General features: G+C 44.9%; 1 protein-coding gene across 1 annotated transcript; it reads left to right on the top strand.

The window, feature by feature from the left end:
- Positions 1–12,618: 12,618 nt before the first annotated feature.
- LOC147898199 (diacylglycerol O-acyltransferase 2D-like) lies at positions 12,619–60,577 on the top strand. The gene is made up of 9 exons (XM_087379853.1): positions 12,619–12,676; positions 13,272–13,346; positions 57,105–57,190; positions 58,932–59,038; positions 59,235–59,390; positions 59,652–59,738; positions 59,824–59,921; positions 60,045–60,132; positions 60,211–60,577. Exons 2-9 carry the CDS (start codon positions 13,297–13,299, stop codon positions 60,310–60,312), a joined length of 774 nt encoding a protein of 257 aa, XP_087235979.1. The 5' UTR covers positions 12,619–12,676; positions 13,272–13,296; the 3' UTR covers positions 60,313–60,577.
- Positions 60,578–72,089: the final 11,512 nt, after the last annotated feature.

Below are 72,089 nucleotides of genomic sequence, written 5' to 3'. Positions count from 1 at the left end.
GGCTGTTTATAGTCGTTTTTTCTCCATACAGAAACAAAATCAGTTCGTGTCTGTTTATAGTTTGTTTTCATTTGTCTTTGCTTGAGACACAGACGAAATCAGCTCATGGCAGTTCGTGGCTGTTTCCAGTCCGCTTTTCAGCTCATTTTTGCCCCAGACAGGCAAAACCAGTTCTAAACAGTTTGTGAGCAGCAACCACCAGTTCGTGGAGAACATTCCCTGGTTTCCAGTTCTTTTTTGCTGCTGCGTACTGTTTGTGGTGTTCGCTTTCATATTCGTGGCAATTGCAGTTCGTATTTTGATGGTTCCTGGTAGTTCCCTCACGTCCCCAGCTTATTTTCAGCCCCCGACTTGGTTGTCCCTTTAGTTGGAGTTGGTCCCTTTCCTTGCGCATTGTATCAAGTAGAGGCTGCATCCAAGAGCAAGGATTTGTGCGGGGCACATTGCAAATTTGAACCAATTAATTTGTAAACAGTCTTGGCAGTGAAGTAGAGTGCGTTCAAGTTTGTGCATTTGCATTTTTTCATTTGTTTGGGTTCCATATATCTCGTTGAGATAGCTTTGGGATATTGACCGAGGTGACAAATTGGGTGGCTCTAACTATTCCTTGTAGTCTTTCATGCTTATGGGTTTCAAATATAACCTACGAGAGTGTAATGGTCCAACAGGACAAGAGCTACTCTCCTCCCCGGCTCCCTCCCTTACTGCCCCCTCTGCTGTCCAACCCCACCTCTCCCTCCCCTAGTCCTGCTGCTACCCTCCCCCTCCAGCCCTACCTGCTACCCCACCCCCTTCCCTCTCTTCCTCTCCCTCTAGGTGGACTGCTACAGGACCGCCCCCCCCCTTGGGCTATTCTGCCTCCTACCCAGCCTCGTCTTTAGGCCCGTCCCCCTCCTCAGCCTCTCCCTAGCTGCCCTGTCCCCATTTCTTTTGCTCCGCCACCTCCCTATCTGCCCTGGGCCCCCCCCCCCCTTTCCTTACTCCACCCCCTCCCTACATATCCTGCTTCCTCCTAGCTGCCTTGCCCCCCTCTCCTAGCTCTCCCTCCCCCTCTCCTACTCTCCTCTCTCAGCCTCCCCTTAGCCTTCCTCTCAGCGCCTGCCCTCACCCTCATTCACAGCCTCCCTCCTTACCTCCCCTTCTCACCCCCAACACCTTCAGCCCCTCCCGCAGCAAGGAGTTGTCAGATAGAGTTTCATCGTGTTCAAGTCGGCCTCCTCACCTCAATTGACGAATGGATACATATTCAATCAATTCCTCAACTGCTTCCATTGGCCGCAAAAACAATTATTCATGAGTCATGTGACTCGAGTTCCATCTCATTCACATTGAAGGTTGGCCCTTGTGACTGTGCTCCGCTTTTGTGTTCTCCATTCACCACACTCCCAAGGATTCTTACACTTCTTCTTTGTTTAGCACTTGCACCAGCACCAATAACATAAACACCTACACCATCACTAAGCGATCTAATACATCAACATACTAGAAGTCATTCGTAGGTTCACATTCACACTCGTTATTTCCCGTGATACGCACTCCTTGCATCTCACACCAGTGATCTTCGGACTTCGATAACACCTTCAGCAATGATTGGACCTCCTCTCAGACAGCTTATGGCGATCACAGTGGGACACTGCCGGTGTTGAGTAGCAAGAGTGAAGTGGTATCCTAGGGTCTTAGAGGAGAGAGGCCTTATGACGAGTAATTTTGATAGCCTTGAAGGAGTTGGTGAAAGAAGTAGGAGGTATACTTAAGGAGAGTGGAGAGCAAACTCGATACAAGAAGCATTACATGTGATGGAGGTTCCCAAAGTCCTCAATACAAGCATGGGAGCAGTAGCCAGAGCAAGTAGCTTCATCGAAACTCTCATTGACCTAGACCAACAAGATCCTTGGTGGAGAAGAAGTGCAAAGCGGAGAGCATATGGAGGAGGAAGGTACAAAGGACGAGGGCTTGTTGTCAGGAGTTCATCAAGGTTAAGACAACCCCCCTGCTCCTGTTGCAATGATGTCTTCATCAACACCCACTTCTGCAAGACTGGTGACTCCACTTCAGACCCTGAAGTGGATAGGGGTGTCACCTCAACCACGGCGGTTCTCAGTTCTATGGAAAAAAGTTCTTGACTTACTCAACAAAGTCCATATGAAAACTCAAAGTTCAAAGGCCAACTCTATGAGGATGCGGAAGCTCATGTGAGGAAATTCCTCATTCCATGCAAAGGTGTGGAGAATGAGCATGCCTTCCAACACATGTTTCCATAATCCTTGGAGGATGCATGTTACAGTGAATTTCCCTCTAATCCTTTCCAAACCTGGACCAACCTAAGGGAAGGGTTCTTGTGGACTGGCGTGGTGTCGAATAGAGGCGATCAAGAGCCTGAACACTGAAGTTTAGACCAGGGAGCTTTCTATTTCTTAATGCCTTGGAGTTGTTTGAGCTTTAAAATTTTATTTGGGTTTGGTTCTTTCCCATTACTAAAGATTACTGATATCTCCCTAGTATCGGGAAGGCAAGGTTCTTTCAATTGCGAATTTGTAGTTGTTTGGATTGCAGGCATTCCCTAGCATAGGGAAGTTGTGATAGTTAGTACTTATAGTTTATATAGAGTGCTATTAAAAAAAAAAAAAAACCAAATCGACTTAAATGGAAGGGGAAGCAGAAGCTTCAAGGGTGGATCCTGTAGAATCGGGAGTTCGGCCGAACCCCAAGTGTCGTGCCCAACAGGCCATACACTGTCTAGTAGAATTGCATTATTGGACGATGCCTTGCAATAGATTTTAGTGCAACAATTACCAGCAAATGTAGGGCAATCTGAGCTCAGAAAAATGGTTCATAGTATGTCTGCTAGACCATCTCGTGAAGAGAAGGGTAAAGCTCCAATGGAGCCTGAATCCAGTGTTCATAGAGTCGAGCCTAGGAGGGCTAAGGTGCCTAATATTTCCAATTATAGGCCAAAAAAGTATTATGGTCAGATGTCTGACTGTAGTTTTGATATCACAGAGACCTGGTTACACAAATGGGACGAGGCCTTTGCCATTTGTGAAATTAGGAATGATATGAAGAAAATCCGCGAGGCCAGCCATATGTTTAATGAGGCAGCGGATAGGTGGTGGATAAAACATCAAAAAGATGGAGTGGCATTCACTACTTGGGAGGGGTTTCAAAAAGAATTTAGAAAACACTTCTTACCTCCTAACGAAGCATCTTGAGCTTGGGATCAGTATCGAAACCTTCATCAGAGAAATTTATCAGTGGCAGAATACACTGATAAGTTCAGTGAAAGTGTAATGAAAGTTTATGAACCTCTACCTCAATCAGTCCAGGTAAAAGATTTTATCTTTGGATTGAATGATCGGATAAAGATGGAAGTTCAGGCTAAGTATGCGAACACGCTAGATGAAGCAATTGCCATAGCCTTGAACTATGAGGATCCCAAAGGGAACAAACCAAGTGGGTTTGTGCAGGTTGGGACTTGGTATGAGTACCCGAAGAAAATTGGATTTAAGAAGAAGTGGATTAGTAAAGGGAGTGCCTCACAGCCTAGTGGTCAAGCCAATAGACGAAGCCAGTTGAGACTCCTAAACCAAGTACTACCATTGGAGTGAAAAGAAAAGTAACACCAATGGTAGCCCATGCTTGGTCGAAGTCTTCTTTGAACCCAGAGCAAAGAGAAAAAGCGAGAAGAGAAGGCTTGCGTTTTGGATGCCTTCAGCCTCATTAATGGAAACATTGTCCACGAAACAAGGATCGTCGGATGGCTGAGATGGTGATCTCAGAATGCGACGTGGAAATGGAGGAAACTCCCAGAGTAGAACAGATGCAGATTTAGCTGGTAGGATCTTCTCAAAGGTCAGTACCTGTTTTGTTATGTGTGTATGTTGCTAAGCTAGTAACTAGTGCACCTAATAATGTCCTATCAAAGCCCGTAGCAATGGGGTATATAGCCTTTAACGATACGGAGTTAATTAAGATGAAAGGGCAAGTAGCCAATCATGATGTCATTGTGTTGTTTGACTGAGCAGCATCAACGCACAATGTAATTAACTCCAAGCTTGTAAAGAGGTTGAAATTAAAGACTAGTCCATTTGACTATGCATATACAGTCACAATGGCGGACGGAAGTTCAACTAAAGTATGGGACCAAAGGGTTACCCAGTTGGAACTTTGAATTCAGGACTATACAGAGAAGCTTGATTTTGAAATGACAAAGCTTGCTCACATAGATATAGCCCTAAGTAAGGCTTGGCAATCTAGGAATAATCCAGCCATGGATTGGAAAAAGCACAGTTATCAATTCAAGATGAATGATGTGCTGTATGTCTTACGAGGTGAAAAAAATATACCTCAAGGACCGTTGGTTTCCGCAATGGAAGTTCGAAAAGCTCAAGAAGAGTTTTTGCTTCTTTGTATAGCATTGGTAGAGCTGATTGATGGTTCTTTGGCTAGCACTGATGTTACCCAAAATAGAGAGATGGCCAAGCTGGCTGATCAAATAGCAGAGGAGTTCTCTGATTGTTTTAGGGATGAGTTACCTTATGGGTTACCTCGAGAGCGGAATGTTCAGCATAAGATTGAACTAATCCCGAGGGCAGAACCTGTAAATAGACCTCCCTATAGATTATGTTTTACCGAAGAAGCGGAGGTATGAAGACAACTGGAAGAATAGCTCAAGCTGGGGCAGATTCAACCCACTTTCTTACCTTTTGCTTCGCCAGTGATATTTAAAAAAAATAAAGATGATACTTTTCGCCTCTGTATAGATTACAGAGCATTGAATAATACCACTATTAAGCACAGGTATCCAATGGCTCAGATTGCTGATTTGCTAGATGCGTTACATGGGGCCGTAATCTTCAGTAAGATAGATCTTAAATGTGGCTATCTATATTAAGCCGAGGATGTGCATAAAGCCACTTTTAGAAGCAGGTTTGGACATTATGAGTTTTTGGTAATGCCGTTTGGACTTACCACTGTGCTCCAGCTACATTCGTCATGCTTATGAACGATTTACTACGTCCGTATATCGGGAAGTTTGTAGTACATTTTATTGACGATATTCTTGTGTTCAGCAAAAGTATTGTTAAGCATCACGAACACTTAAGAATAGTGTTCAATACTTTGAGGAAAGCCAGTCTTTATGTAAATAAAAAGAAAACTATACACTATGTATGGTAAGACTTGAATATTTAGGATTCATTATTACTCCTGAGGGGGTAGAAATGGATCTAAAGAAAGTGGCTGTGATACTAACTTGGCCTATTCCTTAGAGTTTGACCCCTTTGCGATCATTCTTGGGATTTGTCCAATTTTATCGAAGACATATCAAAGGATATTCTGAAATAGTATCACCATTGACTGATCTGACCTCAGATAGAGTACCTTTTATATAGGGACATAATCAACATGAAAGTTTTAATACCATAAAACGAGCTGTGGTCTTAGGACCGGTGTTAAAAATACTTGATCCCCAGAAACCATTTTTCCTTGAAACCGATGCAAGTGCCATTGCGGTAGGAGCAGTTCTCCTCCAAGAGGGAAGGCCAGTAGCCTTTGAAAGCAAGAAGTTTTCTCCCTCTCAACAAAATTGGCCAACTCATGAATTAGAGTTGTATGCCGTTATCCATGCTCTGAAAACATGGAGACATTATTTATATGGATCAGAGTTTATGTTGATGTTGATCATGATACTCTGAAACATTTTTGTAAACAACCTGACTTGAGAGGCCGCCAAGCTAAGTGGGCAGAACTCATGCAGGAGTTTAACTTGACGATTCAATACCAAAGAGGAAAGGATAATAAAGTTGCTGATGCGTTGTCACGCATTATGCATAATATGAGTTTCATGGTATTAGAGAGTGCTCTAATGACCAAGATTAGAGAAACTCAAAAGGTGGACGAGTTTCGTCCAGAGCCTTTGGCCTAAGGCTCATGTATTTAAACCCGGGGAAAAGGGTGACCTGGCATCCAGAAAAGGCCAAACTTATGCAAGATATATCATAAGAGATGGTATGCTGAAAAGAAATGGCAAGGTAGTAGTACCTAATCAGAATGATTTCAGGCAGAGAGTCATTCAACAATGCCATGATAGCCCATATGCGGGACATCCAGGAGTCGAGAAAACGTATGATCTCATGAAACGAGATTTCTTTTGGCCGAAAATGAAAAGACATATTCATGAATATGTGACACGTTGTTTTTCATTTTAGGTAAGTAAGGCAGAGCGGGTGAAGCCACCCGAACTTTTACAACCTTTGGAAATACCACTAGTAGGTGGGAGAGCATTTCCATCAACTTTATTGTAGGTCTGCCTACGACACAAGGTGGATATGATTAGTATCCTTGTGGTTGTTGATCATCTTACCAAGATGGCTCACTTCATTTCAACTAGAGAGTCTGTTAGTGCCCCGCAAGTGGCGGATTTGTTTATTAAACATATATTTCGTTTGCATGGATTACCCAAATCCATAGTGTCAAACAGGGATGTCAAATTTACCAGTCATTTTTGGACTGCAGTGTTTGAGACACTAAGGACTAAGTTGGGAATGAGTAGTGGGGATCATCCAGAAATGGATGGTTAGACGGAAAGAGTCAACCAAATTTTAGAGGATATGCTTAGAGCATATGTGTCATTAAGGCAACATACATGGGACAAGTGGTTGCCACTGTTAGAATTTGCCTACAATGATAGAAAACATTCCTCTATAGGGTTCAGTCCGTTTGAGCTGAACTATGGTTATAGACCAACAAATCCAACTACAGTTGGAGTACCTCAAAAAGTGCCTAGTGCCGCAAACTTTGTGGTTCAGATGCAGGAGATGCTAGCACTTGCGAGAGCTAACATCTGCGCTAAGGCGTATGCGGATGAAAACAAATTTGTTAGAGAATTTGAGGAAGGAGAAAATGTTTTTCTCAAAGTTCCTTCGCACTCTAAGTCTTTGATTGCAAGAGAGTGTGCTAAGTTATCACCCCAAAATTGTGGGCCATGGTTAATTCTAAAAAGAATAGGCAAGGTGGCCTATAAATTAGAATTACCATAGGGTTGTAAGGTGCACACATGTGACTCACTAATCGAGGGTGTTGTTTTGTTTCAGGAGATAGAGGATAATGCAGAACGCAAACCAACAATCTATTGCATTGGGAATGGATGAAAAAGAAAAATCCTCGTACAAAAAATATAAAACAACATTGGGTGTAGTCAAATGGTGCTGCCTCTCAATTTAAATCAGCATGTGGATTCTCCTTTGTCTCAAGGTTCAAATCCCTGACCGATCTAGACATTATGTGGAATTTCTTTGGGTCTAACCATGACAAGGGTGAACATGATGGATGCGGTGTTGTTATTAAGCAAGCTCTATTTAAACACCAATTAGCATGTCCTCAAGAGAAACTCAATGATGCCCATGATGCTGTAACATGGCTTACAGCCAACCTCTCCACAGGCGTGCATTCAACATATAGTAAACAAAGCCTTAAGAATATTGTAGTACGCAGAGTATTTTATGAAGTGAAAGTGGATGAAGTGCAAAGGAGAAGCCGGCATGATTGCGAGAAAATTAAAGGAGTTCAAGGTTTGCACAGCATATGGGGCTTTTCAAACAACCAATTGATTAAAACGAGGAAACTTTCTTGTTTCTGCAGTGTGTACATCATAGGGGATCATGACGATTGTGAGAACATTGCAATTGCGAAGACATGGGAGCGAGTTCACGTTTTTCCTCTATGTTTAGATGGAATCACAAACAATGGAGAGACAAACGACTCGCCACAGTTTGGGGAGAGTTTTGATGACCTCATTGACTGCCTGGAAGAGGGGGATAACTTTGCAATTGTCGTAGATTCTGGGGAGAACTAGGAAGATGACCCATACTTTCTGTTATAGTGCACAAAACCTAAGTACAAGGTTGAGGAAACATTTAATGATAATTGGGGAACAACCTATGAGAAGTGGGATGTAGTAGTCGGAGCTTTTTGATACAAAAAAACATCCAAGAGAGGCTGCGATTAAGAACTCCTACATAAGAGTCCACAAACATGCGTGTACTCTCATCTAGTAAGAGCTATTAAGTTTCAGATGCAACTTGTGCCACAACAAAAGAAGGGAAAGAGTGTCTTCAAATTGGATTTAGACATGCATAAGCACATCTTGGGGTGGAGTGGTGGACGAGGACGACTGAGATAGTACTAAGAAAATGTATGCAGTCTCATTGCAGGGAAGCAATATGTCCACTTGTCCTACAAAATGGAATTTGTATTGAGACTGCAGCTTTTTAGTATATCCCAAATAACCACTGTGCTGGTTTTATTAAATTATTTTTGTGAATCCCAAACGGTAAAACCCATGCTTGTTTTTAGTATATCCCAACCACCATTGTGGTGGTTTCCCATAACGAATCCACACATCCTACAAATCCATTCATCTTGTAATAATAGAAGCAAACCACCGCACTGGTGGGGCTGTTCATATCCTAGTGCAAACCAACCACCGTGTTGGCGATAACTTATTCGACACTACTGCTGTGCTATCCTAATATTTGTTGCATAGTGCTATACTAAAACAGTGCCCTTTAGACTATTTATCGTTTCATTAACCGGCAGATTCCATCCAATGCTTGCTTTTAGTATATCCCAACAACCACCATGCTAGTTTTCCATAACGAACCCATTCATCTTGTAATAATAGAAGCACACCACCGGGCTGGTGGGCTGTTCATATTTTAGTGCAACCAACCATTGCGCTGGCAATAACTTATCCTGCACTACTACCATGCTATCCCTATACTACTGTCGTGCTCTCTTAAGATTTGTTGCACAGTGCTAGTGCCCTTTAGATTGGGTATAGTTAATCGTCAGATTTCAACCACCAGGCTACTTAAAACATTTAAGTACTAACATGGAAGCAGGTCGATACAAAATCAGGTATTACGAGCACCATGAGAATATTTAGAAGTTGAAGAAATGTCTGCAAGAGTTTTATTATTTCAAGAAAATTCCAGACTCCCAACTATCTTATTAACCTCTCTATAGCAAGCATCTCCTAGCTCTTGAGGCTAGTCTGCTGCACTATGGTAGGCCTCTTCTCACACTCAGATCACACACTGCTTTCTTGACTTTGTCAACTTATACACCCATAGTAACTCCTCCTTTTACTGGAGGTCCTCTTCATTCTGCTCTTTGCACTCTATATGTCTTTCATGTCCTACCAAAAGAAACCTACATCATAAGCTTGACAAGTACCTTAAAGGAGCAGAAAAAACAATAGCTAGGGAAATTAATAATCACCATCTGTGTCGACTCCAAGTAATACACCCACCATTGAAGCATGTCCTCCTTGCAGCTATTTTGCTCCTTCTCTGGGTTTGTTTTTGCGAGGATGCCATCCAACATCATGTTCAGATAGAACAAAAGCATTCCAAAGTCTTTTGGGTATGCCATAGATTCACAGTAGGTGGATCGATGTACAAATTTTGGATCGATGTATAGAGTTTTGGGGCTAGATTTTGTAATGGGCTCTTAGTTGTGTATGTACTACAGTTAAATAGGGAGAGAGTTCATTGAGCCCAACCTTCTCATTCTTCAGTCTCATGTTAGTTGTCTAATATAAATCTTTCATCTCACATTAGTTGTCTAATCAAAATCTTTTATGGTACAGTAGTTCACTAATTGAAATCTTTCAGTCTCACATTAGTGATCTAATCGAAATCTTTCGCTTCACATTACGTGTCAAATTAAAATCTTTTGTCTCATTATTATCACCGCGCTGGCGTGGATCAAAGGACACTGTCTAGTCACTTAGCTGAGAAAACATTGCCTAAGTAAACTCTGGAGAAGATTAACAATTCAATAGATTACACACAGATTACATAGATTATAATCTCAAAGACTCCTTTACTTCAAATTACATCTCAAGGACTCCTTGTTGAGCTCCTTGATTGCAAGCTCAGCCCTCCTTGCTCCTTTCCATAATGGGGCTGGTTCCTTCATATTTTGGCCCAGCCCTTCCCTTCATGCTACTTCCTCTTTCCTTGATTTGAGCTTCTTGGCTACAGGCTCAGCCTTTCTTGCTCCTTTCCTGAAGGGGACTAGTTCCTCCTTTCAGGCTCCTTTTCCTCGCAGTCAGGTTCAGTCTTGGTCTTCTTCAATTTGAGCTCCTTGTCTTTAAGATCTTTTGCCCAAATGGCAAATTGAGCTGCAGCATCTACTTTCTCGTCATAGATAGCTGTAGCAGGCAGGGCAATGGAAAATGGCATTCTCTACATAGCGATTTTGTATGCACCCACACTCCAAAGCAAAAAACGTGCACAGGGTGGTAGCATGTAGGCCATCGGATACAACAGTCATTCATCTATGATGAGGGTATGGCAGACCATGCATTTTGGACCCTAGTGCATAGCAGGATAGGCATCCAATTTAACTATTGCGGCTGTCAATACCACAGTCTTGCTCTATACATGATGAAGTTGCTTCTTGATTCCTTCCTCCCTCATCCTAAGGCTGCAGGTGCTCTCCTTCATCTCCTCCACTTTTGCTCACTCTATGCAACAGCTTCATCTAAATCCCTCAGCATTTGTTAAACTTTCGTAAATTCCTAAAGAGCAAGACTTTCAACATGGGCGGTTTCCAAGACTTTCACTCTAGTTTGAAAATCTCGCAGGACAATGGACTGCTTTTCATAATTGTCGAAAGGCACGGCAAGCTTGTGCAAACATCTATCGTGATCTTCTTGCAGGGTATTATAGCTTGCTCTTTGGACTTCCAACAGCGTTTCAAAAAAACAACCCTCACCGTGGTTGCTACAAATTGCTCTACCACGGTGGTTGGAACTTGCTCCACCGTGGTTGCTCTCTGCATCCTTCCTGGCCTGGGGAGCTGCCTCGTTGTCTTCTCCACCCTGGCTACTCTCTGCCCCATCCTTGGCGTTGAAACTCTTTCACACCTCCTGCATCACCTTTCTGGTTTCTGCATTCTCCCTTTTCAGCTCCTCCATCATCATGTCTTTTTCAATGTTCAATGCGTTCTGCATGTTGTAGAGCCGTTTGTAAAGACCCTCCTTTTTGGCTCTTTGATCTTCAAGGTCCTTTCGCATCTTTTCTAGCTCCTTGTCCGTCATGTCCCTGTCATTTCTCACTTCTTCGAGTCTATATCGAAGCTCTCTGCTTCTCTACTTCTTCTCTTCTATGCGTTTCCATGTCGACCAATTTTGTAGTGGCCTCAGCTTGCTCTTGTGCTTGCAAGGCCCTTGCTTTTGCCTCCTCTACCTTGGCTTTTGTACCTTCCGTGAGACCTTTCTCAAGTTGCGCTGCCTTTGCTGCATCGGTGGCTTTCTCTTGTAGAAAAGTCACCTTCTGAGACATCTGCTTCTTGTATTGGTCAAAAATCCCTTTGAGGGTAGATGCCATCAGGTGCATTGCAACTCCAACGGACTGAGATGACATTGGGATTTGCCATCTACGCAATTCTTCAGGTTGGTTACCACGCTCTTGGAGATCGCCCTTGAGAAAGATACACCACCTCCTTTCAGTTGCTCTACTGCTGCTTGAACCTGCCAGAACTTGCAGATTCCTCTCGTATCAGAAAAGAAGTGAATGGGTATTCTTCAGTACATCTTGGAGGTCTGTTGGCAAGCTCGAAATCTTGACTCCACCATCTTTACTAATCTGAGCATTGGGGTATATGTCTAGAATATCCTGTCTCTTCCACTGCTTCTCGAAAAAGTGTGCTTGCGTATTGCCTCCAGAAATTCCTAGAGCCTTTTCAATCACGCTTTCATTGATGGTAATCTTGTGACCTTGACAGACTAGTTGCCCCTCCATGTTCACCTCTTGCACCATCCTTGGTGAAGTTTTGGAGAGCATCCAAATTGGAACTCTCATATGTCACGATTTCAAGATCAGGGGAGGAGGGGCTCTCGCATTGTGCTACAAAGGGGGAGGAAAGATTGTGTGAGGAGCTCTTGAACTGTGCAGGGTCCATTACGAGAGGGGATAGAAGTAGCAGGAAGAGTACAAGGAAGAAATAAATGGTCGAGAGGGATAGAAGATCTAGCCTTCGTGCCACGGAAGAACGACGGGTGCAAACCGAGGAACAGCATGCTAGGCTCAGGGAGGGATCCGACAGACAAATCCAAAACCTCTTGGATCTCCTAGCACAGGAGCGCACCCTCACAGTCACCATGTAGGCAGAGAACGAGAGCCTGTGCACCTCTGGCCGCCCAGAGGAGTAGACATTGGAAGTCAGGGAGTAGCAGGAGTTCCAAATGTACAGGGATTAAACTAGCTCACAATTTTTGAGATTCTACATGGTCGCCTTTTTATGGTGCCATGAGCCCCAAACCTAGTCACTCCTTGGAGCCGGATCCCCTTTAAGATGGATCCAGGATAATGAAGTCTCCTCTTGCCAAGGCATTATATGTGGGATTGCTGTACAAGGGGATAATTGCCAATGGCATTGTCTATTTGTACTGTCATGATTGGACATATTTCAACAACTATGGTATGGCGAACCACGGTCAAGGGGGGAACGGAGGGTGTGTCACTGTGAGGTGATTTAGAAAAGGTCTGCCATCCGAGAAGCTCGTAGTACGTTCGTCTTGTCTGCTGCTCCACATTCTCTTCGCGGATTCTACTGCATGCCCACCATTTTTCCCCCCCTAGATATCAGACCCAGAAAGCCAGAAGCGGTATGTATATATATATATACAGAGAGAGAGAGAGAGAGAGCCGGGGTGATCTAAGATAGAAAGGTTGCGAGAGGACTCCGCCAACACTACGTGTTCAAGCACGAATTAGAAGGAGCTCCACCCTCAAAACTGCTCGAGTGGCACGACAAGTGTTAGAAGGAGTTTGAGATCTATCGGAGCGAGAGCGAGAGCGAGAGCGAGAGAGAGAGAGCGCGCACGCGCGCCCTCTACAGGAGATGTTCCGAGATCCAAAAGCGAGCCAAACGGATTAACGTTTGGATTACGCTTTTGAGTTTTGTAACTGAGCTGATCAGTCTCACGGGATTGATCAGCAATTAGCTGCTCCATGGACAGCAATACCGCAGACGATAGTATACCCACTGTGGTGAAGGCGCCACCAAAAAACACGTTCAAGACCACTTTGGCCGTTGTTGTGTGGCTCAGTGCCATGCATCTCAATTTCGTTTTGGTGTTTCTATCGCTCTTCGTTCTACCCAACCCATGGGGCCTCATGTATGTTTCGTACGACCTCTCTCAACTAGACCCATATCTTAAGATTGTTAATTTATGCTTTTGTCTAAGTTTTTGGGTGCAGGTTGCTAGTATTTCTACTTACGCTGATGTTCATTCCGCTTTACGAGAAGAGCGTTTTAGCGGAGCGGGTGGCTAAGTACGTTATTGTGTCTCCCTTTCTCTTCTTCTCATATTTAGCTTTGCCTTTAGTTTTTTCCTGAAAGGCATATTTCTTTGCTTTTGCAAATATACAGCGCGCACGAAGCGCGCGCCTGGTTACTTCAGTTGCAGATAGGAGTGACTTCTGGCCTCATTTAGAGCTCCTTCAGTCAATTGGCTACCGGCATTTTGTGCACTCTTTTTGTTTCCAGAATTTTAATAGATCATTATCATCGAGAACTATACTTAGTTCGTTTTCTTATGACCACACGTCCTTCAGTCAAAGCTTCACGCCTGTCCCCCATACTGAGTTGCGTACTTGTATGAAAAGGTAAAGTTTGGATATTGTGGGATATTGTCTGAATTTAAATTTGTCCCTAATTGCGGCTCAGTTTTCAATAGAAGAAGACCTTAGCTGTTTTTCCCGCCTCCTCAACAGCTTACAGCAGCTTAACTTCTTCCCTCTACGTTCCCATATGCATGAATCTTTTTCAGTCACGATGTAAGGTGGATGTCATGTTAATGCACGGTCGTTCCTTGTAACTTATTGAAACTCGTACTAGTTGGATTTGAGGAGGCTCCGCAATGTTTGAAAGCTACGTAACTTTCCTAGTGTGTTTTCTAAATTAAAGGAAGCTAGGGCTTTCTATTGCATGCTATTGAACACCCCAATTTTGATATTGGGCTTTTTTAAGAAGTGAGAAGGCAAGACACATTGGAATTCATGATTCTCTGGAACTAAACCAAGTTTCTTTTCGGAAATGTTGAGCAAAAATTTATGCTTTGATGCATAAAAGACGTGACAATGTTTTTGTAAATCGTTAGAAATCCCTTTGCACTCCAAGTTTTTCTTTTGTTCCGTGGAAGTTTTATAAAGCCCTACAAATTTAAGATTTTCAAATTGCTTGTAAGGTTTTCCTAAGAGGTTTTTTTACAAAAAATTGGTATAACCCATATAATCTATGGTGGAGCAGGGATGTCAAACTTAGTACTCCGTAGGACAAGTGATAAAGTTTATGTTCACATGTCTACTTTGAACTCATAATTTCAACGTTATTGTAAAATTTCACTTATCTAGAGTCAAGCAAGCAAAGTTGCAGAGCAAGAGTAATTCAGCAAGGCACTCTTCAAACAAAGATTGAAAATTTCCACTATGAAAGGATGTGGGGGCATGAAAGGGGTTTACATGGAGGGCTCCTACCAGGTCACTTTTCATAAACCCCATATAGCATGTGCAAGCAAGCACATCTCTTAGACATTACCCCTATTCTTACATTTTTACATTTTCTCATGTAATTCAATAACTCTCTCTTGGATGTGTACACTTTTGAATCTTAAAATTTTCATAAATCTACACGTACAAATTAATATGTGCCAAAAACAACCTTGTGGTCTTCCTGATAGGAATGGAGTGAGCTTGCTTACTAAACCTGTCAATTAGGGTCCAAATTCCATCATTCCATTCTTTTTAACCGGAGAAGATCAAAGAGAAAGTCCATAGCTATACTTACCCATGGAGGTTGGGCACAAGAAGTGGCATTCGAAGTCCTAGAAACTTTTGTCTGTCATACTTGACTTTCTGGCAAGTAAGACATTCTATTACAAACTTCTGGATGTCCTTCTGCATTCTTGGCGAAAAGAAATATCTTTCAATATACCTCAGTCACCAGTGACTTTCATAAGGAAGTGAATGAGATTCCTCCAAAAATTTCACCCTTCTCTAAGGGAGTACTAGTTGGATGATTGGCCTTGCTGAATGCTCTGCATGATCTCCTCGAAGTCTAGATCGCGTAAATAATGTTCTTGCATCTTCCACTCTATTCAGCGCTCCTAGAGTATGCACATTATCAATCTGAAAATGGAACATTGACATAAAAATTTTCCATCTCCTATGCTTTTCGAAGAGCTTAGTCTACGTCAAGAAATACCTAAGACTTTAGAGATCAGTCTCGACCACGAAATAAGCGATAGTGCTTCCAAATGGTCAAGGCATGAATTATAGCCAGCAACTCCTCCCTGCATATGCTTTTCAGCATCACAGTGTCTCTAGCTTTCGTAGGCCACTACATGACCATCCTCATGAACAACTCCAACACACTCTCGCATGCATCACATTCTACATCAAATCGCTTGTACAAGTCAAGAACAATAAGGATTGGCTCCGTGCTTAACTTTTCCTTGAGGTGCTATCTTTTTCTTTCCCCAAGAAAGAGACTTCTATTAAGAACTAAAAAAAATGCAAGAGCTAGCTCAGAGCAGAAATACATCAACAAAAAGCCACCGGAATGGCTCAAATACTATTCACAGTCCACAAGAAAAGCCCCATTCAAAGTCATTTATGGAAAGGTGATTCTGCCACCTATCCTCAAAACAAAGGACGAGATATTTGCAGCTGATCAGTATGTTGAGACTTGGACACAGCCTTTTCCAGGTTCTGATAGCAATTGAAAGATCTCAACAAAAGCAAAAGAAGTCTGCAGATAAGCATAGGAGAGATATGAATCTCCAAGAAGGAGACTGTGTGTTGCTTATGTTTGAAAAAGCACGTTTAAGAAAGATGAAAGAGAAGGAAAAAGTATACCCAAAGCTGTCTCCTAGATATGATGGGCTTGTCCGAGTTACCGGGCCCATCAATGAAGTCACATATTGACTAGAATTACCTGAGACTGGAAGATTTATAATAGTTTTCATGTGGGTCTTCTCAAGAAGTACCAAGGACCAAGGCCCACGGAACCAATACAAGAAGAACCACCAGAGGTGGAAGAGTTCCTCCAACTAGAACAAATTGTATGCCACATAGAAAAGAAAGGGCCTAAAGGCAAGATAATCTGCATATACCTTGTCAAGTTTAAGAACTGTTCGGCACTTGATGCCAAGTGGGTAGATGAGGACTTCTTTTTCAGAATATCCTCAAGTTTTGCAATTGTATTAGGAAGCTTTTCAGTTGAGGGCTACTGATTAGAAGCCGAGGGGATGTCACCATTTGGTACTTCTCTCAAGAAATAAAGTATAATCTTTTTTAGAATTGACTTCGGTCAAAGAATGTTGACTTTGGTTAACTAAGAATAAGTTTTATGAAGAGTATGGATGGGTTGAGCTGTTGCTCCTCCCCGACCTTTGCTGCTCCTCTCCTCCTCCTCAGCCGTACGACTGTATGGCCATCCCTCCCTCTCCCCTCTATGCTCTCCTCTCCCTCCCATAGCTCCTCTCAGCCTCGCCGCCCTCTCCTCTCTACCTCGCTCCCTTGCTGCCCTCTCCCCTCTACCCCTCTCTCTCAGCCCCGCTCCCTTGCTGCCCTCCCCCTTGCCGTACGGCCGTACAGCCCCCCTCCCCGCCTACCCTCTCATCTCCGCCCTCACTCCCCTAGCGTCTTCGCCCTACCCGCCTCTAGCCTCTCCACCTACCCTCTCCTCCCTATCCCTCTCTCCCTCTCTGCCTACCCTCTCCTCCCCCTTCCCTCCATGCCCTTCCCTCCTTACACACTCTCCTCTCCCTCCCTGCTGCGCCCCTTCTTCCCTTAGCCCTCACCCTCTCCCTCTCCCTCCCTGCTTCCCCCTTCACCCTCCCTCCCCTTAACCCTCACCCTCTCCCTCTCCTTCCCTGCTACCCTCTTCTCCCTTAGCCCTCACTCCCTCAGCCTCCTCCTACTTCTTCTCTTTCTTTCCTCTTTCTCCTCTTCCTAGCCATTCCTAGCAGCACTTTTGGTCGGACGGAGCTTTTTGTGTTCGAGTCGGCCTTCACACCTTGATTGACGATGGCCCAGCCTTCAACCAATCCTCGCCCACTTCCACCGGCGGCGAAAACCATTACTTTCTCAAAAGACGAGTCGCAACAGCTCAAAAAAGATACAGAGCAGGAGAGCTTGACATCGCTCTTTGCTCGCATCCATGGGTCCCACCCTTCCAGGGTACAAGCCAGGGACTAGATGCTCACCACTCTACCTGGACACCTCATAGGGCACTTCACAGATGTTCGTCTACTTCGGTGAGGTTTCTTCCAGATTGTTTTTTACTCCTCGGAGGTAGTTTGTACAGTGCTGCAAGCTGGCCCGTTAGCACTGGGCTCCATGAGGATTTTTTTGACCCCTTTTTCATTGGGGTTTGATCCTGTCGAGGAGGACAGCCAGATGACATCACTCTTCATCAGATTTCCAAGCCTTCCTCAGGTGTACCATCAACTGCTACATTCCATTGGAGCCGCCTTTGGAGTGGTTACTGAGATATCCCTTCTCTCTGATATGCCTATTTCAGTAGCAGAGGCAGTCAAGTCCGATGGGGTACCGCGTGTCAGGGTCCTTGTCTCTGACCCTAACATCTCGGATGACCACATTATGCTTCAACGTCCAGATGGCTCCTTCTTCAGACAGAGAGTCGAGATTGCAGGGAGACAAGATCAGTGTAGGATTTGCAGGATCCTTGGGCACTTTGCTAGAGATTGCCCAAGGAAAAAGATAAGACCTAAAAGATCCACGGGTGCGTCTCATAGCTTCACCCGACCTGGACCTTCCTCATGATTAGTTCCTACCGCCTCATGCGTTGCTAGACCTTCGGCTTCACAGCCAGGACCTTCAGCCTCTCGTCCTGGTACTTCTACAGCGTGGACAGACATCTTGCTTCGGTCGTTGGGTGCTTGTCATAGTTGGGGAGCCAGTACCTCAGGCTACCATTGATGGGGCTGCGGACCCGTCTCTTCATACATGAGATTTTCTTATCTTGGTTCCATGTGCAGATGAGACTGCTCTTGCCCTTGTTCATGTACAGGAGCGCTCACCTAGGGAGAACCTTTCTCCAGAGACCCTTGCCTTACTTGAGAACAATGCCAAAGTCGTGGCTGAGGTCATGCAAATTCATACAGAGGTCATGCAGTGGCACCCCCCTTCTTCTCTTGCATGTCTGTCTACACCTAACAAAGGTAAGGGGGTTATTGATTCCACTCCTCCTTCCGTAGGGCTCCTTCGCACTCCTGTGCTAGAGGTACCTCATCACCACGGCAAACAGCTTATTCGTAACCAACTTCATCTAGGTGTACTGGGGGTCCCATGGACATTCCAATGATTCAAGAACACAAATTGGATGTCAAGGATTGTGCCAAGTCGGGTAAGCTTCTTTCAAGCCATACTTTTTGGTCACCCGCCTTGGACACCAGGGGAGGTACTTGCATTTATGTTTCTTCTATACTCCCCTTGGTGATTGGACACAGGATCATAGTCCCTTCTAGAGCTCAATGGATTATACTTTTGATTGGTGGGCATAAGGTTGGTCTTTTAAACCTTTATGCACCCAATTCTAGAGGGGATCGTGTTCTTTTGTGGAAGGAACTGCTCTCTTGGTCACATGTTGCAGATGCTTGGATTATAGAAGACGATTTCAACATGGTTGAAATGCCCTCAGACAAACGGGGTGGTAGGGAAGGTCACATTCACTCCCTAGAGAGAGCCGCGTGGGATGCCTTCCTTTTTCAGTACAGTGGCAGGGATGCTGGGCACGATGATGCTTTTCACACTCAGCCACATTCTCTCTTGTTTTCTTGGTCGAACAGGAGATTGTAGATGCCTATACATGCACGGATTGACATATTTTATGTGGATGATTGGGCCCTTGACAGAGGTGGTACTGTTTGCATTGCAGCTGGGGTGTCCACTTCGGATCATTTTCCAGTGGTATTGATGGTCTCAGATCCCCATGTGAGGCGCTGCTCTGCTAGTGTTAGGATTCCAGATTCCTTTTATGCAGAGAAAGGCCTTATAGAGACAGTGTTGAGGACCTGGGTATCTCATTTGCAGGACGGGCAGCTTTCTCCTTCAAACTTTTTTTTTTTCCAAGAAAATTACTTCATTAAGTATGAATGAAAATCGCGAGAGCAAGCTCAAATGTGGGAGTACATCATGCAATGCATGAAAAAAACAGCTCAAAGTGAGCTAATAAAGAACCAAAGCGGAGGCTGAAAATGCCATCTCAACCTTGAAGACAACTCAGAGAAGAAAGGAGATCCCCTTCAAACTCTGAAAAAAATAACTCTCCTGGCAGTGGCTGCTCCGGAGGATCCCTACATGCTCACCCAAATGGCCATCAGAGTGTGTACTGTGTTAGTCCAAATACTGGCCATAGTCTGGGAAGGGTGAACTTGTATAACCTCCATCGCCTCTGTACACCTGGCTCTCCAAATATGCCAAGTTGCAATGCTAGCCAAGATCTCCCAAGACGTGTAGGCATGAGCAGCTCTGAAAGGAGTGTGGGGGAACATCCTGGAGGGAACAAGACTCCACTGAATGTCGTCGTACAATGAAAGTTGGATCTGGTACATGTCCCTCGAAGAACACCTGTGGGCCAGTAAGAGATAACCAAGCCACTGAACCCCAGGTCATATAGAAAGGTGATGTTTGAAAGATGCTGAAAATCCTAGCAACACCTTTCCAGATTGTCCTCGCCTGTCTGCACTCCCAAAGGCAATGCTGTACTGACTCAACTGCCATGTGACAACGAGGACAAGTAGGGTTAGCCCCAAACCTGGATCTTCACAGGTTCACTACAATCCCTCCATGAATAGAAAGCCAAAAGAAAAGAGTGACCTTCCTATTCCTGAGGGATTTTCCAGAGCCTACGCCAAAAGTTCTTCCGCCCAGCTACGGAAATCTGAAAACTATCCCAGTGTGGGGTTGCAGGAATTTAGGGTCTCAGTGGAGACCGATTACCTTGCTGGGTACCTTGTATAAAATCCTATCTAAAGCTATCAGCCTTCTTTAGGAGCCCCCTTTCTACCAAATCTTATCCATGATACGCAAACGGGTTTTGTGCATGGCAGGATCATCTTTGATAATATCTTCTCATTTTGGGAGGCTTCGGATTGGGCCATGCATAATGGCCACAAGCTGGCCATCTACTCTTGGACTTTGAGAAAGCTTATGACAGGGTAGACTGGGGCTTTCTGCAGGGAACACTTACTCGTTTTGGCTTCTCAGATACATGGATCAAAGGGGTGTCAGCCCTCTATAGATCAGCCCACAGCCAAGTTCTTATTGGTGGAGTCAGGGGGGACTTACCAGATCAGTCCGTCAGGGATGCTCCTTAGCCCCCTTTTTATTCCTTTTTGTGGTTGAGGCTATGAGCTATTACATTAGAGCTCAAGTTGGGATTGTAGGGCTAAGGCTTCCTCTGAGGCAAGAGGATGATCTCTTAGATACTGAGTTGGTAGATGATACAGCTGTTTTTTTGGATGCCACTCCACAGACACTGAATTCATTCAGGACGGCATTGGATTTGTTTTGCATTGCGGCAGGTGTACACATTAATTGGAACAAATCCAATGGCTTTTGGATTAGTGATGAGGACACTCCAGTCTGGGGGATTGGTTCACTTGGATTCAAAGGGGAGTCTCCGTCAGGTATCTGGATGCCAGGTTGGGGTGGGCGTCTCTCCGGCACAACAGTTCGCTCCCGTGTTGGAGAGTATCAAGAGGAAACTCATCTTTTGGAGTTCAGCCAGACTTGACCTTGCATCCAGAGTTGTGGTTGTGAACCAGGTTTTATTGGCCACTGCTTGGTTTGTTTGCTCATGTTGGTGCAGATCTAGAGGTTGTATCGGTCAGCTCATGAGACCTATCAAGAACTTCCTATGGAGCGGTTAAGATGGCACCTCAGATGTTGTAACCAGGGTGACTTGGGAGACCCTCATTCTTCCCACAGGAGAAGGAGGTCTCAATATTATTGACCCGAACTTGCAGTGTATGGCCTTGCTCTGCAAGTTTGTAGTACGTGGATTGATGCTTGGACAAGAGCCCTAGAAGGATTTTTTCTCACGCAACATTCAGTCTTGTACCCCTTCTCATGGGGGAGATTGGTTGGATAGCAGAGCAAATGGATCTTTACCTCATCCCATCTTACATCTCCCCCTTTCCCTCTCATGGCTGCTATTATGAAAGCTTGGGGATGCTTCAGAAACACACTTCGCAGAGTTCCACCCACCTCTCGTGAAGAAATTCACGGGCAACCAGTCATGTGGAATGACTCAATTTTGAATGACCATTACAAGCCACTTGGAGTGTCACATTATATGCAGTGGTCTAGATGGAAGAGGGGACCCGCTTCTACTGTAGGCGCTTGGCAGGCCTTTATGAGACTTCTAGAGGATCAGAGACCTTTAGCAATTGGCCACCTCAGGGGGAATGCACTCAGGATACATCAGATACAGGCAGCCATTCCACCAGAGTGGATTGACACAGATGACATGCCGCTCACAGAGTCCACTTGGTGGGGAGCGTTTTTAGGGACGGACATTCCGTTACAGATTATTGCACTGCAGGATGCACATGAGTATACCCTTGTCTTTGATGTTCAGTCGAGAGGCAGACTTATCAGATCTTCTGATGATATTCTTTTTGAGGTTGCATTTCAGCCTGTGTGGGGCAGGGACTCACAGTTGTATCTTGACCCTAATCCTATTCTCCTTGCGCTAGGGTCTTGGAGACTCTAGCTGTATGGTGGTTCTTGCAGTGGGACCCAGGGGAGTGGGAATGGATTGATGAGGGGCACCAAGAGAAGAGCTTCTCCTTCTTTCGCTACACAGTTAGAAATGCCCAAAGGTTTCAGCTTAGCAGTAGAGGTTGGAGGTCCTCCAGAGTGCCACATTGGGATAGTTTTCAGATTTTCGCAATTGTGCGGAAGAACTTTTGGCGTAGGCTCTGAAAGTCCCTCAGGAATAGAAAGATCACTTTTTTCTTTTGGCTTTCTATTCATGGAGGGATTGTAGTGAACCTGTGGAGATCCAGGTTCGGAGCTGATCCTACTTGTCCTCGTTGTCACATGGCAATTGAGTCAATACAGCATTGCCTTTGGGAGTGCAGACAGGCGAGGACGATCTTGAAAGGTGTTGCTAGGATTTTCAGCATCTTTCATACAACATCTTTCTATATGACCTGGGGTTCAGTGGCTTGATTATCTCTTACTGGCCCTCAGGTGTTTTTCGAGAGACATGATCCAGATCCAGCTTTCATTGTACAGCGACACTTAGTGGAGTCTTGTTCCCTCCAGGATGTTCCCTTCACTCCTTTCAGAGCTGCTCATGCCTCAGTAGACATGTCTTGGGAGATTTTGGCTAGAATTGCAGCTTGGCATATTTATTTTACTTTTGCTTATTATTTTACTTTTGCTTTGCATTGGTAAAAGAGATCTATGGGGAGGCCCACAAGGGACTAGGATTAGTCCGAGAAACTAGGAATGCATGTGTTTCACTAACCTCTAACGGGTTAAAGTGTTGGAATTAATATGTGCAATGTGTAGGATCCAAGAGTGCAAAAAGGACCTAAGATTGGGGAGAAAAGCACAAAAATCAGGTCCCACAAGGTTTTAAAGCAAGGACAAGGGGAGGCCTCTTTAAAACAAGAGCCCACAAGACTAAAAATGTGCCTAAAGCCTCCGATTTAGGAAGAAAGCCTAAAAGCTTGGCTTTTATGTAAAAGAAGCTTTTAGAAAGCAGGCCCTAGCTTTTTGCTAGGCCTAGTCTATAAAAGAAAGGCCCAAGGCCTCCTAGATGGATTGAAATAGTTATACTCAGCTTCATGCTCTTCTCAAAGCTAGTTGTACAAAGTATTTTTTATTGTGATAAAGACCTTCGGGGGGGTCCAGCCCTTATTTCTGGGCCCTAGTGATGTGTATTGCCTTCTTCTCTTTCTTCCAACGTCCTCTTTCTTGTTGTGAATCCCTTATTTCAATCTTGCACACTTCTCGTGGTATTGTACGATTGATTCCAGCGTTGTATGTTCTAGTTCTTGGCACACGAAACGTGTTCTTGAGGATGAGATGTTGGTGCGAACTGTTTTCCAACCACCCGGAGCCACTACACCTACAACAATTTCCTGCCCTCCACTAAGCTTTGGACTTGCTGTGAATTGCTTTGGGAGGCGTTTTCTCTGCTGCGATCTGCCTCAGTGCCTTGAATTTGGGTGTCTAGGATTCGTCGGATCTGTTTCCATAGATGAACTCATTCTCTGTACTGACAGATTCAGCAAGCATCGAGGAGGAGTTTGTTACCTCCACCTTTTTCAAAATTCCTATTGACCAAGCATCCCAGTGGATTTTCCTCCCCTGAGTAGGAAAGATACTACTCAAGAGAGGTTTGTTTCAGCTACCAGGTCGGGTAATGTCACAAGGGCGTGATTTTTGGCACATGCATGTTGGTCTACATGTGGGCAGGACTCTGGGAAAGCAAGGAGCAAAGTCCTAGGTTGCTTGGAATGCTAGAAAGCCCTAAGCAATTAATGCCTTGGGGGCAAAAATGGTGGTTGGGTCCAACAAGAGGGGACAAAAAGCCCTAAGGATCCAAGGTTGGGCCATTGGAATGGACCCCCCATAGAGGGGGCAAGGGGAAAGTTGGTCATTGGAGCTTACCACATAGAAGGCTTGGGGGCAACTAAAGCCCAAGGGGGAAATGAAAGTGTGGGCTGCCACGTGGCTAGCCCATGCAAATGTTTTTGGTAAGGTAGCTTGTGGAGCACCCTGGAGGGAAAATACCATTGTCACGTACGATGGGGGGGGGGGAGGGGGTGATAAAAAAGGATACATGGGAGAAAATCCAAGACATGAAGGGCTACAGCAGTACGGGGTGCCATTAGGTGTACGGAGTGTTGGTGGTTGTACCGTACGGTTGTATGGATGATGGCAAATGAGAGTGTACGGAGCATGTACGGTCTATGAACGGCTCAAGACAGCTTTGGTATGGAACCCATAAGGGCTATATACGGCTGCCGTACGGGCTTCCGTTAGTGTACGGATGTACGGGTTATTGCAAGGTTTTGTATGGGTTATATGTACGGGACAGTGCACGGCTGTGTATTGAACAGCCGTACAGCTTGTAGGGGCTTATTGTCATTGGGGTGTGAGAGCCTCTCCCCACAAGGCTAATGTTTGGAATTATGATGCCTACCAAGAAAGAGTTGCTGGCTATGGCTCTTGCTCTCTCTACATGTGAGCATTACTTGCTAGGGGCTAATTTCACTGTGCAGACAGATAATCAGACCTTGAGATATTTTCCTCACTCAGACTAGGTTGCCCGAGAAGCATGTGTTGAGTCCTGAGTTGGATGTAATGAAGGACTAGTATGCAGAGGATGGGGTCTGCAATGCGCTATGATGATGGACAGCAACATGCATTATACTTTCAGAGATGGATTCCTTTGGATGCATGGTCGTCTTTGGTGTTACAAGCAGTTTAGGCCTAGCGTGCAGGGCATCGATGTAAGTGACGCTTTAGTGAAAGCAGTACAAACTTTCTTTGGCCAGCTTTGTGACAAGAGATGGATGCTTTTGTAAGCGATTTGCATCGTATGTTAGAAGTTCAGTGATGTAGCTTACTGCTTGAAGCTACCAGATCTTTGAAGGATTCATAATGCTTGAAATGTGAATCTTCTCAAACCTTTCCAGGGAGATGTGCCAGAAATGATGCCTTCTGTGTGTAGCCAGAGGATGAGGAACTTGATGATATCTTAGTTCTAGAGCAAGTATTGGCACATAAGGGAAGGAAAGTCAGAGATAAAGTTTCTTTGTGAAGTTTTGGAATCATTCACCATTGTATACGAAGCGGCTCGAAGAGGGTGATATGGCAAATACACCTCAGTTGTTTCAGCTTTACTTGGAAACTCTTTAGCTTGAGCCAACTTCGGTCATGGCTCATTCAGGCTCAGCAGAGCGTAGGTCTGGAGCATGGCCTGATGCTCAAGAGAGGGGTAGAACCTCGGTCTCCTTGTTACAGACAGGCTCAGATATCTAGAGGTCACTCGATGACATTGTATGTTTCATCCGAGGTACAACTTAGTGATAGTTTATCTGCCTTGGGACTTCTATGATTCAGTGTACTAGTCACTATGAGATGGTTTTTGCAATGTATATGGATTGCTACCCTAGGCTCTGAACAATCATATATGCTATGACAGTTTGTAATACATGCTTTAATGATGGTATATTCACATGTATTTTAGATGAAATCGAGGACGCTTGCCATGTTTCAAGAGAGGGCTATGTCACGAGGGTGCTTGACTCAGCTTGAGAGACCGATAAGGAATTTTATATGGAGTGGACTTGATGGCACAGAGGATGTTACAGCTAGAGTTTCTTGGGAGACTTTTATTCTACCCACTTTGGAAGTGGGTCTCAATATAATTGACCTAGATTTACAGTGTAGGGCCTTACTCTGCAAGATGGTTGTGAGGGAACTTATTACTGGACAGGAGCCGTGGAAGGACTTTTTTATTCACAGCATATAGTCATGCACACCGTCTTCGGAAGGAGGCTGGATGGATGGTACTAGATGGATCTTCACTTCAGCCCGTCTCAGATTTCCTTCCTCCCCTCTCATAACTATCCTGAAAGCATGGTCCAGCTTTAGGAGTACTCTTCGGAGGGTTTCCCCTTCCTCTCGCAAAGAGATTGATAGGAGGCCACTCATGTGGAACGGCAGCATTTTGGATGAGCATGATAGACCACTGAGTGCCTCTCCTTATATGCAGTGGTCCAGTTTGGAGAGGGGATCTACCTCCATTGTGGGTGCTGATGGGATATCTCAAGGTGTATGCCTCAGGCACACCTTGGTTTCTATGTGTGAGTGCTAGAGACGCAGTTAGGTGCCCATAAGCACAGTTAGGTGGTGGAGAGCCACATAGGATGATTGAGAGAATCTAGGAGCAGATTGAGGAGATGATTGTGGAGCTCTGAAGTCATCAGTGATGTCAGTGAGCATGTATGAGGTGCCTACTTAAGGACCTCACTCTTCTTCATTCCATAATGCAAGTAATGCAAGAATTCTGAGTTTGTGTCCACTCTTTCCTTTCCTTTCAGCTTACCAACATGGTATTAGAGCCCTTTGATCCCCCTTGAGCCCATTTTTGCCACATCATCATCTTCTTCTTCATCTTCTTCTTCTCCATTTTCCTCCTTCTTCCCAAAATCTTTGAGAGCTTGGTTCTCCGCCTACAAACGACCATTGCCCAAACCCTCTGAGCTGGAAACTCCTCTAGTATGGGCGAACTTCCACCTGCAAGCAATTGAGAAAAAAACGTCTCTGTTGGCTGCCATTCTCCAAACAGCGAATTTCTTCTATTGCTCAATACTCCCTACCTGCTCCGCCATTGCCTGAGCCCTCTTAGGAGTAGATGGGCGACCTCAAGACGAAGATTTTGAGCCATTTTTCAGCTCATTTGGTTCAGTAACGAGGGAGAAATCGTCAAAACTCAGGTTCAGCCTGTAGCAACTCCCCCGGGCAAAAGTGCGCACCATTTCGTCCAACCTTTGTGCTGGACCCTCTCTGGTATATGAGCTTTCTTTTGCTTTAGAAAGCCCTCTTTTCCTTGCTTTGAAGAGTGAGCTACAAGCCCTCCAAGTTCAGCCTTTTGGTTTTGACAGTTTTGGACAAGTTTTTGAAGATGATGCTACATAAAATGCTACTCTAGCATTTCTGGTTTTTTGAATCTTTCAATAACTTCAGTACAAGTGTGGCTTCAGTTTTGTTTTGAATTGCTAGACCTGGTTTTGATTGGAAAGTATTCATTTTAGCCACTTCTATGAAGCATGTAAAAAGAAGCATCATTGTTTGAAATTTGGTCACAAGACTTTGCTACATTAAATGCTCATATTTTGAAGCATTTCAGTTGTTATTCTAAGCTCTATAAGAGAGAAGACACTGCCCAATACCTAGGTTAGACCCTCTCATGGCTTGCTTATGCAAAATATGTGAAAAGCCAAAACATAAAGCAATGTCTTGTTATGCTACAAAGGATGAAAATGTCAACCTGACTTCCTTGTTGAAGATTGCCAAAACAATGGTTGCCAAAAAGGAAGCAACTACAAAGCCAGAGATCTACCCTCTCCTGGCACTTTTATTTGACTCCAAGTACAAGAAAAAGATGAAGGTCAGATACCTAAGATATGCTTCTCTACACAACTATGGAGATGACAAGATAATTGTTCTCTTGAAGGATATGATTTTCAGATCCACTTGTTCTATCATAGTACCATCTTATAAGACACTAGACACTACCCATGTGGTAAGACCTTGCCTTGACATGGATATTTTGCCTCCACAAGATGAGGCATCCCATGAAGATTATGCATTTTAAATCATCTCTATGTATGCTCCAGATCTCTCTTTTTATGTCAAGGTACTCAGCCTGGATAGTCCTCCAAAATGAATGAAAATAAACTATTGTGTTTTGTGTGTTTTGTAAACACCTCTGGTCACCTTATGATGTAGGCCATGTGTATGTTTTGCTCCATGGTACCTCCTGCAGACATTGTGTGCATGTACATGTAGGGGAGATAACCATTGGAAGGTCTTTTTGTATCCCTTTTTGTTTACCTTACACCCAAGGGAACCCTTGCTAGCATGAGAACCTAGCCATAGATTTATCCTTGACCACCATGAGATGGCATGAGAAACTATGAGACTATTTGTATCCTTGACATAGCCTGAGGCATTTCCTTGAGGGGGGGTTTGATGGGATATCTCAAGGTGTATGCCTCAGGCACACCTTGGTTTCTATGTGTGAGTGCTAGAGGCACAGTTAGGTGCCATAAGCACAGTTAGGTGGTGGAGAGCCACATAGGATGATTGAGAGAATCTAGGAGCAGATTGAGGAGATGATTGTGGAGCTCTGAAGTCATCAGTGATGTCAGTGAGCATGTATGAGGTGCCTACTTAAGGACCTCACTCTTCTTCATTCCATAATGCAAGTAATGCAAGAATTCTGAGTTTGTGTCCACTCTTTCCTTTCCTTTCAGCTTACCAACAGGTGCTTGAAAAGCTTTCAAAAAGTTTGGAAAGCTCAAATGACTAGTCATCTCAAAGGCAGTAAAGGCAGAATAATGCAGCCTTGCCAGTGGATTGGATGATTCTCTAGCACGGGCATTCCACTTTAGGTTATTGCAGTTCGAGATGTACATGAGGATGCCCTAGTTTTTAATGTACTTTCGGGACGTAGGCTGTCCATATCCTTAGATTACATCTTGCTAGAGAGAGCATTTCAGCCGGTCAGGATTGTAGGCTTTGTGGAGATTGGTTCCGACTTTCAGAGTGGTACCCGGATCTTGACCCTCTTCTCATTTCCCTGGGAGCTTGGAGACTATGGCTTTATGGAGGTGCACCCATAAAGTTACTGCAATGGGACTCGAGAATGGGAGTGGATTGACGAAGGGCACCAAGAGAGAAGTCTCCCCTTCCTTCATTACACAGTTCGTAATGCTAGGAGATGTCAGCTCAGTTGTAGAGATTGGAGGCCCTCCAGGATCTTCATTGGGATGCCTTTCATATTTCTGCTGATCTATAGAAAAGTTTTTGGAGGAGACTCTGGAAATCCCACAGGAATAGAAATATCACTCTCTTTTTCTGTCTTTCTATTCATGGTGGAATTGCTATGAACCTGTGGAGATCCAGACTTGGGGCTGATCCTAGTTTCCCCTGGACTATTCAACATTGTTTATGGGATTGCAGACAAGCAAGGGTTATATGGAAGGGGTTGCCAGGATTTTCAATTCTTTTTCATGTTTCCCCTTCTTCATGACTTGGGGCTCAGTTACTTGGCTTTCCCTTTCGGGGCCTCAGGTCTTCTTTGACAGGCATGCCTCATCATGGGCTATAACTATCAGACGACACTTGATTGAGCCATACTCTGGACGATGTTCCTGCCTCATCCTTCAGGGCTGTGCATAATTCGGTGGACTCTTTATGGGAGATACTAGCAAGTATATCACCGTGGCATATATGGAGGGCCAAGTGCACAGAGGCATTGGATGGATCCCAGGTTCACCCCTTTCAGACTATGGCTAGTATATGGGCAGACACTACACATACAATGATGGCCATCTAGACGGGCATTATTGTATGCAAATTCCACAAGAGGAAGATACCTTTCCATAGCTTTCTGTTTGAACACATAACACTTTACAAGATCTAATACTATAGAATTTGCATTTTCACTGTGTCCGTCCGTTTGAGGGTAAAAAGAAGATGAGAAATGCAACTTCGTACCCATGTTATCAAACAATGCCTACCAGAATATAGTCATCCTAGGGTCTTGATCAGTGACAATCAACTTAGGCGTTCCATGGTTTTTGAAGATCTGTGCTAGAAACAATCTTGCCATGTGGTCTGCCTTAATGGTTTTCCTTATTGGAATGAAGTGGTCCTGCTTACTAAACCTGTCAATTATGGTCCATATCCCATCATTCACGTATCTAGATCTAGGGAGATCAAAGATGAAGTCCATAGCAATACTCTCCCGTGGTCCCTAGGATATGGTCAATGGCATAAGAAGTCCTGGAGTTTTGTGCCGATCATACTTCACCTTTTGGCACGTGAGACATTCCGTCACAAACTTGTGTATATCTTTACATATCCCTGGCCAAAAGAAATATCTTTCAATGGGATTGCGTAGAAGAATAAATACCTCGATGTCCTGCATAAGGAGGGGCATGACATTCTTCCAATACTACTCTCATATCTTGAGTCATACAAAGGTGATCATCCTTCGTGAGAAAACCATCTTTCAATGAGTATTGACTAGATGAATGCCCCCGCTGAATATTCCTCATAATTTCTCTGAAATCTAGATCTTGAAGATAGAGTTCTTTCATGGCCTCGAGATCCTTGTGATGAGCTATGGTAACATTTTTCACACGGGGCTTTCTATATAATGCATCTACTACCATGTTCCTGGCTTCTGGAGTATAAACAATCTCGAAATGGAACATGGACAAGGAGATCTTTGTCTAGTTCAAGAAATACCTGAGGCTCCGATGGTTGGTCTTGATTCTAAAGTCAGCTCTAAGTAGATAATGCTTCCAGATGGTTAAAGCATGAATGACCGCTACACCCATGAATCTTTATGTGTCACGTAGCCTTCTACTCTCATAAACTATCACTCGACCATCCTGGTGAAGGGCAGCTCCTACACACTCTTCACATGCATCACAATAACTTCTCTTTAAGAGTATTAAAAGCTGTTCTTTGCAGTTCTCTCCATCTAAAGACTACCGATTTCTTGGTCAAATCATGTAACGGGGCTGCTATATGAGCAGAGTGTCTGATGAAGCATCTGTAATAGGAGCAAAGACCAAGGAAGCTACGTACTTCATGTACAGAGGTGAGCTCTTGCCTTTCTTGTATAGCTTTTATCTTTGCGGGATCCATCCGAATCCCTTCTTTAGAGATAATGTGCTCGAGGTAGTGGATCTAATCAAGGAAAAACTCGCTCTTCTTGCCACTTATAAAAACTTTGTGATTTCAACGTTCTTGGAACACGATGGCCAAGTGCTCCTTATGTTCTTCTTCTGTCTTTGAAAAGACAAGGATGTCATCGAAGAAAGTACCTGTAAAATGAATGTATGGTCTGAAAATCATGTCCATCATGCAATTGAAAGTGGTTGGTGCATTGTGGTTAACCCGAAGGGCATCACCAAGAACTCATACAATCCAAAAGTGGTCCAAAAAGCTGTCTTATGAACATCCTGAGGATGGATCCTTATGTTATGGTACCCACTTTTCAAATCAATGCGACTAAAGATCGTGGCTCCTTTTAATATGTCCAAGATATCATCTATAGAAAACCTATTCTTGATCGTCATTTTATTGAGGGCTCTGTAATCTGTACACAAACGATAGGAGCCATCTTTCATTTGAATGAGAACCACGGGTGAATAGAAAGGTGTGGAACTGGGTTTGATGAGTCCCTTAGGAAGTAAATCATGTACCTGTGGCATGATTTCTTCGGTCTGCGCTGCACTCATGCAATAAGGTGGCTGATTCAGAGGCTCGGTTCCTCTATGACATGATCTTCTGGTCTATCTTCAAATTTGACTTCCCCTGATAATTTCCTGTTTGGAAAGGTATTTCGAACTGTTGGATGAAGTCCAAGCTTTCTCACTTGCCCCATACTTCCCATCAAAAGTAGTAAATTTGACGAACTTGCCTCCTTTGAAATCCTTTCTTCTTGATCTGGTCTTCCTCCTTTTTGTGCCCATGAGATGAACGCTCTCAGGATGAAGAGGATGAAGAAGAAAAAGAAGAAGAGGAACTAGAAGAAGATTTGCTAGAGTTGGGAGATCTCTGTCGGTGCTTTCTGCTTCGTCTTCCATGAGTCTTTGGACTCCTTCCTCTTTTCAATACCTTTGAACTAAAGGAGAACTTCAGGAATGCTTTCTTGAGGCACGATGCTGCCTAGGAGATTCGGGAGATATTTGACCGATTCCTTCTCTGTGGGAAGGTAGAACGTGCTGAGACATCATTTCCTCCAACAAGTGCTGAAATCGAGGTATGTTTCTCAAGGACTGGAACTCCTTGATTCTTCCCTTTATGAATTCTTCATCTAGATCTTCATCTGGTGCAATAGGGCATCTCTTACTGAGCTGCCTCATTCTGAAACCATGATGTGGGAGATGGAAAATCGGACCCACTGAATCAAGCTTGGTTGGGCCTAAATCAATCAACTGCAAAACCCTTCCTCCTTCCAAGGAGGTAAACGCTTACGGGTGAAGACAGAAGCTGGCCCGATGTGTGATGAAGTATATGGGGGGGTATGGCTTTTGGTTGTATGGTTCAACCACTAGTCTGAGATATTGGCCAAAATACTCATATAGAGGAGTTTACCTGATGTGGTTGCTTCAAGCTCGCTGCTATCCCACGGAGAGGACTTTGCCTGTGTAGCTGCTTCAAGCTCGTTGCTATCCCACACAGCTATCCTGCGCTTGACAGAAGTCTATTTGGATCAGTTCGGGGAGTCTTTGGATCCTTGTTGCCACCAAGGAAAGTAGCGAAACTGCCGGCTGATACCACTAAAAATAGATCCAACGAATCCTTAACACCCTTCTTGAATCAAATCGTAGCAAATTCAGGGCACTAGGCATATCGCAGCAGAGAAAATGCCTCCTAGAGCAATTCCCAGCAAGTCCAAGGTGCAAGAAATCCAAATCGCAGTAGGTGTAGTGGCCCCGGGTGGCTGGAAAACAGTTTGCAACAGGATCTCTCCCTCAAGAACAGGTTCCGCGTGCCAAGAACTAGAACATACGGCACTGGAATCAGTCGTACAACACCACAAGAAGCGTGCAAGATTGGAAGAAGGGATTAGCATCAAGAAAGAGGACGTTGGAAGTAAGAGAAGAAGATAGTACACATCACTAGGGTCCAGAAATAAGGGCTGAGCCCCCCGCCCCCCCCCCCCCCCCCCCACAAATGGTCTTTATTGCAATAGAAAATACTGTGTAGAACTAGCTCTGAGAAGAGCATGAAGCTGAGTACAACTTTTTCAATCCATCTAGGAGGCATGGGGCCTTTCTTTTAGCATGAAGCTGAGTACAACTTTTTCAATCCATCTAGGAGGCATGGGGCCTTTCCCTAAAAGCTACTTTTACATAAAAGCCAATCTTTTAGGCTTTTCTTCCTAAATTGGTTGACTAAATTGGGATCCATTCATCAATCCGGGCGGAAAGGCTGACTAAATGCACTCCCTCCGACCCCTTTAAAAAAATTACTGCCAAAGACCAAGGAGAGAAGGTGGAAGAAGGAGGCGGCGGGAAGGAGAGAGAGAGGGAGGGGAGTGTTGGAATTATTGCCATAATTCATGGCAATGACCAATGTATGAATAATAAGTGGGTTAGGGGCACTTTTCTCTCATTGGAGGTTTTTCCCCCTAACCGTTAGAGCAGTTTTTTTTTTTGGGGGGGGGGCAAAAAAGAGACTTCTATTAAGTATTAAAGAAAACCGTTAGAGCAAGCTCCATATGGGAATACGGGATACACCATGCAATGCATTTAAAGCTCAAGAGCCAAAAAGAAAGGATTGGGGCTGATAGTGCCATCTCAATCCAGTAAGAGACTTCTATTAAGTATTAAAGAAAACCGTTAGAGCAAGCTCCATGCGGGAATACGGGATACACCATGCAATGCATGAAAAGCTCAAGAGCCAAAAAGAAAGGATTGGGGCTGATAGTGCCATCTCAATCCAGTAGCAACCTTCGAGAAAAAGGGAGAACCCCTCCAAACTCGAAGAAATACAGTCCTCCTAGAAGAGGCTGCCCGTGAAGGGCCCTGCATGCTAGCCCATATGGCTATCAAAGTGTGAACCGTGTCACTCCAAATACCCGTGAACATGTGTGATGGGTGTATCTGGGTGTCATCCAAGGCCTTTGTGCATCTGGCTCTCCAAATGTGCCAAGAGGAAATGCTAGCCAAAATCTCCCAAGAGGTGTCCACTGAAACATGTGAAGCTTTGAAAGGAATATGTGGTACAAGTATGAAAAATGCTGAGTATCCGAGCAACTCCTTTCCAAACAATTCTCGCTTGATGACAGTCCCAAAGGCAATGTCGCACTGACTCCTCTGCAGAATGATAGCGAGGGCAAGTGGGATCAGCCCCAAATCGTGATCTCCACAGGTTCACTGCAATCCCTCCATGAATAGAAAGCCAAAAGAAAAGAGTGATCTTTCTATTTCTGAGGGATTTCCAGAGCCTCCTCCAGAAATTCCTACGCAAATCTGTGGTGATGAAGAAGCTATCCCAATGGGGGGCTCTGGAGGGAATCCAATCTCTACTGCTCAGCTGAAATCTCCTGGCATTACCAACCATGAAACGAAAAAAGGGAATCCCCCTCTCTCGGTGCCCATGATCTATCCACTCCCACTCTGTTGGGTCCCACTGCAAGCACCTGATAGGTGTACCTCCATATAACCACAACCTCCAAGATCCCAGGGCCAAGAGCAGAGGGTCAGGGTCTAAGTACCACTGCAAGCCCGCTCCATGGTCCACAAAACCAGCAATCCTAACAGGCTGAAAGGCAACCTCTAGAAGAATATCATCCGTGGATCTAGAGAGTATACCTCCATCCCTAACGTCAAAGACTAGAGCATCTTTCCTGAAACCTTACTCGTAAAAGACAGCAGAGACATTATCATTTCTCTCCCTCTCTCCCTCTCTCAAAAGAGACACTAGGGCCCAGGACAACAATCGGGCTAGACCCCCCCGAAGGATTTTATTACTTCAGAGAAGAAGGAATACATGAGTTCAGCGTAGAAGCTGTACATCCCCAATTCAAACGTGAATAATTCATTACATGAGCTCTCAGGCTCTCTTTCTTGGCAACAAGCCACTTGTCAATTTCTACTTTACTTTCCTAATTACATGCCACTAAGGGCAACTCTGGAGTCTTGGAAGCACTTGGTCACGCGAACCGCCTCCTAGACTCTTGGTAGGCTCCATTGCGCTTAGGAAAATCACTCTTCCTAGTACCTGCAACAATTAATTAAAGCGCACCACCATGGCACCCATTAATTGTTAGCGCTTTGCATGCAAATAAGTCACGGTGGGCGTCCCCACTGAACACATGTGCACACATAACAAATATAAAAAAATATATTTATATTTATTCTCTGGTTGACCGGAGTCAACACTCTTGATTATAATTAAGAGGCTTTGACCAAGGGTCGAGGTGCCTTAATTATAGTCAAGTCTCTCCAACCGAAGTTGGCACATCTTGGTTAACTATAGTTAACCCTCTTGGCAATAAACCAAGTCTCGTTGACCGTAGTCAGCTCTGTGGTTCTCTGGTTAACCGTAGTTAACCCTCTTGGTAATATACCAAGTCTCCCCGACCGTGGTCAGGTTTACTTGACGAGAGTCGAGTATCTTTGACTATAGTTAATTCTTTGATCATTAAAAGAACTCTTTGACCATAATTAACACATATAAAACTCTTTAATTATGATCACATAAATGGTCAACTGTACTTTGACTTTAGGATATTTACATTGTGGTGACATTTCCCGAGATCTCGAAGAGTGATTACCTGTAGAGGAACTGCTGTCCTCGAAAAAGCTCCCATCCAAGTGGCGAAGTAATAGGGATCTCAATCGTCCATTCCACCGAGATGGCTGCATCTATCTGTTGAACCCTGTGTGCTACCCCTCTGAGGTGACTCACGGAGTGTAGCCTGTGATCCTCAGGTAGCCTGATAAAAGCCTTCCAAGTGCCTACTGTGTAGGCGGGGCCTCTCTCCCATCTAGACCACTGCATATAATGGGAAGTGCCTAGTGGTCTGCCATGCTCATCAAGTATACTATCATTCCAAATGATCGGATGCCTATCAATCTCTTCAAGGGTAGAGGGCAGAACCCTTCGAAGAGTGTTCCTGAAGCTCCCCCAAGCTTTTAGGATGGCACTCATGAGAGGAGAGGCAGGGGACCTGAGAGAGGCGGAAGAAAAAATCCAGCGAGGGCTGTCCACCCAATCACCTCCCAAGGTAGGTGTGCAAGTCTGAATGCGTCCAAAAAACAAATCCTTCCAAGGTTCCTGCTCAGGCATGAGTCCCCTCGCCACCACCTTACAAAGCAATGCCCTGCACTGCAAGTCCGGGTCAATGATATTAAGGCCCCCTTCCCATGCAGGGAGAATAATGGTCTCCCAGGCCACCCTCGCTGCAACATTTGCCATGCCATCAAGTCTACTCCATAAAAAATTCTTGACTGGTTTAATTAGCTGAGTGATGCAATCCCTAGACCGGCACCAGCAAGAACACACAAACTAGGCGGTGGCCAAGAGAACCTGGTTCACTACCACAACTCTAGAGGCAAGGTCGAGTTTGGCTGAGCTTCAAAAAAGGAGCTTTTTTCTTATACTTTCTAGTATTGGGGTAAACTGTTGTGCTGGAGAGATGCCCAATCCTACCTGGCATCCCAAATATCTGACAGAAACACCCCTCTAAATCCAGGAAAAGCCAATGTCTACTCCCCATCCTGGAGTGTCCTCATCACTGATCCAAAAGCCAAAGGATTTATGCTAGTTAATGTGTGCCCCTGCAGCTGAGCAAAAAATATCCAAGGCTGTCCGGAAAGAATCAAGTGACTGCGAAGAGGCCTTAATAAAAATAGCAGTGTCATCAGCCAACTCACAGTCAAGAAGCTCCTGCTCCTGTCTCAAGGGCGATCTCAACCCATAAAGCTCAGCCTGAGATCTAAGGAAGATACTCATAGCTTTTGCCACAAAATGAAAGAGAAAGGGGGCTAAAGGGCATCCCTAATGAACTGATCTGGAAATCTGAAACCTATCACCCCGTACCCCTCCAATTAAAACCTGGCTGTGGGCTGATCTGTAAAGGGAGGCCACCCCTCTAATCCATGCATCTGAAAATCCAAATCGTAGAAGAGTGCCCTCAAGAAAACCCCAATCTACTCTGTCATAGGCTTTCTCAAAGTCCAGGAGTAGAACTACCAGCCTCTGCCCGCTCTGCATAGCCCACTCTGTGGCTTTCCAAAAGGAAAAGATATTATCAAATATGCTCCTGCCATGCACAAAGCCTGTCTAAGTATCATGGATGAGGTCTGGAAGAAGGGGCTGCAATCGGATGCTGATCGCCTTGGCAAGGATTTTGTATAGAGTGCCCAAAAGAGTGATGGGTCTCCAATGGGATACAAAATTCTTGTTGCCACCTTTCGGGATAAGGTGTATGAGTCCCTTTTAGTGAGTCAGGCATCTCACCCGAGTCTCAGGGCTGATGTAATATGATCACCTATCATATCCCAAAAGGCTGTAAAAAAAGGAGTAAGACCATCGGAACCAGGGCATTTGCCCTTATGAATGGCGGAGAGAGCAGTCTTGAACTCTATGTTGGTAAAGTGTGCATCAAGTGAGCATATCATCTCTGGTGTGACCAACACAGGTAAACTCTGCCAAATTTCATCTCTAGCCGCATCTCTGACCTGTGTGTTAGGATCTGCGGAAAGAAGGGAGACATAGAAATCTGTCGCTAAGTGCATGACGGTATCCGGATGAGACTGCAAAACGCCGTCATAGTCAATAAGCTGCCTGACACTCTCTCTACTATGTCTAGGACCAAGTGTAGAGAAAAAGTGTTTATTGACTCTCCCTCCCATCTGTATCCAAAAGGACTCCCGTGCATGGAAGGCATACTCTGCTCTCTAATCAAGCAATGTCTGCAAGTGAGCCCTTGCCGTAGCAAGGCGCTCCTGTACCCAAGCATCTGATGGTCGTTTTTGCTCCTCCCTCTGCAAGTGAGCGCCTTGCCGTAGCAAGGCGCTCCTGTACCCAAGCATCTGATGGTCGTTTTTGCTCCTCCCTCTGCAAGGCTGCCAACTGCTAGCGGATACCAACCTCTCGCCTGGGTACCTCACCTCGCCAAGCACTAGCAACGGAGTACTAAAAGTCGTTGATACTGGCAAGTGCTGTGGCCACATGTGAAGGACCGGCCACCCCCCCTTGCATGTGAGAAACCCAGATCTCCCAGACTGCCTCTGTGAGAGTCTCATCCTTGTATAAGGCATCAGGAATCCTGATACTGTGAGACCGTCCTCTCAGATGGGGCTCTGAGATGGACAAAACTACCGGAAAACGGTCGGAAGTAGAAACCCTAGTGCAATGCAAACTGTCCCCCCTCTATCAAGAGCCTAGTCATCCGCATAGAATTTGTCAATCTAGGCATGGATAGGCATCTGCACCCTATGGTTCGACCATGAAAACAAAAGTGACTGAGACTGAACATGAAATGCATCATCACAAGCAGTTGTAGCTGAATGAAGAGATTTGGACTACGTTTTGATCAGCCTTCTCCTTCAGTGCTAGCCTTCGTCATGGCTGAGTTTGCCCTTCACCTCCGGAGTGCCGACAGAAACTCAGTATGAAGACTTTGTATAAATGGATGCTCAAGTATGTGTGGGTGTGTGGATTTGTATGTGTGAGAGCATACTTTTATACTATGGTCTACACCCACTGTTGGGCGCTGATGACGTCAGTGGAGATGTCATAGTAGCTAGTCCGTGCTATTCGTGATGGAGTTTATGGTTTTCAATCTTATGAGTGACTCTCGTGAGATTGAAACTGCACTATGTCGTGTTTTCAGAGGATGAGTTCGGGAATGTTCCTGGATTCATCTAGGTATATGAAATGCATCATCTGACCAAACATCTCTGCCACTGAACCTAAATAAGAAGGCATCCCAAGCTGCTCTCTCGAGGGAATGAATACCACCTTCTCTGCCCCCTTGCTTATCAGAAGGTGCCTCAACCATGTTGAAGTCACCTCCAATAATCCACGAATCTGCAATGTCATCCCACGAGAGCAACTCTTTTCAAAACAGAACACGGTCCCCTCTGTTGTTCGGAGCATAGAGGTTGAGGAAACCAACCTTACGTCCGCCAATCAGAAGTAAAACCCACTAGGCCCTGGAGGGGGTTATGGTACCGTGTCCAATGATCAGAGGGAGAATGGAATCTGAAACTGATATGCATGTACCTCCTCTGGTTCCCAAGGCAGGAAGCCAAAAAGTCCGACCTGAAAGCAGCTTACCTGACTAGGAGCAATCTCTGACATCTAGTTTGTGTTCCTGAAGAAAAAGAATGTCTAGGAAACCACCTGAAACACCTGGATGGAGCTGATTCCTGATCAGCTATCTGTAATGGCGATGAGGGATGTTGCCCAATCCCTGTATATTCCAACTGGCTATCCTCATCGGCGGGAGGAAGCGGGTTGGAATACCGTACCCGACTCGGTGGTGGAAAAAGAACCCTCCAACGGAGTTGACCTCCTGCCATACACACAAGGTCCAAGGGGAGGAAAGTCCACAGGTGAGAGAGAGAAAGATCTCTCAAAAGGGATACCGATAACTAGCTCTCCAAAAGTGGAAGGTACAAAACCATCATCCGAGAGGTCAAAGAGGTCCTCCAGAGCGGAAAAGGAGTTACGCTGAGCCAGTCCTGGGGAGGGGGTATGAAGGATTCCTACCGAAGTAGGGAGAGAATGTAAGACCCCCTTCCCTCTATCCATAGAAAGAGGCACCTGTACTGAGTCCTGATCAAGAAGTGCGGCGGATGAGGTGCCAACAACCTGGGCTGCTGAGGAAGGTACAGCTTGATCCTAGGGTGGAGTCGAACAAGGCTCCTGAACACTAGTCTCCTCCCAAGGCTCCAAGGGGGTAGCCTGCGAAGCGGTGGAGGTGTGATCTGAAGTAGAGGGCGTAACCGCGACCGGAACCCACCGTGGGCCAGAGGTGGTGTGGGGTGCAAGAGGGACTCGAGTAGCCCTAGGAGGGGGGGGAGCCTGAGTCTGAGGCGGTGCCTGTGGAGCGGTAGGTCCTGCTCCTGCTCTCTGTCGTAAGCTAGTACGAGCTGGTTGCTTTCTGGGCCTCTTTTTCTTCTTTGGGCAATCTCTGGCGAAGTGCCCCGAAGATCTGCAAATCCTGCACTGGTCCTGACAACCTGCAACCTCAAATCTCTGGTGAAAGAAAGACCCATTGGGTCGCTGTAGCATGATGTGGTCATCTAAAATATTAGGGTCCTAGAGAATGACCCTAACCCTGGGTACCTCATCCATCCTGACCGCCTCGGCAGTCGAAGAGGGCTCGCCAGGAAGAGGGGGGATCTCTGCTACCACACCAAACCTCTCACCAATAACTAAAAGAAGCCGGTGATAAACTGAGGGGAGACCAGGGAACTTGATGAAAACAGAAACTCCCATACTTGTCCTCTTCAACTGGGTCAAAGCCCAGTTGAAAGGGAAACAAAAAAATCCTCCTGTAGCCTAGAAATAGAAACCCGGCCTGTAGTAGGTCTCTCGCGTCGTCCGGGGAATCTAGGCACACCTGAAAGAAACCTCGTCCCAACAAACGAACATCCTTAAGGTGGGGGGCGAGGTCTTGGGGAAGCGCCGCAAGCATCCAATCTCTAGCTTGTGACCTGGAGGGGTGGGAGCCATGGATGCATGCGAAGAGAGTTGTGGAACACTCATGCTCCAAATCCTTTTGCAATTGCTGCTGCTTGTCTTTTGAGAAAGTGACGGTTCTCGCGGCCGGTGTGGGCGGTAACGGATTGACTGAATGGGAACCCATTCGTCAATCGAGGTGGGAAAGGCCGATTCAAACACAAAGAAGAACTCCGTCTGCTTTCGTGAAGCCCAGGAGACCCCTAAAGGAGAATAGGTTACTCCAGATGAAGGGAGAGGGTGAAAGGAAGGTGGGAGAGAGAGGAATGAGCAAGGAGAGGAGGAGTCAGCAAAGAGAGAGGGGGGGCAGCAAGAGGAGAGGAGGAAGGGAGAGGAGGGGAGGATAGAGGAGAGGAGGAGTGGAGGAGAGGGGTGGGAGCAGGTAGGGGGGAGGGAGGGAGGAGGCAGTGCACGGGGGGGGACTGCAGCAGCGAGGGAGGGGAACCAGGGGGGAGGCGGGGGGAGCAGTAGGTAGGGGGGAGGGGAGGGAGGAGAAGCAAGGAGGGGAGGGAGGAGACAGGGGGAGCAGCAGGTAGGGGGGAGGGGAGGGAGGAGGCAGCGCGCGGGGGAGGAGGCAGAGAGCGGGGGCGGGGGGGAGCAGCGCGGGGGGGGCTGCACAGTTAGTATACCCAACTACAGTTAGTAGTTAGTGGTTTGGTTAGTTAGGGTTTTGTCACTTTGACAAAACCCCTAGTTTTATATGTTGTGAATCTCTTTTAATGTACAACTGACGTTGCTCTCCCTCCTGCTCACACCCTTTTGTTCACATTGTATCAGAGCAGGCGCTCACAGCTCCCAACAGCCCGCCATCCATACAAATGCCCATCCAGTGCTGTCTGCACCTCTGCCGCCGCCCATACTATTCAGCGTTGTAGAAGTCTGTAGTGCCATACAGATCTGCAAGCGTTGTACAATTTTGCAGGTCTGTACAACGTACAGCACATCCCTCACACCGACCATATAGTCGCCACACCTGACTGCGCCATACACTGTATGGCGTCTGTACAGATATCCGTACACTGCTCCGTTGTACCTACGTCAGTCAGAGCCATCCGTCAAGTGCCGGTCAGCTGCTGCTGGCACTTTGCCCGTACATTGTATGTACAACAAGTTTGCTGCCCGTCGTACATTCCCCGTACACGTGCGTCGTACATTCTGTACAGCTCAGCCTGTACCTGCGCCAGCAATTAGCCTGTCCATACAGCTGCATCGCTGACCATGCACTCTTGTGAATTTCACTCCAGCCCGTGCACTTTCATGTGGCAATCCTATTGCAGGTGCATTTTGTAGCGTGAGCCATTGTTTGGCAGATCTGTTGGAGCAGAAAACTTGGGGCTTTTGCAGGAGAATTGCAATTTTGGTCAAAATTTGGGGGTTTTGAGAAATGTGCCCTCTTTGATTGCAATTTCCTTGTAGAAATCGGGGCTTTTGTGATTGGGCTGCAATTTCTCAGTGTACGAGGTGTTTGGGCACTTTGCAAGCAATTTGGACTAAGATTGAGTTATGCCTTTTTTTTTGCAATGTCATTTTGGGAGTTTTTGACATTTGCAGGACATTTGGGTGCATTTTGAGCCTTTGATAGGCTGAGACAGCAAGCTGTCCTTTGGTTTTGGACACCCATTTTCCTATATTTGGGGCTTTTAGATTTTTTGTAGGTGTTTTGTAGAGAGATCTAGCAGAGATTCAAGTGAATTTATGCTTGTGGGCTGTTGCATTTTGAGCCATTGATTGGCTGTTTTTTTTTAGAAGTGAGCAGTTTGCATCAATATCCTAGCAGGAATTTGTGTTGTGCACCTTCATTCCTAGAAAGGGAATTTTTTGGTTGGTATTTGCTGCAATTTCTCTGGAAGTTATGGCCCAAAACAGTCCCAATGAAGTGTTTGGAGTCCTCACACAGGAGGATAAGTTGGATGGTACCAACTACTACCTATGGAGTTTTATGGTTCGCAATATCCTAGTTGGCAAACACTTATGGGACTATGTCAATGGGGATGAGCTGTTAGGAAATGGAGTCAATTTGAGTGACTTTTAGTGTGTTCTAGAGTAGTACTATACTACTTTATATCCAGTGCCACGTGTCACTATGGGACTTATCCCATATACATTTGACACTTGAGTGTGTGTGCCTATCCTATAAAGGCATTGTACTTTCATTGTTATAATCATCAAGCCTTATGCCTTTCTTGATCATGTAAGTACTTTGCTTGGTTGTATATTTCTTTCATTATTTCATTTCCTTTATGCTTTTCTAGTCTTGCTTTTCCTTTCCATTCCATTCCATGTCTTGCATCTTCATATGGTATCAGAGCTAGACTATCTTCCAAGAGGTTGAGGTAAGAGATTGAGGACATTGAAGCCCTCTCTCCCTCATTCCCCTTGGAGGAATGGCTTCTCCAATTCCATCTTGAGCTCTACTTCCTCCACCCTGAGCCTCTCCAACAATGGCAACTCAACTCAAGGCTCGTGGCAACTCCAATGGTGTGAGGCAGCTCAGCTCCTTTCGTGGCAGCCCCGTGCATCGCTCCTAGGCGCCATTCTCTTGGCCTAGTGCCCAGCTCGCAGCAAGCAGCAAGCTCGTCATTTCTGTCTTCTTCTCTGTCTGTACCAGCAGTATGAACAGCCGTACAACAATACAGACTGTTGTGCGGTACAATCTGCCCGTACTCTCTGTCCATATAGCTTGCCCGCTCCTCTTCTCTACCCGCTGCTGTTTTGCCCGCCATTCCTTCCTCTCCTACATCTCCATTGTGCCCGCCATTTTTTCCCTTGCCCGCCATTTCTCCCATTTCTTTCCATTTCTTCCTTTGTCCGTCATTTTTTCCCATTTCTTCCTCAGCCCTCCATTTCTCCCTCAGCTCGACTGTGCCCTTCATTCTATCCATTACTCTTCTCTCTCCTAGCTGCCAGCTTTATGGGTTCACTTTCCACCAACTCTCTTCTTGTGGACAAATTCAAGGGGGACGGATTTCCTACATGGAAAACAAAAGTGCCACTCCTCCTCATGAAGGAGAATGTTTGGGATGCCATCGAAGATGATGAAGCACTTGAGGCATCAACAGAGCCTCAAACACGAAAGATTTGGAAGCAACACAATTCGAGGGCCATCGCAATCATCGGGCTTTGCCTTGATTGATTACATTGACTTCAAATCCAAGGCAAAGGAGATTTGGGCACGCCTCGAGAATATATTGGGTAACAAGATCACCAACTCCAAGGCATTTCTGAAAATGCAATTTTATAAGCTGAAAATGGAAGAGTCTAATACTTTTTTTTTTTTCCAAGAAAGAGACTTCCATTAAGTAAGAGAAAAAACCCACGAGAGCAAGCGCAAAGCGGAATACATCATGAAATCATGAGGATAAATAAAAAACCCCCTCAGAGTGAGGTGGAAAACAACCAAGGCTGAGGCTGAAAGTGCCACCTCAACCTTGTAGTAGTCTCAGAGAAGAAAGGAGAATCCTTCTATTCCCTGAAGAAAGAAGCCCTCCTAGCTGAGGCTGCACGGGAGTCTCCCTGCATACCTGTCCATACAGCCATCAAAGTATGTACGGTGTCTGTCCAGATACTAGCCAATGTGTGCGAGGGATGAATCTGAGTACCCTCCAAAGCCTCTGTGCATCTGGCTCTCCAGATATGCCAGAATGCTATGCTCGCTAGAATCTCCCAAGAACTATCCACAGAGGCATGTACAGCTGTAAAAGGAAGGTGTGGTACCACATCCAATGAACATGACTCAGTCCGATGACGTCGAACTGAAATGGCCCGAGAGGAGTCAAATCTCTCATAGAAAACCTGAGGCCCTGTAAGAGAAAGCCAAGCCACTAAGCCCCATGTCATAAAAAATAGGGAGTGGGCAATGTGACTAAAAATCTTGGCTACCCCCATCCAAATCATCCTCGCCTGTTTGCAATCCCATAAGCAATGATGAATAGTCTTCGAAGCAGAGAGGCATCGAGGCAAGTAGGGTCGGCTCCAAACCTGGACCTCCAAAGGTTCAGTGCAATCCCACCATGGATAGAAAGCCAAAAGAAGATAGTGATCTTTCTATTCCTGTGGGATTTCCAGAGTCTCCTCTTGAAGCACCTCTGCAAATCGGCAGTGATATCAAATGTCTCCCAATGAGGAACTCTGGAAGGTCTCCAACTTCTACTACTGAGCTGATATCTCCTGGCATTACTAAAAACTAAAGCATCCTCCTGTGCATCTCGAAAGGCCAAAACCTGAAGCGGAACACCGACTCTCGTAAAAGTACCTGCCCAAGTGGAGGAAGTGAGTGGCATATCATCTGTGTCTACCCAAACCTCTGGAAGGGCTGCCTCAATCTGCAAGATCCTCCCTGCACTCCCTTTGAGATGTCCTGTCAACCTTGACTTGGTCTCCTCTGGAAGCCTACGGAAAGCTTTCCAAGACCCCATAGATGATGCAGGTCCCCTCTCCCACCTGGACCACTGCATGTAGAGTGAGGCACCCAGTGGTCTGCCATGATCATCTAAAATACTGTCATTCCACATGATGGGTTGCCTATCAATCTCTTCCCGAGAGGAAGGAGGAATCCTCCGAAGAGTGCTTCTGAAACTAGCCCAAGCTTTCAGAATGGCAACCATGAGAGGGGACGAAGGTGATCTGAGGTGTGCTGTGGTGAAGATCCACCTAACACTGCTCATCCAGTCTCCTCCTGAAGAAGGTATGCACCTCTGTATGCTGCTAATAAGAAAGTCCTTCCACGGTTCCTGCCCTGGCATAAGTCCCCGCACCACCATCTTGCAAAGTAAAGCTCTGCACTGTAAATCTGGATCAATAATATTGAGACCCCCTTCCTATGTAGGGAGGATGAGGGTCTCCCAAGCCACCCTGGCTAAGGCATCTGCTGCGCCATCAAGCCCACTCCAGAGAAAGTTTCTGATTGGTCTTCTGAGCTGAATGATGTAGTCCCTAGAACGGCACCAGCACGAACAAACAAACCAGGCCGTGGCCAAGAGGACCTGGTTGACCACCACAACTCTAGAGGCAAGATCCAGCTTGGCTGAGCTCCAAAAAAGAAGCTTCCTTCTGATGCTCTCCAAAACGGGAGCAAACTGCTGCGTGGTAGAAATATCCAAGCCGACCTGGCAGCCCAAATACCTGATAGGCTCACCCCTCTAAACCCAAGTGAATCCTATGTCAAGCCCCCAAACTGGAGTGTCCTCATCACTGATCCAAAAGCCATTGGATTTATGCCAATTTATCTACGCCCCTGCCGCCAAGCAAAATAAATCCAATGCTGTCCTGAAAGAAGTGAACGTCTGTGGAGTGGCATCCAAGTAAACTGCTGTGTCATCTGCCAACTCACTGTCAAGTAGCTCCTCTTCCCTTCTGATGGGAAGTCTCAGCCCAAAGATGTTAGCTTGAGATCTAACATAGATACTCATAGCTTCGGCCACGAACAAAAAAAGGAAAGGAGCAAGGGGGCATCCCTGACGGACTGCTGATCTCGAAATCTGAAATCTCTCACCCCTTACCCCACCAATAAGTACCTGGCTGTTGGCTGATTTGTACAAAGAGGAAACACCTCTCATCCAAGCATCAGTAAAGCCAAAGCGTAGAAGGGTGCCCTCCAAAAAACCCCATTCTACTATGTCATAAGCTTTCTCAAAATCCACAAGTAGAATGGCAAGATTCTGGCCACTCTGCATGGCCCACTTTGAAGCTTCCCAGAAAGAGAAAATGTTATAAAAAATGCTTCTGCCATGCACAAATACCGTCTGAGTGTCATGAATAAGATCAGGGAGAAGGGGCTGTAATCAGAGGCTGATAGCCTTGGCTAGAATCTTGTAACAAGTCCCCAGAAGTGTGATAGGCCTCCACTGGGACACTAAATTTCTGCAACCTCCTTTTGGGACAAGGTGGATGATACCTTCTGTAAGCGACCCAGGCATCTCACGAGAGAGTCCCAAATGGCCTGCAGGGCTGAAGTAATATAGTCTCCAATCATATCCCAAAATGCAATGAAAAAAGATGGGGTGAGGCCATCCGAACCTGGGCACTTGCCCTTGTGAAGGGCTGAAAGTGCAGTCCTGAACTCTGTGTTGGTGAAAGGTGCATCGAGTAGAACATGCATACCCGGATTCACCAACACAGGGATGCTCTGCCAAATAGCTTGTCTAGCATCCTCTCTATCTCAGGATCAGCAGTAAGAAGGGTGGCATAGAAATCTGAAGCTATGCGTTAGACATCATCAGGCTCTGTCTGTAAAACCCCATGTGAGTCAATAAGCTGGGATATACTCTCTTTACTATGTCTAGGGCCAAGAGTAGAGAAAAAGTGTTTATTGACTCTACCACCCATCTGAATCCAGAAGGACTCTCGTGCATGAAAGGCATACTTTGCTCTCTGATCAAGCAATAACTGCTGATGAGCCCTTGCTGCAGCAAGGCGCTCCTGAATCCAAGCATCTGAAGGCCGTTTCTGCTCTTCCCTCTGCAAAGCTGCCAACTGCTGGCGAACACCAATCTCACGTCTGAGAATATCTCGTCTCCTGGTACAAGCAACTGAGTGGTAGAAGTCGCTAATACTAGAAAGGGCAGCGGCTACATGTGATGGATATGGCTGCCCACCCTAGACATGAGAAACCCATATCTGCAGGGCTGCCTCTGTAAGGTCCTCCTCTGTGTAAAAGGCATCTGGAATCCTGATGCTGGCAGACCGGCCTCTCAAGTGAGGCTCTGAGATAGCCAGCACAACAGGAAAGTGGTCTGAAGTGGAAACCCCAGCAGCAATGCATACCGATCCACCTCTGTCTAGTGCCCAATCATCTACATAGAATCTGTCAATGTGTGCATGAATAGGCATCTGTTGCCTCCTGTTCGACCAAGAGAACAGAAGGGACTGTGGCTGAATAAGAAAGGCATCATCCCACCAAGTATCTCTGCCACAGAAGTGAAAAAGGAAGGCATCCCAAGCTGCTCTCTCCAAAGAGTGAAGTCCGCCTTCTCTACCCCCTTTTTTGTCTGACGGTAACTCGACCATGTTAAAGTCACCTCCAATCACCCATGAATCCACAATGGGGGCCCAGGAGAGCGAAGTCTTCCACATAAGGACACGTTCCCCTTTAATGTTGGAGGCATACAAGTTAAGGAAACCAACCTTACGCCCTCCAATCAAAAGAATAATCCACTGAGCTCTAGAGGGAATAATGACTCCGTGTCCAACAACTAAGGGGAGAACCGACTGCGAAACTAAAATAGAAGTGCCCCCCTGGTGCCCAAGGCAGGCGACCAAAAAGTATGGCGAGAAACAACTTGCCTTGGCACAATCTCTAGAATCCAGTTTGTGCTCTTGAATAAATAAGATATCAATGGAACTCCCACTAACACTTGGATGAATCTGATCCCGGATCAGCTATCTACGGCGGCGATGTGGGACGCCACCTAGGCCCTGTATGTTCCAACTAATAATCCTTATCGACGGGAGGATGTAGAGTGGAACACCTTACCCGACCTAGTGGCGAAAACAAACCCCTCAACAGGGGAAGACCTCCTGCTCAAGGAGGGAGGGATGGAACCAAGTGGCGGAAAATTAACAGGGGAAAGAACCCTGCCACCTGAAGAAGAAGCCCTGTCAACAGGAAACCCAATCACTAACACCTGGATGAAGCTGATCCCGGATCAGCTATCTACGGCGGCGATGTGGGACGCCACCTAGGCCCTGTATGTTCCAACTAATAATCCTCATTGACGAGAGGATGTAGAGTGGAACACCTTACCCGACCTAGTGGCGGAAACAAACCCCTCAACAGGGGAAGACCTCCTGCTCAAGGAGGGAGGGATGGAACCAAGTGGCGGAAAATCAACAGGGGAAAGAACCCTGCGACCTGAAGAAGAAGCCCTGTCAACAGGAAACCCAATCACTGGCTCCCCAAAAGTAGCGGGCACAAACTCCTCCTCTAGGAAATCTGAACCATCTGCCAGGGCTGAAAACGAGTTCCTGTGAAGCAAGCCAGACACCGGAGTGCGAAGGATTCCTTCTGAGGGAAGAGGATCAATAGTGTAAACCATCCCCTTTCCCCTATCCAAGGGAGGAAGTGAGGACTGCTCTCTATCCTGTGTCTGCCCAGCCGTGGAGACCTCTACTGCCTCAAGAAGAGCGTCTGGCACCACTGGATCTAGGGAAGAAGCTGCAACCGGGGAGGAGGTCGAAGCTTCATGGTCTCGAACTGTGCGAGGTGAGACTGGAGGGACAGCTCGAGGTGAAGCAGAGTCCACTAATGTACCCTTGTAAATTGAAGGAGGGATCTGCACACGTGTCGGAAACCACTGGAGAGCGTCGCGTGCCCCTGAGGTAGGTGGGGGTCGAGGAGCAGGTGATGGACCTGTACCACCCCCCTGTCGAGGCTGAGGAGCAAGTGCTGGACGTGTACCACCACCATCTTGAGGAGGACCGCCATGCGAAGGTCGAGGAGCAGGTGCTGGACCTGTACCAGCCCTCTATCGAGGCCGAGGAGCAAGTGCTGGACCTATACCACCCCCTTGTCGAGGCCATGGAGCGGTAGCTGTACCAGAGGACTTCTTGGGCCTTTTCTTCTTCCTGGGGCAATCCCTGGCAAAGTGTCCAATGGTCCTGCATATCTTGCACTGGTCTTGTCTGCCTGAAATCTCTACTCTCTGGCGAAAAAAAGGAACCATCCGGGCGCTAGATCATAACATGATCCATCTTGAGGTTAGGATCCTTACAGAGGACCCTAACCCTAGGTACCCCATCAGCCTTGGTTGCCTCTGCTGCAGTCAATGGCAACCCAGGGAGGGGTGGGATCTCAGCAACTGCGTCAAAATGCTCCCCAATAACAGAAAGAAGTCAGTGGTAAACCTGGGGAAGCCCGGGGAATCTGATGAAGAGCGAAAAGATTTCCTTATCTGCCTCCACTGGGTCGAAACCAATATGAAAAGCTTCAAAGAAGATCTTCTTGTGTCCCAGGTGTAAAAACTGAGCCTTGAGCACAGTGCTCGCAGCCTCCGGAGTGTCAAAAACAACCTGGAAAAAACCTCGTCTCAGAAGACGAACATCTAACAATCGTGGAGTGAGGTCTGGGGGGAGAGCCGCAAGCATCCAGTCTCTGGCTTGGGATCTGGAGGGGTGAGACCCGAAGATGCATGCTAGCAACGTGGTAGAGCATTCAATCTCTACATCCTTCTTGAGCTGCTGCAACTCGTCTTTAGAAAAGGTAATAGTTTTCGGGGCCGGTGGAGGTGGAGTAGGATGGGATGACGGAGTATCCATCGCCAATCGAGGTGAGGAGGCCGACTCTGACAATTTGGAGGCTCCTTCCACTCCAAAAAAAGCTGCTGGAGATAGGGGGGTAGAAAACAGGGAAAGGAGGTGAGGAGGGAGCGGGGGAAGGGGCGAGGAGGGGAGGGGTAAAGGGGAGAGGCTGAGAGGCTGAAGGGGAGGGGGCAGGCTGAGAGGGAGGGAGGGGGCAGGCTAGGGAGAGGAGAGGGAGAGGAAGGAGAGGCAAGAAGGGGGCGGACTTTGGGGTAGGGAGGGGGCGGGCTGAGAGGGAGAGGAAGGAGAGGGAGGGGCAGGGAGGGGGCGGAGTAGGCTGAGAGGGAGAGGAGAGGGAGAGGAAGGGGCGGGCTGAGAGGCAGGGAGGGGGCGGAGAAGCAGGCAGGGAGGGGGCGGAGGAGTAGGCTGAGAGGGGGAGGAGAGTTAGTAGGGGGTGAAGGGAAGGGGAAGGAGAGGGAGAGGAGGGGGCGAGCTGAGAGGCAGGGAGGGGGCGGGGGAGCAGGCAAGGAGGGGGCGGGGGAGCAGGCAGGGAGGGGGCGGAGGAGCAGGCTGAGAGGGGGAGGAGAGGGAGCGGGCTGGAAGGGGGCGGGCTGAAGGGGAGGAGGAGAAGGGAGGGAGGGGCTGAGGGAGAGGGAGGGGCTGAGGGCAAGGGAGAGAGGGAGGGACGGGCTGAGGGAGAGGGTGCAGCAAGGGAGTGGGGAGGAGCAGCAGCTCAAGGAATTAGGACGAGTCTAATACTTTGAGTGCGCATATAGCAAAAATTCAATCTTTAGTTCAACAACTCTCCAATTTAAAGTGTTGCTCGGATGACGAATGACAAGTATGGAAGGGATTTCTCGCTTTGAGAATGCTCTTGAAGTACTTCGCATTGCATCGACTACATTTGAAGATATGGTGTCTCTTTTACTTGAAAAGGATCGCCGCAACAAAGAATCTCCATCCTATTCAGCGGATACTACACAAGCTCTCGCCTCCACCAGCAAATGGAGACCTAGGCCATCGACTCCACCAGCACGAGGAAAGACATTCAAGCCATTTAAGTGCACTTACTGCAACAAGCTTGGTCATACGAAGGACAGGTGTTACCAGAAGCTTGCTCAACAACAATCGAAGGATCATGCCAGTTGGGTGGCATCTGCCACTAATATGATGCAGACGAAGATGACCCGCCAACACAGGATCATGCTCTTACAGTCTGTCTGTCGCATCTAGAGGATGATGGAGATCATGATTTTGCTTTCTAAAGAATAATATATTTGGGTACTTTGCCCTGGGGGTGTTCCAAAAAATGAATGCAATAAATCATGTGTGTTGAGTCAATTAAGGTCCTCTGCCTTGGATAGTCCTCCTAATTCCTTTACAGATTCATTCTTGCCCTAGGACTCTTCGACCTGGCTTCGGTGGCAGGGCCTTTCTGTTTTTGTTCTTTGAGATTCAGGGAGACTTTGATTTGCCCAGGAGTGCTGGTTGGTTTGACTTTCAGCTCCTCAGTTCGCGCCAGAGTACTATTCCCTTGGATGGAGCCATTTTACAGGGCAGATTAGGAGTTTGATCAGAGCCCGACTTTGGATTGCACCGTCAGAGAGAGAGTTTTGTGCCGTTGCCACTGGCACCCCCTCACTTCCATCCGATGTCTAGGTTGTCCATCATTTCTTGGAATGTGAGAGGACTGAACGGCCGCAGATTTACCTCAGATGCAGATGGTCGTAGATTGGGAGTTCCTAGATTGCAGTTGCTTAGGGACTCCCTTCGGTTTATTTCCTCAGGGTCCCCTCCAGACATTGTGCTTATCCAGGAGCATAAGCTCTCCCAAGACAGGATTGATAGATGCAGATCCTTACTCAGAGGACAGAGCCGGACATATTGGAGCCCAGCGGATGGCACGAGGGGAGGAGTTTGCATTTCGGTTTCAGCTAGGTGGGCCTCAGAGATCACCCAAGGGGGTACACTAGTGGAGAGCAGAGCATGCTATGTTATTCTTCAGATTGAGAGCACAGCAGTTAGTATTCTCAATGTGTATGCTTCCACGGATCCAGCCCACAGACGTGCTTTTTGGAGACAGCTCAGAGAGTCCCTTCCTCAGGCAGACACCTGGATTATTGGAGGAGATTTCAACATGGTTGAATTCTCTGAAGACAAGTCAGGTCAGACAGAGGGTGGCCTTTCTGATAGGGAGAGAGTGGAGTGGGATAGTTTTGTTTTGCATGCTGGACTTCATGATGCAGCTTGATTGGACGACTTTCGTCACTTGGCTGACAGTCTTCAATTCTCTTGGTCCGGGGTTTTCCATGGCTCTCTTTCTTTGGTCTGACTTAACAGGTTTTATATTGGCCAATGGGGCCAGGCCAGAGGAGGACAGATTGGGATCCGCTCGGGTTATGTTTTATCTAACCATGCTCCAGTCCTATTACAGATTCTTCCTACCTCTCGATTGGAGAGCACAGGCTCTGTGAGAGTTCCGGACTTTGTTTTTCAGGACACAGAGTTCATGGAACGGTTGAGAGAGGCTTGGTTGTCAAAGGACACTCCTGTGGATCAGGGCTGGTTGATGTGGGTAGAGGGGGCTTTGGCTAGAGTCAGCATGGCCTGCCAGTTGAGGGCAAAAGAGGAGAAGGAAAAACTCAGAATCAGAGATCGGAATGCAAGAGCGGAGGTATCTAGACTTCAGAGATTGATTCAAAGTTTTCCTCATTCTCTTTTCATCAGAGGGCAGCTTTCGGAGGCTCAGGAGAGACTAGAGAAGATTCAGGGCAGGAGGGCCCAGTTCAGGTTTTACTCCCAGCAGACTTTCTGGATTCAGAAGGGGGATAGATGCTCTAGAGAGTTCTTCAGGGCAGTGGGTCAGAGATACTCTTTGGACAGTCTTCGTAGACTTGTGGATGAGGCCGGGTCTCTTCAGATGGACCCTCACCGTCTTGTTGAGATCACTTCTGATTTCTATTCCACTCTTTACACCGCCGATTCAGTCACCGAGGAGATGATCCGAGCCAAAGAGGAGATTTGGAGCCATGTCTCTCTGATGGTGGTCTCAGACAGGACGAGTCATGTTTTGGATAGCCCACTATCACTCTTGGAGATCACGGACGCGTTACATGAGCTGCCCAGAGACAGATGCCTGGGGGAGGATGGTTTGTCGCCACTTCTTTTTAGAGCTCTTTGGGATACAATTGGGCCTCATCTACTCTCTGCCTTTTCAGAGGCTCTCGATACAGGATCTTTGGGCAAGACATTATGCACAGGTATGATTTGTCTCATCCGAAAGGGGGAGACAAGACAGTCCTACGTAATTGGAGACCCATTATACTTCTAGGGACAACCTACAAGATCCTGGCGAAGACCTTGGCTCTTCGCCTAAAGCCTATGCTGCCAGATATCATCAAAGCTACTCAGACAGGATTTGTCCAAGATCGGAGTATCTTAGATAACATCTTTACTTTTTGGGAGGCCACTCACTGGGCGAAGGAGAGTCAGCAGGAGATTGCAATTCTTCTTCTCGATTTCAAGAAGGCTTATGATAGGGTGGACTGGGGTTTCTTGGAGGGCACTATGAGGAGGCTAGGCTTCAGTGATAGATGGATTTCTTGGGTCTCCTCACTTTACTCCCACTCTTCTAGCAAGATGGTGGTCTATGGAGGCAGAGGACCGGCTTTTCAGCTATCCAGATTGGTACGACAAGGATGCCCGCTTGCACCTTACCTTTTCCTTTTCGTAGCGGAGGCTATGGGATACTTTATGCAGGCTACCAGTCATGGCACTTTGGGCCTCCATCTGCCTATCCGGCAGGAGCAGGAGCTTCTGGACACTGAGTTTGCTGACAACACGGCACTGACAGTCAGAGGAGATGCATATAGTCTTGCTACTGCTGCGGATTCAATTAACAAGTTCTACCTAGTCTCAGGGGGACTTGTCAATTGGAACAAATCAAAAGGCATCTGGACTGGAGCTCAGCAGGATACCCCAGCATGAGGAGGAGACAGAGGCTTTGTATGGATTCCCAGAGGCACCTCCACGAGATATCTAGGCTTCCAAGTTGGCATTGAGGTGTCCCCCGCAGCAGTTTGCCCCAGTTCTTGAGAGCATCCGAAGAAAGCTAGCCTATTGGAGTACGGCTAGACTTTCTTTGGTTGGAAGAGCGCTGGTACTCAACCAGGTTCTACTAGCGACTATGTGGTACGTTGCGTCATGTTGGTGCTTTCATGCTAACTTGATCCGTCAGGTGAGGAGATTGCTCCGAAACTTTCTGTGGAGTGGTGGCGACGGTTCTGAGGACACTAGGGCTAGGGTTTCATGGGATACTATCACTTTACCCTCCTCGCAGGGAGGACTTGGGGTTCTTGATCCTGAGATGCAGAGCAGAGCCCTTTTAGTCAAACTTCTTGTTAGAGGTTTGACTCCAGGAGATGAGCCGTGGAAGCAGTTCCTACTGCATGGGATTCACCAGTGCACCCCCAGAGCAGCAGGCCAGTGGGCAGGTAGAGTCAGTTGGATCTTCCTGACAGACCAGCATGCTCAGCCTTCCTCACCACTTGTGAAAAGGCTTATTCAGATTTGGGATCATTTTCGACAGCACCTCATCAAAGCAGTTCCCTCCTCTAGAGAGGAAATTGCCCGACAACCACTTTATCATAACCCCCTGGTTCGGTATCAGGGATCTTCCCCTGGTACAGAACTTAGGACTCCCTTGGCCAGATGGCATGCTCAGGGGGTTGTGACAGTCGGAGATTGGTTCAGGGGAGGTGTGGAGATGTCAAAGGAGGAGATCAGAGATAGACACGAGCCACTTGGATAGATTGCTGCCACCAGATTACTGATCATGAGAGCTATTCCTCAGGAGTGGAGGGATATACTTACAATCCAGCCTATGTTCATCCCATCTCTACTTGGTCAGGTTGTTTTAGTGAGGCAGGGCTATGCATTGGAGTTCGTTTAGGACCGGCCCCATTTACTTATTTTGAGACGGACTCCTCTCACAGATTGTATCCCACTCAGCCCCTGGATCGACAGGAGCTCCTTTGGCAGAGAGTCAGGGTCATTGGTTGCCTGGGTAAGGAATGGGCCACAGATCCTTCTAGGTTGACCATTGCAGAGGATCCTAGATGGAGACTTTGGATTTTTCAGGGTCGACCTCTTGCGGAGCTCGACTGGGACCCAGGTGAGTGGGCGTGGCCTGCTCCGCTCCGGTGGCAGGCGTTCGTTCTCTTTCCTTTTTTCAGTACTTGACGAGGGCAGGTTACAGGCTTCAGCAGAGAGACTCTCATCACCTACCATCTGCCTCACAGCATTGGCACGCACAGGGACTTACTGCAGAGCTCTTGCTGAGCTACTGGACTCACTTTTGGGGCATCAGTAGAGCCAGGAAATGTATCTATAAGATCCCATCTAAGTCAATGAGTTGCAAAACACTCTCTCTACTATGCCTAGGTCCTAGAGTAGAGAAGAAGTGTTTAATTGACTCTACTCCCCATATGCGTCCAAAATGACTCCAGAGCATGAAAGGCATACTCTACTCTCTGATCAAGCAATGTCTGCAAATTAACCCTTGCTGCTGCAGTAAGGCGGTTCTGAATCCAAGCATTGGTGGACCTTTTATGCTTTTTACTCTCCAGGGCTGCCAATTGCTAGCGAATACCAATCTCCCGTCTCCTAGTACTGCGACCGAGTGATAAAAGTTACTAATACCAGTCAGGGTTGCAGCCAGTGGCACTGCACCCTGCATATGTGACATCCATATTTGCAAAGCTGTCCTTGTGAGATCTTCCTCTACATAAAAGGCATAAGGAATCTTAATGCTAGCCGAACGTCCCCTCAAATGAGGCTCATAAATTATGAATACTACCAGAAAGCGGTCTGAAGTAGAAACACTAGCAGTGTATACTGACCCATCTCTACCCAGAGCCCAATCATCAACATAGAATCTACCAATTTGTGCTTGTATAGGCATACACTGTCTCCTGTTCGACCATGAGAACAAGAGAGACTGAGTCTGAATGTAAAAGGCATCATCAATCCAAGCATCTATGCCACTGAAATGAATCAAGAAGGCATCCCAGTCTACTCTCTCTAGAGGGTGAATGCTACCCTCTCTACCCCTTTTTTATTAGAAGGCAACTCAACCATGTTGAACTCACCTCCAATGACCCATGAATTTGCAATGGGAGCTAAGGAGAGCAACTCCTTTCACCTACGGACACGATCCCCTCCATTGTTAGGGGCGTATAGGTTTAGAAAGCCAACCTTACATCCCCCAATCAAGAGAATAATCCATTGAGCTCTAGAGGGAATGATCACTCCGTGTCCAATGACCAAGGGAAGAAAAGACTGTGAAACTGAAATGCAAGAGCTCCTCTAGTGCCCAAGGCAAGCGACCAAAAGGTATGATCCAAAAGAAGTTTGCCTGAGTTGGCACAATCACTAGCATTAGTTTGCGCTCCTGAACAAAAAGAATATCAATACGGCCCCCAGTAGCACCTAGATGTAGCTAATTATGAATCAGCTGCCTACGACGACGATGTGGCACACTGCCTAGGCCCTATATGTTTCAGCTAATGATCCTCATCGGTGCAAGGTAGTCGGATGAAATACCTTACCCGACTTGGTAGCTGAAACAAACCTCTCCTGAGTAGTATCCCTCCTACTCAGGGAAGAAAAATCAACTGGAGAAAGAATCCCTATACCTGCAGAGAGGAATGCCCTGTCAATAGGGATTCCCAAAACTGCATTCCCAAAGGTGGAAGGAACAAACTTCTCTTGCTTGATGTTTGCGCTAGTACAGAGAATGAGTTCCTGTGAATCAAGCATGGCTGAGGAGTACGAAGAATGCATGCACTCGAGGATGGTGAGGGTGAAAGAGGGGCAACCCTCTTGCCTCTTTCAATGGAGATGGAGTGAAGAGTAACAGAGATAGGGGTCTACACCCGAGAGGAGTTAGGAGTCTGAAAATCAGAATGAGCATCATCTTCACTGGTCTTGTCCCCTGGAGGATTTGGAGCATCGGAGTGAAGCATTGGAAGGCCCCTCCCAACCTATAGCTGGTGGGACAGGGGCGGAGGCATCCAAAGCATCACCCACTCAAGTACGAGGAGGGTCCAGGGCAGGGTGGGTGTCCTCCTATGAGGATGGAGGATCCGAAACTATGACTGGTAAGCATCGGGGAACCGGTGTGGGCCTAACTAAAGGTATAGGACGTACTGTTACTGCTGGGTGTCCTGGGCGCACTGTTGTGATGCGAGTTTGCCCTTTGTATTGCTATCTTGGATGAGTGATCTCTGAGGTGGATTGGTGTACGTGGTTCCATTTTCATTCTATGATATGCATCTGGTTTGCATTGTGCCTTCTATGTGTACTGTTTCTCTGCATTGTCTATCATGAGTGTTGTTCTTTCCTTGTCTCCTTTTAGAGCTTGTTCTTCCTGTTCCGATTCACAGCACTCCCTAGCACCTCCTGTGTCACCACGCACGATCCTTGCAGCAGTGTAGTGTAGTATCATAGGTCCATGCACCACCCAGGCCTCTAGTGACACCTCCAGAAGTGATCAGACCTCCCCTTCAAATAGGGGGTGAGACATATATTGCATTCTTGGCTGCAATTTAAGGATAATAATTGTTTTGTTGTGAAGACAAGATGCTAACAGCATATTTCACATGATTCATGCATGAGTGGATATTTTGTTCCTTAATTTTTCATAAATATAAGCTGTGAATAATTTTCTTTTGCTTGGTGCACTTACTGATGGTTCTACATCTGATCCGGGATGTTTGGATTGGACAGGTTTATATGCAAACATTGCCCGAGTCATTTTCCCCTTACATTGGTGATGGAGGACAAGGAAGCTTTTGATCCAACTCGGACATACCGTAAGCCATTGAAAATTCTAAATAAAGTTTGAAGTGTCTCTTAGATTAAAGAACAATACATGGCATTGCTAATAGGGTAATCTGAGCAGCTTTCTTTTTTGCAACAGACGTGTAGCTGACTGAAGACAGACCTTAAGACTATAACTAGTACAAATCTGCACACAGAGTATCCTAATGATAATCTAGGGACTTTTGATGGCACTCTTTATAGACCATAATGTTGCGGCCCTTTTTCTTCTTGAACTCACAGAGTTTCTTGGGCTCTGTAAGTTTAGCCAAATATTTTTTGTGTAAATAGAAAGAGCTAACTAGTTTATGATTCGATGACAACAAATAGGTTGGGAATTGGGCTTTAATAGTATATCTTATCAATAAATACTCCCCCCGCCATTATCCATCCTTCTCAAAAAGAAAAAAAGAGAGGAGGAAATGTAATAGAAGGTGGTCCTTTCCCTGCGGACTTTCCTCCCCTCCCTCATGGATATGCTAGGAGGCCTTTTACCCTTGAGGGATTTGTTTCCACCACTAGGGTGGCTAAGATGTTCCACCCTACTTCCTCCAAGCAATGAGGATTGTTAGCTGGAACATTCAGGGCCTTGGTGGTGTGCCTCATCACTGTCACATGCAACTAATCCGCAATCAACTGGTGGCCTCGTTGATGTACTTTTTCTTCAGAAACACAAATTGGATGCCAAGCAATCAGGTAAATTACATTCAGGTCATACTTTTTGGTTGCTTGCTTTGGGCACCAAGGAGGGACATGCATTCAATATCAGACTCCCTTCTTCCCCTTGTTGTCGAACACGATATCATTATGCCCTCTATAGCACTTGATCATTTTGTTGATTGGTGGACATAAGGTTGGTCTTTCAACCTCTATGCCCTCGACAACAGAGGGTACGGTGTCCTTTTTTGGAAGTTTCTTCTCTCTTGGGCTCCCATTGTAAAGTCATGGATTATTGGTGGTGACTTCAACACGTTGGAGTTGCTTGCTGACCAAAAGGGGTGGAGAGAAGGTGGCACTCATTCTCTCAAGAGAGCAGCTTGGAATGCCTTTCTCTTTCAGTACAATACAGTTGTACCATAGTACTTCTTATACATTATATCTCATGTGCTTGTACCACAATAGCTCTCATACACTTGCACACGAGCACTTTCATTCTAGTGCACAACAAATGCATACAATAAGTATGAGGTAGGGAAGCACACATAGAAGGCAAGTCTCCTTGCACCAATGACCTTTGGCTGCCAGTAATACTTCCGGAATAGAATAGCCCTACCTCAAACAAGGGTGTTGTTTTTGACAGCAATCAAGAATACCTACCATACATCTACACCACTTGTTATATGGGAACAATTCAACAATTATGAGTTATATGGCTACAATTCAACAGATTATGAGTATTTTGTTTTTACCTTGTGGCATAAGTATATTCATACATACTTTTTTGGGAAAAATGATTATGCATGATCTCGAAGAGCATATCAAGATGATTTCCTTTCATTGTGTTGATTTTTCCTTCTCTCCTAATTGGTATTGCTCTTATAGATGTGTTCCTCAGAAGTAACTATGTCTAGTGCTATGAGGTGAGGTTTCAGTACATGATAAGCAGTTTGTCCTTACATATCTTATTATTCGCGGGTGTTAACGATTTGTATAGTAGCTTTGATAATTGATAGTTAAATTCTTGGGACTGTTTTGATTTTGTTAACAATTTCTTATCGGTGGGATGTTTGATAGTCTTTATAGCTGAGCCCCATTCAGTACTACCAATTGGAATCTTGGCCCTTTGCCGTTACACCGAATACCTGCCTATTCAAAAAGTGAAGGCACTGGCAAGCAGTGCAGTAAGTTGACGACTCTTACTCCCCTTCCCAGCCCCCCTGCCCGACTCAGGTAACATTGCTTCCACTTCTCTTTGTTACATTTTGAAAAAGATCAAAATGTATCAAAGAGAAGTGGAAGCAATGTTACCTGAATCATTTTGTGCCAACCATGTCTGATAGCCTAGAGCTCACAATTACGTTGCTTTGGCTAGTGCAGATTTTTTTCACCCCTTTATTGAGGCACGTGTGGTCTTGGCTGGATCTGGTACCTGCATCAAGGAAGGTGCTCTTGAAGACATTGAGTGATGGTTATAGCTGCATTCTTGTTCCAGGTGGTGTCAGAGAAATGCTTTTCATGGAACGTGATCGTGAGGTCAAGTTGGCTTTCACACATGTTTACTTTAAATAATGTTCTCGATGCTGTAGTCCATGTTATAATGATAAACAACGTGAAAATGATAATTTATATGACTTGTAGTTGACATAAAGTAAAATCTGTTCTTCGTTTTTGTATTGTCCCTTTTTTCAAGCTAATATGTGTACAGCAGAAATAAGGATTTACAAATCTAACTATGGATCTCGATCTATAGTTTCTTTAGTCACTCTTTTACTCTGGATTATTCTCTGTGTCCAGGTAGTATATTTAAAGCAAAGATACGGGTTTATACGTATAGCTATACAGACAGGCTCTCCTCTAGTACCTTGTTTCATTTTTGGGCAGGTGAAGTGTTCTCACTTTCTCAAAGTTATGAACATTCACCAAGTGAGCCTTGATGTTTTCTAAGCAGTGTCATTGATACTTGCAGAGCCACGTATACAATTGGTGGAAACCAAAGGGCAAGGCATATGACCACCTATCTCGAACTCTCCGCTTTGCCCCACTTGCTTTTTGGGGAATGTTTGGGTAGGGTTTTCATCTTTGTCTCAGCACTTTCCTTTTCTGTTTTGTTCTGAGGAGAATCACACCTTTTGCATATTTAGAACTATTGCAGGTATTAATTATACATGGCTGGCAACTGGCATGCAGATCCCCTGTTCCATTTCCACGACCCATGTACGTTGTGCTTGGAAAGCCCATGGAAGTCAAGACAAATACAAACCCATCCCAAGAAGAGGTTTGCATCTTGGATTCAGCATTTATAGGGAAAAGTTTGTAGAAGATATCACAGCCATTGTATGGTTTGCTGCTTCAGGTCTCTGCGCTGCATGCAAGTTTCATCTCCTCCCTTCAGCAACTCTATGAGAAACATAAAGTGGCTGCAGGTTATGAAGGTGTTCCTCTGTATGTGTACTGATGTCAATCAAACAATCCCATTTCTCTACGCCAAGATGCTTATCAGAGCCTCGCAAATTCTATCCACGCCAAGATGCTTATCAGAGCCTCGCAAATTCTATCCATGCCATCCAAATGCATGAAGAATCAGGCAATTTACTGGAATATTCGTACCTAGACAGCATGCGGAGATGAGCTTCTACGGGAACCATGATCCTCATGGGATATATGACTACATATCAGAATGTTTTTCTTTCAGGGTGCACAAGATGATTGTTTACTCGGAGTGTGATAAGGAATTACAGCTTATGTCCCCCTTATCATGGTCCTATGTCAACTTTGATTTGCTATCCTAATGCAATAAAGGTTTAACTTTCTAATTGTAGGATCTAAATTATCATATGGGGCTTCTTTCATACAGAATTGGTGAAAGTTCAAAATAGCTCACAAGCAGGTAGCTTGGAGCATTGAGCCCCTTATCTTGCTTATAACTCATTTTTCCTCTTGCCTCTTCTCTTTTTCTTGCTGCTGGTATGAATTGTGTTTTATAGATATTGTAGAAACATATGCAATAGTATGGTTATGTAGGCTAGTCTCTTTTAGTTTCTTTTTTTTTTTTAACAAAAAGATTGCTTCATTAAGTATGAATGAAAACCGCAAGAGCAAGTTGTAATGTGGGCCATGCATGAGAAAAAAATCGGCTCAAAACAAGCTAACAAAAATCCAAGGTGGATGCTGAAAGTGCCACCTCAACCCTGAAGGATACTCAAAAGTAGAAAGGAGATCCTCTCCAAACTCTGAAAAAAGTACCTCTCATGGCTGTAGCTGCTCTGGAGATCCCTGCATGCTCGCCCAAATGGCAACCAATGTGTGTATAGTATCAGTCCATATACTGGCCATGGACTAGGAAGGGTGAACCAAGGAACCCTACATCGCCTTTGTACGTTTGGCCCTCCAAATATGCCAAGCTGCAACGCTAGTCAGAATCTCCCATGATGTGTCTACCGAGGCATGAGCAGCTCTGAAAGGAGTGAAGAGAGCATCCTGGAGAGAACAAGACTAGAGTGTCGTCATATAATGAAGGCTTAGTCTGAGTCATGTCCCTCAAAAAACACACGAGGGCCAGTAAGAGATAACCATGCCACTAATCCCCAAGTCATGAAGAAGGGTGCTCTATGAAATATGCTAAAAATCCTAGCAACACCCTTCCAGATCGTCCTTGCCTGTCTGCACTCTCAGAGGCAATGCTGAACTAACTCAACTGCTGCGTGGCATTGAGGGACAAGTAGGATCAGCCTTGAACCTAGATCTCCACAAGTTCACTGCAATCCCTCCATGCATAGAAAGCCAAAAGAAGAGAGTGATCTTTCTATTCCTGAGGGGTTTCTAGAGCCTCCTCCAAAAGTTTTTCAGCACCTCTGTAGAAATCTGAAAACTGTCCCAATGACGAGCTCTGGAGGGCCTCCAACCTCTTCTACTAAGCTGAAATCTCTTGGCATTTTTTATTGTGTCCCACTGCAGGAACCTAACGGGGTAACCACCATATAACCAGAGTCTCCAAGAGCCAAGTGCTAGGAGAACAGGGTTAGGATCAAGATACCACTGTGAGTCCTTGTCCCACTCCATGTAACCTACAATCCTAACAGGCTGGAAGGCAACCTTCAAAAGAATAGCATCTGAAGATTTAAGAAGTCTGTCTCCCGACTGAACATCAAAGATAGGGGTCTCCTCAAGTGCATCTTGTAAGGCAATAACTTGTAAAGGAATACCTGTCCATGTAAAAGCTCCCAACTAAGTGGACTCTATGATAGGCATGCCATCTGTATCTATCCACTTTGCTGGTATGGTTGCATCTATATGATGCATCCTGACTGTACTCCCTCTGAGGTGGCCAACTGATAAGAGTCTCTGATCTGTTGGAAGCTTTCTAAAAGCCTTCTAAGCATCTACTGTGGAAGTAAGTCCCATGTCCCATCTAGACCACTGTATATAATGTGACACTCCTAGTGATCTGCCATGCTCATCCAACATAGAGTCATTCGAAATATATTGTTGTTAATTTTTGCTCAACCATGCCATCGGGTTGGACAATAACTAATGTTTGTTCAACCACGCTAGTTTAGGACAATCACTGGTGATTAAGCTGAACTAACCTACGATTGCATGATGTTCCAACCACCGTGCTGGTTCAGGACAATCACATTTAGGCCAAGCCTAGTTTAAGAAAAGAAACAAGTAAACTATCCTAAAGCTCAATCACAAACAACCATCGGGTTGGTTTAGGCACCACTGACTTGCGCTGTATCTAGCATGTGTATGATGTGCTCCTCAAACACCTTTTGTTCTGTCCGCTTCTTACAAATGTCCTTACGTATTTTCGTGCTAAAATATCGTCACTGTAGCAATGACTTTTGCACTTAGGTTGTCTCTTCTTTTCTTGTGGTTTGTTGAAGCCCTCAGACTTCTCGGATCGGGATGATTGTGCATTGCTTATGCTCTACGTTCAACCGCTGGAGCTACATTGGTCCTTTTGATTGACAACATCTTCGACATTGTGCTCCCAAGCCGTTTCTTCTTTGTTTCAAGGGACACGAACATAGCTAATGCTGTCCTCTTTGCAGCTAGTTGATCTAAGCTGTGCACCCCTTTCACTTTCTGTATGTCATTTCTCAAGTTAGAGAGCATCGCCTCTTGGGCGTGCATCTCCTGAGGTATTTGTAGGGTTGTTACTCTAAGAACTTTGGGGTGCATGCTAAAGCTTGTGAAGACTCGAGACTGGTAATCACCTGAATGATTTGATGTTGCTGTCTCGAATGCTCCCACCAATCGTGACACCACTCGTGTTCTTCAATCTGATGGCAATGATCAAATGTATGCATCTGCAATCGCTTCTTGCTGCTGCTTTGCAAGGGGTCTTCTTTGTTCTTGTTGTTTCTTCCTTTGTAGATGTTGCAAAAGTGTCTTCCATTGTCGATTCGATACCGTGCCAGTGCTTTCCTCGATCCGCACTCTGTTCCTTGTGTCTTGACCTAGCTTTTTGGCTTTCCTGTCTTGCAACCTCTGTCTGCTTCTCTTGCAACCTCTGTCTGCTTCTCTTGCAAGCCATGGCGAGCTGCATGTTGCCATTGACACCATGGCCACGATCAGTCTAGAATACACACAAAGAAGCTAGTTGGTGAGGCAAGCAAAGAATAGAAGACAACTTACCTGAAAGAAGACAATGGCAAACCAAAGTCTACACAAGGTCACGTCAAGGTGCGTGCGGGTTGCAAGGCGTTTGTAGGACGGGGACAAGTTGCAGATACTTAAATCTCTTAAGATTTGATGGGCGAGAGGTGAAAATTTGAAATTCACAAGAATAGCAAAATTTTAATCGTCAGTTTTTTTTCCTCCGATGATATATGTCAGTAGAATTGGATATCCCAAACAAGTGCAATGTGACCTAAGATGCTTCAAAACACAAATAGACCAAAGAGCATGCTATCATGTTTGATGCTGTGTGTTATTAAATGCAATGACCTTTGGCATGCTTATGAGCCATATAGCAAGCAAGTGCATGGAAAAAAAAACAATTTAAAATTGTAAATAGTGTTGGATTTATTAAAATATCTTTGCACATGCACAAATTGTACTTTTTTAACTTCTTTCATTTTAGGGTGAATCTAGATACCAATACCAACAACTATCAATGTTTTAAGACCACCATGCACTAGTCCCAATAGTTTGGATTCTAAAATGTTAATCCGTTTCAACAAATCAAAAGAAAGTTATGGAGAGTTCCCTCAAATGGGTATGCATCACTTTAGCACAACATTGGAGGTCCATAAGCCCATGCATAATGATCTCATTTAGATGTGTCCTTGGGTTGACGAGAAGCTCACGTGGTGTACTCTAGAATAATTACTTGGTTGCATGTATATATAGAATAAAATTTTGATGTTTTTGAGTAAATTGTTATATCTTAGTCTTTAGAATGCATGCTTCACATGCAACATAGCACTTATAACGCTTTAACGATCTCGTTCCATATCCTTATTCCATAATTTTTTGCTCTTATGTTCAAGTTTGGAATGTGTACTCTACAACTTGAAGACAATTTGTCGAATTTCGTTGAGCACTGCATAAGCTATGGGTCATGTAAGATATCCATATACAGAAAAGTCCTTGAACCTCAAAAAAATGGCTACACCCAAGCAAAGAGTTACCCTCGTACGAATAGCTTTATTTGTATGAATAACTGGCTATTCATACGAATAAAGCTAGTATTAAAAAAAAAAACTGTCATTTTTGATATTCGTATAAATACGGCCACCTGTCTTCCTTGGTCACCTCAGCCACTTGCTTGCCAGGCCTGCTATCTCCTACTTGCTTATGGTACCTACCAGGTCACCCACCTTTCATAGGTACCTTCTTCACCCTTGTTTGCGAACGACTGACACTCATCTCTCTTGCGAGAGATGTGTCTTGTAGTCTTTCGTTATTAATTAATATTTGTTTTGTTTTGTTTTGGACTGGCACTCATCTCTCTTATGAGAGTTGTATGCTGCAGTATTTTTAAATTATTTAATGTTTGTTATGTATTTTATTTTAGTATGTAGACTGGCACTCATCTCTCTTGCGAGAGTTGTGTACTGAAGTTTATTTTTGTTAGTTAATGTTTTTTTTGTAATGTAGTCTTTTTAATGTTTGTTTTGATTTATGTTTGAGATTGTGGCACTCAGGTCTCCTACAAGAGTGGTGTGTTGCAGTTTTAATTTTAATTTAAGTAATTATTTTTTACCTGAGACTGGCACTCATCTCTCTTAAGAGAGTTGTGTGTTGCAGTCTCAGTTTGTATAGACATGTTTGTTTGTAGGAACTCTTGGGCTCGCACTCATCTCTCTTAAGAGAGTTGTGTGTTGCAGTCCAAGCTTAGTGATGTTTCATAGATTCTTATTCTGGCACTCATCTCTCCCTTGAGAATTGTATGTTGTAGTGTAAGTTTAGAGATGTTTTCAAGAACACTTACTCTGTTCATTGATAGCTATGTGTTACAATCTTAGTTAGGTATCATGCGATGTGCTCTTAGACACACTTAGTCTGGTACTCAATTGTCCCTTGATAGTTGTGTGTTGCAGTCTAACTTAGATATCATGCGATGTGCTCTCAGACACTTAGTCTGGCACTCAACTGTCCTTTAATAGTTGTGTGTTGAAGTTGAAGCCTAGTGTTAGATGGTGAAGTCCATGGTTAGGGTTATACCTACGTCATTTTTTGTACAGGTTACATGCATATTTTTTGTGTTTTGATTTTCTGTAGTCTGTTACACGATGTGAGCTTGAGTTGAGAGGTTATACCTGGGTCATTTTTGAAACTGCTTGCATTGTTAATTGTTATGGCTTAATCAGTTTATTATCGCACCTGGCACTGAATTCTTTTTTGAATTCTGTATTGTAGCTTATTGCATATTAGATGGCTCACGGGAGTGAGAAGAGGAAGTTTCAACAACCTGGTCTCAGTAAGACTCAGAGGAAGGTGCTGAAAAATGAGAATGTACACTTCTTAATGAATGTCAATCAGGACATCATTGAGACAGCTTTCAACAATGGTGAAAGCAATTTGATTAGGACAATGGTAGAGTGTGGACCTTGTGTGAACGATATCCAGATGTATTTACAATAGAGCCTATAGACCAGTTCATTCACTACATCACGTTGAAAAGTCGATGATGCCTTGGTTAAATAGATTGAGACATCACCTCCATTGACACAAAGTGGGAGGGTCCCGTTGTAGGAGCCAAGGTCATGTACATCAAGAATGCATGGCGAGGTTTCAAAGGCAAGCGAGCTACCTCATCCTCCCTTCCATGAATGATGCGATAAGTATCCATGTTGAATTTAATTGTTTAATATTATTTAGGGTTATAAAATAATTTTATCTTGTTGTCATTTTTTAGGTTAAGTATGAGCATGGAGGGAGAGAGCGTAGAGAACGTTCTCCCGCAGGATCCTCCCCAACTAGAGCAACCTCTACTTCACAAGGGTCCAGAAGCCGCTTTTGTGCCTCAAGAGGCTGATTTAGCGGACCAACTAAATCACGCCGAGGCTCAAGCTATCTTGCAGGCACTAAGAGAGATGCTAGGAAGGGAGGGGCTACATATCTTCACCACTGGTCCAGTGGATGACAACACCATGCAAGACAACCCGCTCTCTCTTTGGCAAGCACAAAGGCTTTCTCCATCGGAGTTCATAACACCTTGTTTCTTTGATCCAAAAATGCTAGAAACAAATATGCAATGCCCAAGTTGTCAGACTTGTGGCACAAAACCCTTACTGACATCTTTCTCCAACGATTTATATAGGTGGAAGGGAGCATCCCAACAACCAACAAATACCCATGTTCTTCATTCAGCAGGTGTATATCCATGACTTCGTTCATCGATGTGTGGATTGGAATGACAAGCATCACTTGTCAAGAAAAGGAAAGGAACGTCCTGCAGAGCACAAGCGAGCCATGTCTCTGAGGCCTCGTGTGCTAACTCCCCAAGCACATAGTGATCTTGTTGACTTGGTAGCATCCGCCCTACCTCTCCATCAACAGTGTGTTACTGCTGAGGAGTTACAAGCTCATCTTGCAACTCAAGCCAAAGAGATCAAGGACTTGCAAGCATGCGTACACACGTTGGAGGTTGAGCTTGCATGCTACAAACATACTTTTGGAGACTTGGATGCCACTGCGAATATTGACACATTTGATTTTGAGGACCTTACCAATATAGATTAGCAGGCTGCATGACCAAGCACTCAGGGAACGACAGACGTGGGACCTAGTGCATAATTATGTAAACTTCATACATAACTTTGTAATATTCTTCTTCAAATATAATGATTAAAATTAAGTGCATAATGTGGATTAAGTGGTTGGAATTGATTAAGTGGTTTAAGTGGACTAAGTGGGTTAAGTGATTTAATGTGAATTAAGTAGACTAAGTGGAGCGAATGTAATGTTAAGTGAGTTAATGTGAATTAAGTGGCCTTAGTGGAGCTAATGTAATGTTAAGTGAGTTAATGTCAATTAAGTGGAGCTAACGTAAAGTTTAATGTGGATGAAGTGCATAATGTGGATTACTGTAGTTTAAGTTGTTAAAAATGATTTAGTGATTTAATGTGAATTAAGTGGTTTAAGTGATATAAGTGAATGAAGTGGTTTAAGTGGTATAAGTGGGTTAAGTGGACAGGGTGGTTTAAGTGAGCTACATGGTTTAAGTAGTTCAATTGGACTACGTGGTTTAAGTGGACTAAGTGGTATAAGTGATTTAAGTGGTTTTAGTGGATTAGGAGGACTTGTAAAGTTAATGCAAAAATATTAAAATATATCGATGTGAATTAGTGCACATGATAGCTAGATCAACCCTTGTAACTTGAAAATATAAACTTTGATTGCGCATATTTGATTGTTCTCCTGATGTTGCCTTGAAAGTATTTGCAAATCACAAGGTTGGCTCTAGCTATTATGTATACCAAATCATCCACAATCTGAATAATTACAACACAACAAGATAACTCGTAGCCTATAAGGTTCTAGCTTTCAAGTACAAAATGAGACGAGATGGATATGAGCCTATGCGCTCTTCCATCGCTTGACATATTCTCCCATCCATCCCCTCACATACAACATACCATCCTACATATTTAGAGCTTCATCCACCGCTTCCAAGTACAAAATGAGATGAGATGGATATGGGCATATGACTCTTCCATCACCTATCATATTCTCCAATTTATCCCCTCATGTGTAACATACAACACTCTATATTGCATTTGTCTATCTCTTCGACTTCACTATTGTCATAACTGAGTAGCTCAAGCTCATCTTCTTCTTCGCTAAATGTACCCTCGACAACTAATTCTGTAGTCAATCATTGTCCAACAATTCTCATTATAGCGGCTTCGCTTGCTTCCCTAGCCGCAACATTAAACCCTTTCAACAATCATAGATTCCCAAAGCAAAATACTAAATCTGCAGCTCTTGATGGCTTTAAACGATTGTGTCTCTTAGAATGAATAAAATTGTATGCACTCCAATTTCGCTCACATGCACCCGATGATGCAGCAACAGAGAGCACATGAGTTGCAACATGTTGCAACTCCAATGTCTCTCCACCATATTCCTTCCACCAAGTAGGTGCAATCGTCGTCTTAATAGCATCAAGATTCCATGTATCTCCAAAAGAGCCTTCACGGTTCGTATACCTCACTCGTTGGTGGTAAGCCAATTTGCCTTAATCTCCCAAAAGCAAGTTCTTACAAATCTCTCAAAAGTTACGACTTCTAGATTCTGTGATTGAGCATGCATTTGATATTGTGGATGTATTGCAAACGCAGCTCCATGCAAAGGAGTGTCCATTTGCTTCCATCTCTTATCGGCTAAATATACCACTTGTTGCTTTTTCCTAGGTGCTATTATGGATAAATTTGACCAAGGTAAAAAGCATAAATATGTGTGTGTGCTTGTATGTGTGGCAATAGTATAATAAAATATGGTGTGCATAGGGCCCAGGGTTGAGGTGGCAGGGCATGACCATGTGGCACCCTTCCACCTAAGAGGACCCATAGGTGTGTTGTACATAATCCATGGTAGTAATATTATAAAATGTTAAGGTGGCATGGTTCCTCCATGTGCCACTCCTCCACCTAGGTGGTCCCATGCCTGCATTTAGTGAGACATGGCCCAAGGACCATGGAAGGAGTAATATAAAATAGGTGCAAATGGATATTATATTAGATTATTCCCTCCATGTAGGATAGGCCCATGTGGGGGAGGTGTAGATAGTCCAAGAGTGCAAGTTAAATAATGAGGAAAGTAGGATGAGGTGGCAAGATTCCTTGTGCCAACCCTCCACTTGTCCTCCTAGATGTTTGAACGTATTATAAAATTGAGAAGAGACAAAGGGAGTATCTTAGACTTGGGATATGGGGTTTGATTTATGTAGAAAAATGAGGCAAAGGGTTGTCGCACACAATTGAGAGTGCGTACCCACCTAGCCCACATGGGGAGATTCCTCCACACACACCATGCATGTGGGAGGATGCATTTATTGGGAGAGACCCCCTCTCTTAGCTATAAAAGGAGGGGGATATTCCTTGATGTGACACGCTCATTCTTGTAAAGCCACCATGCTAGTACTTTGATTTTCCCCATCCTTCCTTCCTTTCAAATAAAGCATGACTCTCTTCCCTTGATGTCTCCATCTCTACATTCCACCTCTCATCATGTACATGCTCATCTTCCCCCTCTCCCTTCCTCTTTGTGCCATGGTCTCCCTCTTCATTCCCACCCCTATTAATCCCTTTTTCCCACCCATGTTAATGCTTCTCCCCTCACCTTCCCTTTCCCCCATGGCCCTCGAGTGTCGCCATGCCTGGCGTCTAGCCTCATGCCTTGATTTCTTTTCTACTTAATAGTGCAAAGCGCATAAATTCTTTAACATGTCATATTGCTTCGGACATCTTCCAATACACTTTACCCATAATAAAGGCATCAGTGTCGACCATCCTCGACACTATCATAAATGGCTCCATGCCTTCTTTTATTCTTTCTACATTTTTTCTGAATAATGATGATTGTACAAGATGTACACATTTACTGCCTGGTATTGCGTATTGCATCTTTTTCGCAAGCCAATTTGCCCATCGTCAGTCTCGACAAAACTTGATGCACTTCCAACAATCTAGCAAGAACTAGAAAAGAAAGGGCAATTCTAGTTTGACAAAATTGCCTTGGTTGCTTCAGAAAGTGCTCTTTGAATACTACATGCAAGTATTGATGGCTCTTTATAAAACTCACTATGGCATTAGCATCTTGTAGCACTGGTTGCATAAATGGCAACTGTCCAATATCCTTCTACAATAAGTTGAGAGCATGAGTGCCATATGGCACCCATGTCAGAGTGGGATACTTTGCCACGATCATCTCACCCGCGGTCTTGTAATTCGATGCATTATCTATTACCTAATGCAATAACATTTTCACTGCCACCAACTTTACAAATTGCTCTTTCGTATATTTTTACAATATATGCTAAAGATTTTTCTTTTAGAGACATATCAATACTCTCCAAAAACATTATTCCCTTGCAAGTAACACACATTACATTTATCAAGGGTCTGACCTGCTTGCTAATCCATCCATCAAAAGCAAGAGTGCATCCATATGTAGGAATAAAATCCAATATCTTTTTTTCAAGCAGTCTACCACAGTTTATTTAACTCTATTAAGATGATCCGTACAGATTTTATTATAATCCGGTAAAACAAATCATGGTCTAGCACATGACTTCAAGGCATTACGAAACGTCTCATCTCTCATGACATTGAATGGTATACCATTTTTTACAAATGTTTTTGTCCATCTTAACTGCTCTTCATGCACTTGTTATCAAAGAAAACCATCCTCCATAGATGATTGTTCTCCCTTTTTTCTCTTCTTTACCTGATAGACATTAGTTGCATCAAAACTCACTTGCAACCTGCTTGCTAGCAAATCTACATCACCTTCATGTATTGATACACCCCTCATATTTATTAGTGCTCACGACATAACACCAGGTCCTTCCCAATATCATTTGTTCGTCGATTACATCTGTGGGGAGCACATAAAAATGAATCTCTACTTCTTGGAGAACAGCTTGGACGATTCCTTATCAGGGTCGGATTAACCACTTTTTTCATTTTCTCTAAATACGATTTGCATAACAGAAGAACATCAGACAGAGTGCATGAGCAAGCTTTAACGTCACTGTCAATTTTGAGAAAATGTTGCTTGATGCGAATAGAACCGTCCGAGAACTTGTGTCCACAATATTTACACTGCACAAAAGAGACCGAGGCATGCACTTTTCATATCTCCATCACATATGACCAAATCTTGCCACGCACCATACTTTTGAAGTTGCAAAATAAATAAATTAATTAATTTATGTATGCAATAGAAACATATTGCAATACATATTTTATCGAAAGCAACACATATACTTTAAAAAACACTTTCAAGAATGCAATATATTAATTGTCATTCATTCAAATATCATTATCAAAAAACAAGATTAATTTCATTCATCAAGTTATATTTCATTCACATTAGATTATATCCTCACTAGAATATGATAATTTATTTTTAAATATTTTTTAAAAGAATATAAAATATTCTTTTTAAAAAATATATAAATGCAAATTGTATTTCATTCATTCACAAACATGGATTCATTTCCATTGAAAGAATATACTCAAACTGTAAATCATTCATTCACATTCGATCGAAAGAATATTAAATATTCATTTAGAAGAAAGTGTAAGAATGAGTAATGAAAATTGAGAGACATGGATTCATTTCTATTGATAGAATACACTCAAACTGTAAATCATTCTTACACATTCTATTGAAAGAATAAATATTCATTCAAAAGAAAGTGTAAGAATGAGTAACAAAAATTGAGAGACATGGATTCATTTCTAATGAAAGAATATACTCAAACTGTAAATCATTCATTCACATTCTATTGAAAGAATCTTAAATATTCATTCAGAAGAAAGTGTAAGAATGAGTAATAAAAATTGAGAGACATGGATTCATTTCTATCAAAAGAATATACTCAAATTGAAAATCATTCATTCACATTCTATTGAAAGAATATTAAATTTTTATTCAAAAGAAAGTGTAAGAATGAGTAATGAAAATTGAGAGATATGGATTCATTTCTATTGAAAGAATATACTCAAATTGAAAATCATTCATTCATATTCTATTGAAAGAATATTAAAT

The sequence above is a fragment of the Dipteris shenzhenensis genome, chromosome 9 (genome assembly GCF_047967505.1).
Source record: "Dipteris shenzhenensis isolate YYH24624 ecotype China chromosome 9, Dip_SZ_1.0, whole genome shotgun sequence".
In the NCBI taxonomy this organism is placed as follows: Eukaryota; Viridiplantae; Streptophyta; class Polypodiopsida; order Gleicheniales; family Dipteridaceae; genus Dipteris; species Dipteris shenzhenensis.
The sequence above is the reverse complement of the archived record's forward strand: the minus strand, read 5'-3'. Positions and strand labels throughout refer to the sequence as shown.

What these genes read in the sequence shown, in the direction of transcription:
- LOC147898199 (XM_087379853.1), top strand. Translation starts at nt 13,297, where the DNA reads ATGTTCATTCCGCTTTACGAGAAGAGCGTTTTAGCGGAGCGGGTGGCT. An exon ending in TCATGGAACGTGATCGTGAG is followed by an intron (nt 59,391 to 59,651) that starts GTCAAGTTGGCT and finishes CTCTGTGTCCAG; the next exon opens with GTAGTATATTTAAAGCAAAG. An exon ending in GCTTTTTGGGGAATGTTTGG is followed by an intron (nt 59,922 to 60,044) that starts GTAGGGTTTTCA and finishes ACTGGCATGCAG; the next exon opens with ATCCCCTGTTCCATTTCCAC.